The sequence below is a fragment of the Pinus tabuliformis genome, chromosome 6 (assembly GCF_031772625.1).
Source record: "Pinus tabuliformis cultivar Carrire ecotype Pingquan chromosome 6, CPIR1, whole genome shotgun sequence".
Taxonomy (NCBI): Eukaryota; Viridiplantae; Streptophyta; class Pinopsida; order Pinales; family Pinaceae; genus Pinus; species Pinus tabuliformis.
In genome coordinates this window covers 1617254367-1617326455 of record NC_142292.1, presented here as the reverse complement: position 1 = coordinate 1617326455, position 72089 = coordinate 1617254367, and the positions used below count along the sequence as shown (strand labels likewise).

The following is a 72089-nucleotide window of genomic DNA, read 5'->3' as shown; positions in this document are numbered from 1 at the left end:
CCCCTTGATTTTCACCAGTTGATTCCGGGAGATTCTGCAGACGATTTTTAGTGCCGTCTCGACCAAGTAGGAGCTAAACTCTAGCTCTTTCTTTTCATAGTTTCTTTTTCCCATTTTGTGCCTGTTTTCCTACCCCCATGAGCCCCTGGGGTTTCACTAGGGCGCTCTGGCATCAGCGCAGGCAGTCCATTCGAAACCTGCACTGAATGTTAAGCTGCCTTAAGGCAGTTTGACCTTCAACACAGGTAGGACACTTGCCAACTGCGCTGATCTCAGAAAAAAACTCTATGCACATTTTTTGATGAAATTTTTCCAGTTTCTCATCAAACTCGGGAACTTACTCCTTCTCTTATTTGTTTTGCAGGGATCTTTGAGCAAAATGTCCCTTACATGGCGAGAACGAGAACATGAAGAGGAGGACATGATTTCCCTCCATGACCCTGTCACGGTGAACGCGCTGCCGAACTGTGGCCTGCTGAAGTTTTTCCGTATCTCTAGCATGAGAGCACAGATCTCTCTACTGCAGTATATGCGTGATGCTTGGGATCCCATTAACCAAGTATTCCAGATTAGGGGAAAATCCATCCCCTTGACCATAGAAGACATTTACTTCTTGACTGGATTTTCAAGGCGGGGTGCCCCCATTTCTTTGTCAGGTTCGGCCCGGGGGAATGACTCCGTGAGAGATTATGTCCGCCAGTATTGCAGGGAAGGTTCCCAGCCGAGCCGAGACGGCAAGGTTGTTATCCATGAGATCATTGATAGGTCTCTCAGGTCCATTCTATATACCATTGGTAGGATGGCCGGTAGCGCATCTCTACATGTTGCCAACAGTTCTTATGTGCAGCTCGCCTTGGAGTGTCTCCAACCGAAAGTATTCAACTGGTGTGATGCAGTACTTGCTTAGATGAAAAGTCAATTGACCAAGGTAAAGGACGGGAAGCTGAAGAACTTTGGGTATGGTTCTATTCTGACTGCCTTTGCCTTGGAGAAAATACCACTGATGCAGCCTCAGTATATCGCACTCGACTTGCCTTCCCCTACCGAGCCATGCATGCAGAGATGGGTTGACCACATGTCTAGGCATGCCAGTCAATCTCAGGTTACTTTCACTGATACCTTTTTCAGGTGGTTCGAGCACCAGGAGATGGTCTATTCTGAGTAACCATAAGTTGGCATGGATTTCTGAGGTGATCCGGATTTGGTGCTACCGGATGGCGAATAGTGGGGCGCTATTGGTAAAACTTTTGACCATATCATTGTTTATTGTTCTTACTTATAATGTCCTTGTGCTTTATTCTATCAAGACTTTAATCAAACTCATGTGTGCGTGCAGATGTTGGTCCTGTTCGTCCAGCAGCTCGCCTGAAAGCGCCAGTTGCTGCCCCAGCAAGGGAGACTGCTGGGAGGGTTATTCTCTGCGACCTTGATGTGGCAGAGACTCTTCCAGCTGTGCAGGAGCAGGTTGAGAGCCTTACACTCGGCATTCCCGATGTGAGGATTGACGAGTTACCTTTATAGTTGTAGCGACATACTACTGGTGTGCCTAGACGATGGACTCGTCTCTTGCGCATGAATGCACAGGCCGTGACGTGCTATCATGAGCATCACTAGACTAGGGTGCCCCCTAGCATTTTGAGTTTTTGGGTCATATGACCGATTTTGTCTTGGTTACAGAACATTATGTATGAACTATGAACAACTTATATATATTTTGATTTTCGAGTTTTATTCTGGTTGAGTTATATGATCCATATGTACAATCATTGATGATGTGTCTCTTTTATAAATGTTGCAAATGTCTATCTAACACATAATCTTCTAATGAGTCGGTTAATGTGTTTAAGTTTCTGGGAATATGTTGGTATTGAATTGAATCAAATTGTCTTTCCAGAAACTTAACCCTTAGGAACATGCGATAAATAGCTGGGTTGCGAACGGAATATATACCATTGAGTTGTAGTATTACGAGCTGTGAGTCTAGCCTGACAATTAGTCGGCGTATGCCACGTGTGATGCCATCAGAGAGTAGTTCTATCAACGCGCTATACTCAGCGATGTTATTCGTTGATTGCCCAATACACACACCTCTGAAACTTACTAACTCACCGCTTGGATCAAAAATGGCTCAGGCTGCGGAGGATAGGTTCCGCGTACTACGACATGCTCCGTCGGCATATCCAACACATGTCTCCAGAAGGTTTGACATCTGCAACAAATGAAAAAGGTGGATCACTTGACCAGACCAAATACTTTTAGCGAAAACAAAGTACAACAAAAGCATACAGGTTACTATTAAGCATAGTAACGCTTGAGGTACAACCCGTTGCGGGGTTGCGCCAATGGAATTCCATCATAATCCATCAACTCGTAGGCTCCTTTTGTTAACACCCTTTTAACAATATAGGGGCCCATCCATAAGGAATTAAATTTATCTGCTCCCAATTTATCAGATTCTTGGTCATAAAGCAAGACCAAGTCACCTTCTGAGAAGACACGGGGTTTGACATTTTTGTCGAACTGCGCCTTGACTTGTTTCTTATGGGCTTCGTTAGCCAGAGTGGCATCACAACGGGTTTCATCCAATTGGATTAATTCCAAGAAACTAGCCTCTTCTTCCGAAGTTCCGGGGAGGAGATCAATTGCGAGTTTAAGCGACGAAATTTCGCACTGGATTGGTAAAACTGTTTCCAGGCCATACACCAGTTGAAAAGGTGTGAACCCGGTCGCATTCTTTACCAACGTTTGGTAAGCCCACAAGGCTGAGTACAGGATTAGGTGCCACCTTCTTTTATGAACCCCGATCATCCTTTGCAACATACGCTTCAGGACCTTGTTGATTGCTTCAACTTGTCCGTTGGCTTGCGGATAATACGGGGTAGAGCTGTCGTGAGATAGCCCTAGCTTGGCAGCTAATTCGACCATCATGTGATTGCAAAAATGCGATCCATGATCTGTAACTATAGCCTGTGGTACGCTGAACCTAGTGACTACATGATTGAAAAAGAAAAGGGCAGTTGTTTCACCAGTGTTATCCAATGTAGGCATCGCCTCGGCCCATTTGGTAAAATAGTCAACAGCGACTATAATATACCCATGCCCCCCGGTCGAGGTGGGGTTACATTGCATGAAATCGATGCCCCATTTGGCGAAAGGCCCAACAGCAACTATTGGTTGTAAAGGTGCGGTGGGTCTTCTCGTTTTGCTATCAAAAATTTGACAAGCATGGCAACTTCTGACTGCGATTATGCAATCTTTGAACATAGTTGGCCAGAAGTAACCTGCTCATAAGATTTTTTGTCTTGTTGCATATCCAGATTGATGCCCCCCACACGCGCCTGAATGACACTCATTCAGGGCTTTTTCGGCCTCCTCATGGGTCAGGCACCTCCTTAGAACTGTATCGATACCACGACGGTAAAGTGTATCACCGACGATCATGTAGTCTTTTGCTTGGTATCGTATACGCTTCTGTTCAGAGTGAGAGGTGTTAGGCCTGAATTTTTGGGTTTGGAGATAAACTATGATATCTCCACACCACTCATTGCTTGTAGATATCAGAAACAAACTTTCGTCCACGATTGACTCTTCTGATGTTTCATCGTTGGATGACGATGGGAGATCGCACAATAATTCTGCGAAAACTAGAGCTTTCTTTGATTTGGATTTTACAAATTCCAGATCAAACTCTTGAAGGATCGCTATCCATTTTGAATATTTTCCCCCCAGTAACTGTCGCGACAGCATATAAGTCATGGGGTTGCAATCTGACAATATGGTAGTTTTCCGAAAGAGGACATAATGTTGAAATCTTTGAATTGCTTGAACAGCTGCAAGCGCTAGTTTTTCAACATAATAATATTTACTTTCTGTATCATTTAAGTTTTTACTTAAATAATATATAGGATTTTCAATTCCATCGACTTCTTGAACTAAAACCATTGCAATGGTCATATCCGCTGCAGCCAGATACAGGTTAAAATCTCTTTGATAGTCTGGGGCGTACATTAATGATGCTTTTACTAGACAATCTTTCAGAGCATCAAAGGAAGCTTGCGCCACCTGGTCCTAGACAAAAGGTACATCCCTTTTCAAAAGACGAGTATAACCTTTAGCAAGTTCTGCGTAATTTGGAATGAACCTCCTTAGAAAGTTTGCTTTCCCTTGGAGTTTCTGAATCTGAAGCAAATTTGAAGGTGGAGGCAAATTAATGATTGCCTGAACCTTGCAAGGGTCGAGACGAATCCCATCCTTAGAGACTACAAAGCCAAGTAAACGAACAAAACCGACGCAAAACACACATTTGTGCGGATTGAGTCTTATCTTGTAGTGTCGGCAACGTAGAAATATCGCTCTTAAATGCTGCGGATGATCAGTCCGCTTTCGCGAATGAGCCGGAAGGTCATCGAGATAAGGTTGAAAGATGTTCTTGATGTCATGGAAGGCATAATTCATTGCCCTCTGAAACGTCGCCCCTGCGTTCTTCAAACCAAAGGGTAATTTTCGATAAGCGAATGTGCCCCACGGACAAATAAATGCAGCCTTTGACTGGTCCTGTGGGCGGATATTTATTTGATTATACCCGGAAAATCCATCCATAAATGAAAAGATTTCGCATCTGGCGCATTCATCAATTATCTGGTCAATGAAGGGTGTAGGGTAGTTGTCCTTTGGACAAGCTTGGTTTACATCCCTATAATCGACACACACTCTAATCGTCCCTTGTTTTTTCATAGCAGGGACAATATTCAATACCCAATCAGTTAGAGGAACCGGGTAGATGAATCCAGCATGGAGAAGTTTTTCAACTTCCGCTTTAATGGCAGCGGCTTTCTTGGGGTGCACCTGTCGAAGCCATTGTCTAACTGGTTTGACATCAGGATACATTTTAATTTCATGTTCAACGATACTCGAGTCAATGCCTGGCATTTCATCATATGACCAAGCAAAGACATCTCTGAATTCGCGAAAAAGAGCGTTATATATTTCCAGTTCTGAAGGGGAACAACCTTTGCCGACATAAATATTCTCTACAACATTTGTTTTAGTCGAGATATTTATGGCTATAGTCTCTTCAATATTGGATAAGTTTCGCTCGGAATCCACCGTATTTACAGTATTTGTTAGGAATTCAAAAACTGAAGGGTGATAAAGGTCACGTTGAGTATCTTCTTCATATTCCAGAAGAAGGGAACGATGGTGGTGATCATTCCATGGTGCCCCCTCAATCAACATTGATTGTAAGATTCCTTCGTCAGTCCCATGTACTTTCGACCAAGGATCTAATGAGGTACCATATTCTCTAGACCTATCTACCCAAACGCTTGACGAGCGTTGATTTGGGTTCGCCTCCCATGCTTGAAACATTGATTGCTACAATATTTCTAAAGGGCTTGGGGGCAAAACAATTGCATGATCCATGTCGACACTGTCTTTTGCGACCTTCGTGGAAGATATCATGTTGCAGGTTGCTACAAACGGTATATTTCCTATGTAAATAGGAGGTGGTAGCGCGAAAGTTCCCATCATTGTGGGGTCTTTCAATAATCCTACTCCAATATCTTGAAGCGAATGGTTGCTCTCATGGATCATGGGAATGCTTCCTGTAACTTGTGAACCATTAGGGAAGAAGTTTTGTTGGTCGACGACCGTAATCCCTCCTTCAAACGGGAATGCGATCTTCCTAAAATAAGTCGACACAACAGCTGCCATGGCATAGATCCATGGTCTACCCAGTAGGATGTTGTATTCAAGATTTCCATCGATGACCTCAACATCAATTTCTACTATTTTTCCTCCTAGTTCAACCTTCAAGTTGTTAAGGATACCGTATGGGGTACAAGTCCTTCCGTCGAAAGCTTTTAATGTCGTCGAAGATCACGACAAGGTTGGAGATCCTAAAGTTTTCTAGCAACTCATCGACATAATACATGTATATGCTACCTCATCAATAATTGTTCTGTGAACAGTTTTGTTGAGGGCTTTCACTTGAATAAGGAAAGCTAGTTGAGCTGGTAACTGAGGATCGTATCCTTTTTGATCAAAGGATACAAGATTGGAATCCTTAAGATCAACCCCACCAATAGCCGATAACAAAGCCTGCCTTTGGGATGGGCAATTCTATAACACTTCAAGAGTCGACATAGCGGATGGCGATTGGGCCAAATCTTCCACTATGTTATAATGCTGCGTCGCCTTGGCGCGAGGATTAAATGTCGACTTGTGTACTACTCCTTTTGTCGGTTTTATTGTTAATTCAGGAATGATGGGTAGTACAACTTCTGTCGAAGTTGTTGTCGAACTACTTGGTTGATCTTTACCTTTGTCGTTCGACAGCTAAGGATTCCCGTAATCTTTGTTCCTTGTCGAAATCAAAGCATCATTCTGCTGTTTTGAAACCGACAACATAAGCACTTGTGACGGGGAAGCATTTCCACTATCAACCAGATTTTGACCTGGGTTGGGAAATGGATCAGTTAACACAGCTGAGGTTTGGGAACTTTTAAAGAACCTCTTTAATTCAGCTTTGAATGGACAATTCTTTGTGTAATGATCCTCTTCATCACATATTTGACATGGATAATTTGGTTTCCCTTTCCCAGGAGGGTTTGAAGAATTTTTTCCAGGGGATGACTCACCCTGTTTCTTCTTCTTCCCTTTGTTTTGCTTCTTCTTGCTTCCTGGTTGATTGGTTTCTTTGCCTTTATCTGCTGATACGGCATTTACTTCCGAAGCAAGAATTTCTTCTTTTGCATTTTGATCTGAATTCTTATGGGCTTTCATAGACGAAGCCTTTATCGATTTCGCGTTTGCCGTGCCAATCACGCCATCACCGGCATGAGAGTCACTATTGGATTTTGGAGGAGGAGGAAATGAAAATTCTGGTCTAGGGGCGTCAGGTATTTTGTCGTAGAGCATGCCAGACTGAGTATAAACTAAGTCTAGATATTGTGCACGAGCAATAACTTGCTCCTTTGTTACAACTCCCCCTTTCGCCACATATTCCGTTATTGCAGGAAGTAACGACTTTATAAACCATTCAGCTAACAGCTGATCGGGAACGTATGTTTTCACCATCCTACGACGACGACACCACTCATGTATATGATCAGATATATGAGTGGCAGTTGTCTGCTTGAAGTTGGTTAATATTTTTGTTCCCGTTTCATACCTTATCGGCAACTGAAAATGGGTTAAGAAAGTTGTGGCTAGGGAACTAAAATTGTCGAACGAGGCTCTAAGTAATTCAATATACCATTTTGCCGCTGGACCTGTCAATGTCCTCTGAAAAAGGCGAAGCCTTATCGAATCGTCGTTCAGGGTGTTCGACGAACACCACAGATGAAAAGTCATCACGTGATTCGATGGGTCTTCACCTGGATTTCCATTGAATTTAGTAATGTTAGATGGAAGTTTGTGAGGAATCGCTGGCCACCAAGGGGCATAAGCAATCGGATCGTTGGTTAACCGGTGTAAATCGGGTAACTCTAAAGTTGCCACGAATGGTAACTGTTGATTCAGGTTAGGTGAATCATATCCAGGGTATGATGGAATCGCTTGAGCAGTGGGCCTTTGCATACCAGCATAATGTAATTGATGTTGGTATGACTGATACGGTTGGTGGACTTGACCACTGTACAGTGGTTGGTTTTGACCGTTTTGGATAGACGGTTGTCCACTGTTCACAAAGATCTGCTGTTCGGAACCTTGGTACACTTGCTGGAATTGTGGTTGTTGGTATTGCACTAGCCACGGTTGTGAAGCCATGTTCTGTTGTGCCATGCTAACCATTGGACCAAGGTGTGCGGTAATTGTACCCGTTTGGACCTGTGTCGCCCCGCCAGTTGGTGATTGTGGTTGTGACCCATGGTCAAGGGGCTGTTGCATTACAACCTGAGAAATCTGAGGTTGACATGCAATAGGCATCGCTTGAACTTGTGACACTGTTACAATAGCCGGTGTGGTTGGGATGTCCGTCATAGGTACACACTGTTGCATAGAATATACAACCCTTGGTTGTTGAGGTAGCATAGGTACCCAACCGCTTGATGTAATTCCAGTATAACCTGAATATTGTTGTGAACTCCCGTATGGGTACCCTCCCGGAGGGGGTAATGAAAGGGCATACTGCCCCCCATACGGTAGCAATCCGAAACTCAAGGGGATTGATTGTCCTTGGGGACTGGATTGCCCAAATTGACCTCCAAATGGATCAATTTGGCGAGTCTAAACATAAGAGTTTCCGGATATTACTCTGGATGAACAAACTGGAACAGACCACACTGTCGAAATAGTCCCTTGGTGGACTCCTTCTAGCGGTTGTGAGCTAGTTGGGACAGATGGTATGCCGGCAAACATTGTTGGAGTGACGGCAGGGGCTTCTGCTGTCACTGTGTCGTTTGACACAGTCCTAGATGATGACGGTTGTTCAGACATTTTAAGTCTATCCAATAGATTGCCTAGCGATTCTACAGGAACCTCCACTTGTGGTGGATTAACTTCTGATGAAGGAAATAGAGTGACCCCGACTCCAAAATGGGTTGGAGTACTTGCTTGCGGATCCTCTACAATTTCCTCTATCGCAATCAAACCAGGTGGAAGAGGAAGACCGTCAGGTCCGTAAAATATTTCTGGTGCTGAAGAAGGCATTGTTTCGACAGCGACAGTTGTTTGAGGAACAAAACTCTCTGGACCGGTTACAGATGGAACTGGTTCAGTTACACAAGTACTTGCCCCCAGACTAGGATCAGTATTACTGTCCCTCTGTGGCTGTTGAACTTCTTCTATAGAGGCAGGGTTTCCAGAAATGTTTGGAGTAACCGGTATCTCAGATGTAGTTGGAACACTTGTTCTAACTTTGATAGGAGATTTTGAACCGGTTATACGAGTTCGCTTTGTCCGTACTGTTTTCGATTCCGGAGACAAAGACGGTTGACTCGTAAGCCTCCGCGAACGACGGGGTTTCAATTGACTTTCTTCCACGATTGCGGATTACTCGATCAACCAAAATATTAAAAGGGGAAATTTGTGTTTCCGAACTGAATGAATTTTATTAGACGCTTTAGACACAACCTGCTTTTTCACTTTTAAAGAGTCGAGAAAAAGCTAAAGATGACTCTAGTCTCCTTCGATGTTTTAACGAGCCCGAAGTGACAAATGCTCGGATGGACTTTTTCTGTTATAGAGTCTGAAAAAGGCCAAAAGAAACTGCTCTGGAGATCTAGGCAGAGGGTGTGCCAAACCTTTCGCAAAACCACAGAATACTTTTTACGGTACGGGTGGTCGATCTTCGTGAATGCTGTGTTCACTGCATTGCGATCAGTAGGGCGGACAACATGGCTTCCTAAGTATAAAAGATATATGCCTATAGGGGTCTCCCAATATATACGCGACGGTACGTGGGAGCACAAATCCATACTAGCGCTACCGTCTCTCAGGAGGAATCACCCACCTTCTTAGAGATCGACAGTCACTAGGCTTAACGACGCCGGAACACGTCTCTAGCCTAGACCTCTATGTTGTGCGTTATGTTACAAAGCGTTGTTAGGTTCATTCAGTTTATTTTAGGTTGATCTTTTTAAAGTTTGCCTTTCAAGGTTCACGACGAGATGTATGATACAACTTCCTAAATGCAGTCTAAGATGATAAGCAAGCTTTACAATCTTTCAACTTTGAAAATCCTAGCTACTAAGGGAAAAGAGAGCGACTATCTTTTCTCAAAGAGCAATCAGCACACTCTAATGCACTTTCCCTAAATCCAACATGCAAACTATCAAATGCAAAATGCACAATGCAGGTGTTTGTTTTCCACTTTCTTAGTATAAATGCCTACAAAGAAAGCTTTTTGCACAACTTTGAATTTGCTTTTACAATAATCAAAATAAACAAGTTCACTTTCTTCGAAATCAACAAGGGTAGAAGAGATTACAATCACTTTGCGATTTTCGAAATAAAGACTCGTTTTAACACTTTGAAAAGAACAAATTCAAACCAATAAGCAAAAGTAAAACTATAATCAATCTGAACAAACAGCCAATGAACTCTCTTCTAAGATCACTATCAATCAGATCTGAATCAAAGGCTACAGAAAGACTACTTTACTCATGCAAAGGAAGACTGTAAATGATGCCACAAACACATAAAAACATTCACAATCTTTTTGTACAAAAATGGGGCGGAATTCAAGCAAAGAAAAGGGTTATCAGACTGACACCTATGCTTGGTTAAAGGCTGCAAAAATAGAGATCAAAACAGGGCAAAAAGGACAAAGAACCCCAGCTGCACAAGGCCACACTGGTTCACCGTTCAGCGCAGGTCTAACACTGTCAGTTTTACATTCAGCGCAGGTGCTCAGTGGAGCAGTTGACATGATCCAGAATTGCCTTGTTTTTGAGGGTTTTCAGGTGGAGAACTTCTGTGAATTGCTGTGGTTTGCTGGCCTTGTTCCTCTAGGGGTAGGAACAACATGTTTAGGGACTTTGGATCCCTTGATTATTGACATTTCATGCTCAGTGATGCGAGGCACAAAAATGTCTATAACAAAAACGTTGGCGCAACTTTTCAGTGAGCAACATATTATGCTTTCCACGATATCAAGCATATTGTTCAACCTTATTTAGATGACCTATCAGATCATTCTATGAAATGGCAGGATCACCCATTGCACTTAAAAGCAATTTTAATTAGGTGCAGGCATTACAATATTCGCTTGAATATGCACAAATTTGTTTTTTGTATACAATCAGGGCGGCTTCTAGGTTTCATCATTTCAAAGGAAGGAATTCATGTTGATCCCCTCAAGGTGGAGGCAATTTTGAATTTTCCTGCTCCTTCTTGCCTTACTCAACTCCAAAGTTTGCAATGGAAGGAAAACATTTTGCATAGATTCATCCACAATTATGCTGAACTAACCCAGGGTTTTTGAAAAAGGGTATTCCATTTTTCTGAGACGAGCTTACTGATAAAGCTTTTTATGAATTAAAACCTGCACTAACCAATGCGTCATTATTGCATCCACCCGATTATCATTGAGACTACTTTCTGTACTTAGTTGCATCTGATGCCACTATTACCATGGTGTTAGTCCAAGAGGATGATTTTAGTAGTGAACATGTGATTTACTATTTGAGTAGGAGTCTCACTAAAAATGAGATTAAATACACACATGTGGAGGAGCTAGCCTTGGCAGTTGTGCAAGATGTTCAATGATTTCGTCACTATATACTTCTTAGGAAAACAATTGTCATTTTGGATTATAACCCTATGGTGTACATTCTCATGAAACAATTTCTAGGGGCAAATACTAAAAGTGGATAATTATTTTGCAAGAGTTTGATTTGGAAGTTGAAAAATTCAAATCAAAGAAATCCTTGATTTTCGCTGAACTATTGTGTGACTTTCCCGATAATGATATAGGAACTGTAGCAGAAGATTCTTTTGTTGACAAATCTCTCTTTCTAATTAGTACGTTAGATCCGTGGTATGGAGACATCATTGTATATATCCAAACAAAAAAATTTAGTTCTGAGTTATACAAAACTGATCATCAGCGGATTCGATACCAATCCCAACAATACAATATTGTTGGCGACACTCTTTACCATCATGGTTCTGATTCTGTATTCCGACATTGTTTAACTTTTCAAGAAGCCGAAAAACTTTAAATGATTGCCACTCTGGAGCATGTGGTGGTCACATGTCTGGGTATGCTACTACCCAAAAGATATTACATGTTGGTTATTTTTGGTCATCAATGTTTAAAGACTGCATTACTACAGTCCACAAATTCCATTTTACAAATATATGATCACAAAATGCGAGCACCTCCAACTCCTCTTCACCCTATCATTCTTGTTTGTCCTTTTGCCAAATGGGGCATTGATTTCATCATGTGTAACCCTCACTCAGTCAAGGGGCATGGATACATTATTCTTGCAGTTCATTACTTTACTTGACGATGACAAAACTGCAGCCATTTTCATTTTCAATCATGTAATTGCTCGGTTCGGTGTCCCACAAGCTATTGTTACGAAGAATGGTAGTCATTTTCATAACTTTATTATGGTCGAACTATCCACATAACTTGGCCTTTGCCATGATAGTTGTACTCCATATTATCCACAAGCTAATGATCATGTCAAAGCTGTCAATAAAGTTTTAACCAATATGATTAAATGGATAGTTGGTACGCATAAAGGAAACTGGCATTCTATGCTCTTTTCACCACTGTGGGCTTACCATACTACTATAAAAACATCGACCAGTTTTACTCCTTTCCAACTTGTTTATGGTTTGGAAGTCGTATTACCTATTGAATGTGAAATTCCATCCTCAAGCTAGATATCGAATTATTAACTTCTACCTCTGTAGACGGAGAACGCTTTGCACATTTAGCTCATTTAGATGAAAATCGTCGTAATGTCGTATTGGCTAGCGAAGCTCGCCAGAAACGTGTCAAAGCCCAATATGATCAAAAAGTTAATCCTCGTATATATTCATAAGGTGACCTAGTCTTGGTTTATGATCAAGCTCATGACAAGTGAAGTGCATGGAAATTTGAGCCCATGTGGCATGGGTCTTACATCATAAAATGTGTATTAACTAAAGGTGCCTATGAGCTAGTTGATTACGATGGTTTTCCTTTGGGAAAGCCTAGAAATGGTCTTTACCTAAAGAAATATTTTTCATAAAATTTTGGTGAAGGTTTGTACATTATTTACCATTTTTTGAGTTATGTGTGATAGTTAATGTTTTCACATTTTCTACTACTTCTCATGCTTATCTCGTTTTTACACTTGATTTGCAGTTTCGATGTCCTCTCATACTTACATTGGCTTTGCTGATGGCGCTAGTCGTAGTACTCAAAATTTATCTTCCGCAACGTGGGTTATCTATTCACCCAATGATGAGCTAGTCTTTATTCATGGAATATGTCTCGGTCAAACATCGAACAACATAGCGAAATATAGTGCAATCATTGAGCTATTAGCTGATGCCATCACATTTGGTATCCGAAATTTGATCGTTAGGTTATATCCACAGCTCGTTGTATTACATTTAAATAGTATCTCTACAGTAAGGAGTCCAGCTATGTTAAGAGTATTTTTACGAGTCCGTCTCTTGGAAACGAAATTTGATTACATTGAATATCAACACATTCCGATATATTTAAACACATTAATAGATGCATTGGTGAATCATGTGTTAAATAGACATTTGCTACATATGTAAGTTAAAAACAATATTCATTCATACATTGATTGAAATAGACATAGGTAAAAAGTAGTAGGCTTTTCACTAAAATAGAGTTTGGGTGTGTCTACAATGTTGGGTGTGGACCCTTATTATCTTCTTTATTCATAGGTATTGCCACATTGGACCCAAGTTCGTAATGTGATAGCAACGACACCCGTAAATGTGTGCCACCAGGGTGGTCCAGGGGGGCAATAACGATTATTTGGAGCCCCCCGCTAGCAGGGGATCGGGGGCAGCGCCCCCAAAGCTAAAAATATATGTAAAATTGCCTTGTAAAATGTTGTAATTTCATAGTCAATCTAGGCCATTCATTAGGCGGAGATATGATGGTAGAAGTTATGTTTAATTTAGGGTGTTTTCCCTAGAAGGCAACCCCTCGCTATATATGAGGGAATTGTATTGCGTCTATTTAGATCTACATTCTTAGTGAGAAAGAGAGAGGAGATTGTGTGAGAGGGAAGATGGAATTACAACGGATCTGTTGTAGGTTGTATCTCTTCAGTTTGCTGGATAATATAAAAGGTAGGACTGGTTGTTTCTCCATGGATGTAGCCCAAATTGGGTGAACCACGTATATATGTGTCTCTCTTGTTTTATTTGTTTAGATTTCTGCAATATATTTTATGTTTTCCATTTCTCTATAATATATAATTCTATAAGATAAAAAATATTTCATCAGAGGACACAAGGCCTCATGGCCTTTTATTTTCAGAATATGCTGACACCAAAAAGTCAAAAAGGGTCCTAGAAACTAGAACAGCTAGGCATGATGATGCTCATGATAAGACAAGATAGCACGAGAAACTCGACACAACAAACATCTGAGAGGCCTTGGAATCCCAACTACATGCCTTTGATAGGCACATGGAATGTCATTAGTCCCAGTCTCTGGGATGTTGGAAGTCAACCTCTCAAGGTTATGCTCCAACTCTATTAGGATGTCCTTTTCCACTTGAGTTCGCTATCATAGCTACTATAGGCTTCTCAAATCGTCTATCGTATCGTCTCAGCCCAGTTGTTTGGGTTGGACCCACATCTGCACAAGCATTTCAAATAATTAATCTATGAAGGCAAAAAACACATAAAATTTTAAAAATATGTCAAAATGAGAAATTCTTACCTAGATCACCCCACTGAGTTCCAACTGGAAGTGGGATATCAGGATCACCTCTGTAATCCATCTCGGCATATGGAAAGTCCTTATCAGAACAATCTATTGGTCCAACCATTAAAAAAACTCTGTCATATACCTCAATATGGGCCCATCAACTCAATGGTGTGCCATTAATGCAACCCACCTCATCATGCGTGGATCCCTCAAACCCCTCTCGTCTACCAGAATCTATTGTGGCTGAAGAATAGGAAACCTCTGTAGGGAAAAAGAAACAAGAATGGCACAATAACCAAAATTATTTAGTTTTCCATTCTTGCACCTAGTCAATTAACTCTTCATATTCACCACCACCACCTCGCACTAGTTTTATACTATGGATTCCCAGCATTCCACGGTTGTCTGCATCTATGCCCATGTGGCTAGATGAAGGGTAGTAGTTCCACACAGTTTCCAAACAGTAAAAGAAATGGTCCTCAAGTGTAAATTTTCAATGGAATGAATGTCAATTTGTCCATCCTTGGGTGGTGTACCCCTGCAAAAGAACCATAGGTATCCATCAGTAGTGTCTCCCCCTGCTCTCGATCCAAATAGTGAAAGATCAACTCCCCGATGAGACAACCCAGTTAGGAAATAGATATCATCAACGTCAATGGTAAGGTGATAATCAGTGATCACAAAACGTTGTTCCTAAACATTCCAGGTCCTTACCAACCATGTCATTAGATCTACCTGAGCTCTCATCCCAGGGATAAGCTAGTATTTCAGGAGGCTGCAAGTCTTGAGAGCTTGCAAGGTGGCCAGATCCACCAAAGCTTCCAAACCATTGGTTTCATGCCATATTTCACTCCACTCCATTTTTGAGAAATCCGATGACCCGAAATGAACATTTTAAAGCAGTTAGAAACATTTTTAAAACTCATTTCCCATTTTTTATGGCTAAAAACTTGTGTAAAAATAGCCCCTGGCGCCTGCGCGCCCGCCCTTTTATGGACAAGGCACAACTGCACAGATTTTTCCCACAAAATTCCATGCAGGCCATGATCTTCCATATGGAAAATTTTATCAGCATGAGTGGGCCCAATTGAAAAAAAAAACTGCGCAGGGCTAAGGGCGCATTTTTGAACAAGATTTTTTGCCAAAAAATAAAACGAAAGCTTCAAGTGAAAAACTAAATAGATAAGAAAAACTAAGTTATCAAGAGATCTTCTACCTGGAAGAAACGGTGCGCGATTTCTTACACCGGCTGGCTTGAAATCAATCCTAGAAGTTTGATGGTAAAAACTCCTCTCTTTGCTCTAAACTAGTGAAAGTACAAATGGTAAAAATAAATTACATTTTCCCACTATTATAAGTTTTTGAAGCTTAAAAAATATTATTTTTATGTTTTGAACCTTTTAGGGAGGGAAAGTGTCCCTTTTGAGCAATTATGACAAGTTATTGATTTTAAATGTGCAAGATCATTTGCGGAGTCAAGATGAATCATTGTTGACATTTTAGTAGACTTTTATCACTTTTCATGCTCTTAAAAAATTACGAAAAGTGAAAATCATGGAGTCCTCTTTTTAAACCCTTTTCATACTCTTTCAAAACAAAAAAATTTCTGAGTACTTGCTTTTTCAAACTCATAAAGGTAAATGAACAACCATCCACTCTGTATAAGTTTACACCTTTTGACGGACTGAGCCACGATTGGTTACAAAAAAGGTATATGTTGACCAGATATGGTCAATAGAGTTCTCTCTTGTATTATTTTATCCTTTTTCAGGACTGAGAGACTAAACTCACGAAAAAGGCTCTCTAAAAATGAAAAACATCGAGCTTTATTTTCCCCAGGCTCATTAAAATTTTATGGTAAAAGAACTAAATAAGTTTCCTTTTTGTGTCTTTTTCAAAACTCTTAAAATAAAACGACGTTGAGTTACCCCTTTACTGGACTCGTAAAAATTAAACAGTATAGGACTCATTAAACATGACGAGACCAAACCAATCCTTCTTAGGGTTCGTTAAGAATACTTTGATGGACTCATCCAAAGGATGCGCTTACAATCCAAGCATATGTTATCCTCCTCAAGCTTGTAAAAACTGAAGAGGTACTTGCCAATAATGGTGGGGAAAATTTGGGGAAGATTTCCATTTTACATTTTCAGTTTTAAAAGGTGGCATGTCACTCTTGAACATGGCACTTCGTATTCATGATTTTGGGTATTATCATTAAGTAAAATGTTGCCAAGTGATTGTCGTGTCGTTATGTGTTCAAGAGAAGTTCAACCTCAGTTCAAAACCCTTTGCAAATTATATGCATTCATTTGCGTCAGCCATCCTTGAGTTAGTCCTTGCAAACTATTCTCAAAAACGTGATATCATGTTTTGTGTCGTAATATTTCTTACAACGGATTGCTTCTTATCGACCTCAACTCAATATCTAGGAAGTTGATTTAGAAACCTTCAATTCCTTGAGGTTTGCATGCCTTAATGACATGTTTCTTGCTTTCGACGAAACGTTCTCATCGTTGGCCTTCGATCGAATGATTGTAAGAATGTTCAACTTTAGATCACTTATTCACACTTCATAGATTGTATTGGGAGTACCTTGAGAGCCATTGTTATTATTGGTGGTTTCTCTCGCGCTTGTTAACGGTTCACATTATTGACTGGTAATCAAGTGGTTTCTACCATGTTCAACTTCGAGACGTTCAATCATATGGTTTAATCATACTGTCGATCAAGAGATGGAGATGAAGACCCTAGATCTAGTTTCATCAACCTAGGTTGAGAGGAATTTTATATTTGTGATTATGTAGACAAGTGGCTATGTCCATGATGTGTCTATTATCTATATGATCTTACTTTTTCCATGCTTTTTCATTGAGTTCTCTTTAATCTGGGTATGGGAATGCCTACCTCAAAGATGATTTTTTGATATATATTTGTATTATGTTCCTTGAATGTTCCTTCCAGGTTTCCCACCATTGTCTCTGATCCCATCCTTGGAATGATAAAGCGCTTCAATCTTTAAACATGTTTTTAAAAACTTTGCACTTTAGGGGGGAAATTTGTTACATGTCAATTTTTTGCCATGACACTTGATCATTTTATGGATATTTTTACCATCCATGAACATGTTTGAACCAACTCCCTCATATGTCAAAAAACCCAAAATATGTTGAAGTACATGAGAAGTTTGAGTCAAAAAAGCTATCACACCTTGTTAAGTTCCACTTGCACCATTTTCTCTAGAGTTCCCTGTGCATGCAATGAAATTGAATCTGAGAGCAACGTAGAGTTGCACTCTGTCTGCCATTATAAGCTTGCACAGGTGAATTATAGAAAGTAAAAATAAAAATGACATTCAAGAAACATAGTTGGCTAAATATTTACCAACTGAAATTTTCCAGGTGATGACTATTTGAACTATAACCCTCAGAAGATGCATCTCCATCCCTTTTCTCATGGTAACCTAATCCCTCAATAAAGGAGTCTCATCCTCCTCTCATGGATCTGAAACTTCCTTGTGTTAGCCTGTAAAATGACTAGAGGGTAGAGGGATTGAGGAGGTCAGAATTGAGAGAAGACAAACTTATGTTATTGGCTTGAGATTAGAAATATTGTCATCTAAGGAGGAGATTGAAGGAATTTGGGAGGGACCTCATGGCATCAAGGAGAAGGTTGTAAGGCTCATGTTATTTTCTGATTAATACAAATGAACATTTTCTCCCATTGATTTTGTCTTATGTGAATGATGAATGGTTTACAAGTGTTTATAATATTTATTAAGGAAAATTCAATCCCTAATTTCATTGATCATTAGGCTAAGTTGTTTGGATGATTATATCATGAGTGCTTTTGATCCTTTTATGGTCTATGTTTGTAGGTCTTATCAAGCATTGAAGAACTACACCATGTCACAACAAGGGATATTCATCAGGCATTTTTTGAAATAGGTAAGAGGCTCAGCCATTAGATATACTACTTATAATTCAAACAAGTTCAACTTAGGGAAAGAGTCAGTTAAATTGGCATGATTGTTTCTATTTTCCATTTAGGATCTAGGGAGATCACTCTTATCCATAAGAGGGATTTTCTGGTGTAACAACTTGAAGATATGCAACCCTCAATGGAATCATCTTGTCCTACTCATGTGTCATTATCATGAATGAACCAAGAAGGGGAAGATGGATTAAAAAATTCTATATAAATAAGCCACGAGAGAGACAAAATATGAGACATTGTTCTGCTGGCCAAATTGCTATCAGAGAAAACCACCATTCCATTGTTGAAGCCAAAGAAGGGAAGATCACTAGCATGTTGGCCATATTTCTTCTAATCAATCCATCATCCTAGTGTGAAAAGAGGAATCCACGTTTGGAGATTCTTCATACTTCTTTGAGAGAGAGGAGAAACTTGCAAAGTGATTGAGGAAAAGAAACCCCCTTGTTGAGGACTTTTGAGCACCACATCTCAAAGAATTATCTTCAAGTGTTTAAGATTCATCTATTTTATTCAAACTCTACTACCAGTAGTCAATAAAGGGAGCTTTTCCCATTATTTTATTAACTTGTTTTTTCCATTGAGCATTGTTTGTGTATTTACCTATTTGTTTAGTTGATGTTTATGTATGCATTGTTTCCACTATTTACAATGTTGTGTTTATTTAAATATGTCCACTAACAACACCAATTCTTCCTGTGATCCATTACAAGGAACAATCAACTGCTAAGGATGTTTCTTTTGGTACACCATAGCCACAAAAACACTTCCACACTCACCACTCCCTTTTATACCATATCATGAATGTAGTGGTACTTGATCTCAAAATGCTTTGTCTTGTCATGAAACAGTAGATTGTCTGTCATATTCATACAACTTTTATTATCATAGAACAACACAGTCAGTTCCAACATGTGGCAGAAAAATTTAGAGAGTATCTTCATAATCTATACTCTCTCACAACATGCCAAACAAGTTGCAATATAATTTTCTTCTACAATACTAAGTGTGATAGAGGTCTTCTTCCTTCTCATCTAGGATATCATATCTGAACCCAAACTGAAACATACATGAGATGTACTCTTATTGTCATATGCACTCCCTTCATAGTTATATTCCATATATCCATGTAGTTGTATATCACCATTCAAAACAATAGTCAAAAATACCACAAAAATATCTCAATATATGTTTTGTTGCAATCCAATGTTCATGTCCCAGTTCCATCTGGAACTGGATCAAGTTGTTTACAACAAATCAAATATATAGCCTAGTATTTATCAAATACATCATTGATCTAATCAATTTTTTATATATTTATGGATCCACCAGGCTAGACTCAAAATATGTCATCTTTCTCAAGTTCATCACCATAGGAGTTTCCATAGAATTGCACTCCATCATGTCAAACTTCTAAAGGATATTGATGACATATGATCCTTGTCCAAGAAGGATTTCACCAAGATTCTACCATACTTCTAGCTCCAAATCATAATGCATCAAGAAAATATCCTTCATGTCAAATTTAGAGGCCAAGTCCCTTTTACACTGATGAATAAGATGCTTTACACCGATCAAGAACAAATCATCAGCATATAGTAGAACTATCACCGACTCAACTTTTACAACCTTGATATAAATATTGGGATCAATGATACTATCAGAGAAACAAAGTCTCATCAGATATCCATCAATTCTATAATACAAAGTTCTCAAAGCTTGTTTGAGTCCATACAATGCCTTCTTTGTATTTTCGGGAACAAACACGGGATCCAACGCTTCACATGGTCATTCTAGCATATCTTCACGTTATTTAGGATGAAATAAGGATTAGGGAGGATGTTTAACCTCTTCTTTAGGAGCCACATGCTTCTTCTCTTCATCTTTAGTGTCCAAGTGTTCTTATCTAGTTTTCCAATAATTTGCATCTTCATCAAAATTCATGTCTCTACATACTTCCACCTGTTGTTTCCCTTGACCATGAACCCTATAGGATTTTAATGATTAAATGTACCCAACAAATATTCCCTTCTTATCAGAAGGCTCTAAGTTATTTCTCTTATATTTGGGTACATGTATGAAAAGTGGACAACTAAAGATTCTCATATGTATGAACACTGGAAAACCAAAGGTTCTCATATGATCAACCTGCGATTTCTAACCTATGAATGCTTCTTAGAGGTTATTATCTTCCAGAAGCCTATGGGGACTTATATTTAGGATGTAGACGATTATCTTGGCAACTACTCCCCATAAGAACATTGGTACATCTCGATCATGTATCATTTCCTTCATGGACTTTTCAATAGATTTTTTATTCTTTTAACTACTCCATTTTGTTGAACGTTATAGGGAAATATCAACTCCCTCTTAATTCCAACTTCTTTACATAAGGAAATTAGTTCCTTGTAGGTGTATTCTCCTCGATTGTATGATCTTGGGATCTTGATTATCTTCCTTGCCTATTTCTCCACTTCATCTTTGAATTCTTAGAACATTATGAAAACTTCCTCTTTTGACTTCATCAGATAGATCCATGTATTTCAGGAGAAGTCATCATAAAGGATATATAGTAAAACTGCCTCGTAGAGATCTCATCTGCATGGGACCACACACATTAGAGTGGACTAGATCCAAAATTTCTTTGGACCTATTTTCACTACTTGGAAAGGGTTTCTTAAATTTCTTTCTAAGTGAACATCCCTTACACACACCTTTATGATCTATCTACAAACTCAATGCACTTGAAATAATCTGCTTCAAAGATGGCAAGACTCTATAATGAAGATATGTGTATCTCCTATGTTATTTCTCACTATGGTTAATATCATTACGTATTAAAGATTTGGAAGATTTCCCCAAGAGTCTATACAACCTTCCTTCACAAACCCCAACAACCCTAGCAGAGCTTATGCTAGAGCCATTGTCCCTATTCTAAACATGAAATTGGAACCAAATTATTTTCAAACTTAGAACATAGAGTATGTTTCTCAAGTGATCATTTTCACCTATTTCTAGCCCAACGGATGTTGTACCAATTCCTTTGACTACATAGTTGTTGTTGTCTCCACGTTCTACCTTTTGTGCTAATATTCTTTCCATCAAACTTGTAAGATGATCAGGCTCCCCTGTCATATGTCTTAAAGCTCCACTAAAAATTTGCCATGGTAGCATGTTGATTTCCTCTCTTATTCCTATCAATGAAACTTTGATGACATTGGGCTTTGAAGTGACCAAATTTGTTGCAACGAAAGCACTAAATTTGAGATATATATTTCTTCCTTTAAGGATCGGGTCTGCCATTACGACCCTTTTTCTTCTTCTAACAAATAGACTTCTTTCTTCCTCCAACTTTCCTGGAACGAGTTGCATAGGCTTGAGAATATTATTCTTCTTTTGGCTTTCTTTCTCTACATAAAAGTCTTAATTCTTCTTAAACACAAGCTGCCAATAATTCTTCCAATCTTGGAGCTTCCTTTCGGCTACTTATACCTGCTACAAATGAATCCAATGAATGTGGTAGTCCATCAAGTGCTGAAGTCACAAGCTCTTTATTAGAGACAATTTCACCAATAGCTTGCAATTGATCTCTTAGTTGAAAAACCCTCACAAAGTATGAAGTGAATGTATCGTTCTTTGTCATTCTTATATCATGAAGCTCATTTCTCAAGCTCGTGACTTGGCTAGTAATTTTGACAATATATAACTTATTTAGGGCATCATTCATCTTCTTGTAAGTGTCAAGCTTTTAGATCTATGGAATAAGATGATCCTTGATGGAGTCCATAGTAATCCTCATGGTGTTGATGTCATCTTTATTGTACTTCTGCTTCCCAAATTCATCTATAGGTTCAGTCACTCTGCCTTGCATAATTTCTAAAATATCTTCTTTTGTGAGAATTAATTCAATTCATGTCTTCCAAACCTTAAAGTTAGTTCCCCCCTTTAACTTGTTCTTTGATTTCATAGTAGAGGCCAAGGATGCAACTTGAATATAGATCTAGGTTTTCTTCAAAGTGATCGCAATGTTTTTTCAAGGAGTGATCTATGTGCTCTTTCTTTTACCAAAGCTCTGATACCATGTTGATTTTTCAATAGAATTAATTTAGTTATGAACTATGTGTTATCAGGAAATTTAGTGTCTATTTAGAGCTGCTAGTCCCACTTAGATGGGTAGCTATCTTAGAAACAAATAGATTAAAGTCACTTCTTTTTCCTTTACGAGAGATAGATGAGAAATAAGTAGAGAGTAACAACCTTAGTCTTCCGCTTGGCTCCTTGCTTGTTTCCTTTCTCCTTTGACAGAATCTCGCCACTGCTTCCTTACTTATCCCGCTTCAAAGAGCACCTGTAGATTCACAACAGAATAATACCATCAAAGCATAGAGATCTATCACTGTAAATAATATAGGATCAGATATATATTGACCATAAAAATGCATATATCAACACAATATTCAAATATACACAAGAATATGGAGGACAACTCAAATAGCTTTATTAGTAAAAGTAGTAGAACAGAGGATTACAACCACTTGGTCTGACCCAGTGCCATCCTCCCAGCTTGAAAGCCCTCTTCACCTCATACAAAGCAAGATCACCCAACAATGTCTTCAAAGAGAAACCAACAACACTTCTTTTCAAATTACCCTATTCCAACCTCTGGATCTCTGGGATGAGGGATCCATTTATAGATATTTGTAGCGGGGTGAGTCAACTTCTGGGATTTTGATTAGTGTCATCTCTCTGATAGTTATTGGTTCCACTTGGAGATTTCATGATCTCTTACTCATCCTTGGACGAATTCAGGGAGGCAAGATTCAAATGAGTAGATTCTAGAAGATTCTTTGGGTCTCCACCTAGCAAACTTCTTGTGCCATTTGTCTGCTCTCACTCATCGCACCCTACAGAAGGGCTTTCTAGTATGCATCACACATTTTGCATGTGGCAGGTGAGATGCATCACACCCTTTGCACTAGGCAGACTGTATGGTCTTGTTTTGACCAGTTCTGAGTGGTTTTTCATGGAAAACTTCTGGGAGATGATGTAATGAGTTGACCTTGCTCCTTTATGGTATGAAACAACTCTTTTAGGGACTTAGAAGCCCTTGGTTTATGGACATATTTGATTAGGGTTGCAGTGCCCAAATATGTCTATAACAGTTGCCCCCTAAAGCATGAGGTCATAAATCTTTTGATGTCGGGTGAAATGCTTTATAATGAGGATCCAAGGTTTTTAGCACTAGAAGGTGACCTGTAATAAGATACAATACAATACATTATATTCATAATATTTTCATGATCTAGCTGAGGCGGGAATTCCCATGCTCAGCTTGATAAATTCATTTTCATGTACATAGGACAGACAACTGTCTGTGTGCAGACTGATGATTCTGGTAGAGCCATCATCCCTTAGTTTGGATGATTATCTGTGTAGCAATGATGTACATTTGATGTCTTTATTTTCCTGAATATATCGCAGCCCGGATGGATGAAACTAGATCCGGGGTCTTCAAAACTTGTTCAATCTTCGCCCAAAAGAACAAGTCGATCCATGTGAAAAAGATATTCTGATGTCGAACATGGAATGACATCCCCTGATTACCAACCAATGATGTAGGATATTAACAGGTGCAAGAGTAATCACCGATGATGATGATGACCCTCAAGGTACTGCAGTACAATTCGCGTGGTGTGAATACATGAGTCAATGTTGAACACCATGTAAAATCTTTCGGTCGAAGGCCATTAATGTAGACCTATCACCGGAAGTGAGAAACTTGCCATTGAGGCATGCAAGCTTCAAAGTACTGGAAGGGTTGTCCCTTGGTCAACTTCTTGGATAATGAGCTGATGTCGACAAGAAGTGACCCGTCGTAGGAGGGCATTAATGGATCCCACATCTACGACACGGAACGGAGCAAATGAATTTGTAGAGGTGAAAACGATATGATGATACAAGGTTTAGGGTGGCGGTCATGAAAGAATGAAGCGTGAAGGTATTGTAGTGGATGAGACACAAGATGGGTAGGTGAATTCTCTGAGTGACTTCTCTTGAACATATCGGCGATACTGAAATGGATTGGTAGCATTAACCCCAAAAGTGGATGGTACGGTGGACCAATGGTGATATGACTGGTGAACGGAATAACCCAACCCGACTCAATCATGGTGATGGAGTGAAAGTGTCATGTTCAAGAGCGACCTACTACCAATAAAGTTTCTTCAAGTTTTCTTCCCAATTTTCCCCAGTCATTTCTAACTAGTACCTCTTTATTTTTGTCAAGCTTGAGGAGGATAACTTATGCTTGTTCTATACTTTGCCCTTCGGGCAAACCCGTCGCTATGTTTTAATGAGCCTAGCGACAGTGAAACTCGCTCTTGTCTGAATGGACAAGTTTGTCGCTATTGTTTTAACGAGTTTAACGACAAGGATAACTCGGTCCTTTTCAATTTTAGAGAGTCTGAAAAGAGACGGAAAGGAAACTCCAATATTCATTTTTCATAATATAATCCCTTAAGTCCAAAAAATTATAAAACAATGCGAAAGGGATGACTTTTCGATAGTTTTAACGAGCCGAACAAGAGAAACGCTCGACCTTTTTGTGTAAGAATCCCTCAGGTCCAAAAAGATTAAAATCTGGAGGAGGGATAACACTTCCAATCACTTTAACGAGCTGGAGAGGCCAATTTCTCGGCAATATTTCCATATTTTACGAGTCAGATGAAAAGAGCTTAAAGGAGACTTGTTTTTGAGGAACGAGTGATGTTTAGGTAGCAGCTGGTTCTAAGTAAGGTTTGGAACTTTCCAATCATGGCAATGTTAAGAGGATGGCTAACAGAATCACTCGTCGTAGTTATTCCTCAAAAGAGTAAACAATCAAATGGAGGCGTATGATCGGCTAAAACAAAGTGGAGGTGATGGTAAGAACATGACCAAGGCTCCAAAGCTGATGATAATGCATTCACAATGGTTATTTATGAGAGGTTGGTTCATTTTTCAATGAGCTTAAACTCTAGGGGAACATTTGCTCATTTCTTAGGTTTAATTTTTAATGAGCTTGAACTTTGCCTAAAACTGCTCGTGCCAGTCATATAATAAGGATGTCTCATCGATAGGTTCAATTTTTAAGGAGCTTGCACCATTCGAAACGTTTCTCCGCTACCCCTCGCATGCAAGCTAGGAGTGACCAACTACTGTCCTAGGGGTTAGTTAACTACTATGGTCAGGCAGGAAAATTTTTCCTTTACTTTGTCGACACCATTTGGCCCCTGCAAAGGTGAACGGTCGATTCGACCACTCACCTAACTTAAGCAGTTGAAGTCAGCGAAACTATGGAGTTAGCGTTACACTTGTCGCTTTTCACTTGTGCACAAAAGGTTTGCATGCCCCCAGGTATAGCGAAGTAGAGTTTCCAGGTTACCATATGAAAGTTCTCACATTTGCAAGATTGCTCCATCCGCATTTGTAGACAAAACACTTCCTTGGCGATGTCTACTAAAATAGACAAAGGTGAATGGCACAGTCGCCTCCACTCACATAACTTTGACGAGGGAATCTTATTCCGGTCTAATCCAATTTTCCTATATGGATGGGTGTGTCAGACTAGTCATATATCCTTCACAGAAACTTTACCCTATACCCAAGGTTTTCCTGCCGAGGCAGACCAGGGTGCATGCCCCCTGGGTTTCAGTCATGGCCACCGAATTACTCGTGCTCTTCAGTTGGACGGACTGGAGATTGATGAGACATTCCTTGCATGAAAAGACTAGCTAGGGAAGGAATTTGACTATTAGCTATGTGTGAGCTAGGAAATGAAAGCTGGTCTACGAGCTGGACCACTCTGACTTCATGCGGAAAACACATTACTCGAAAAAGTGAGGAGACAATGGCTCCCATGCTATAAATGTAGTCATGCCCAAGGAGTAGATTATAATCTAAAGTTCCTTGGACTACCATTACATTCAGATAAATGATTTTCCTACTCAAAGTTATAGGCAAATTTGGAAGGATCCCTAACGGTCGACTGGTTCCTTTGTCGAAGCCTGTCAGATTTTGCATCTCAGACATAAGCGATGGCAAACCAAGCACTTTCCAAGCAGTTGAGGAAAGGATACACACAGAAGCCCCTTCATCTATGATGGTACCAACCATGACCATTCTGTAAGCTTGTACAATGATTTAGAATGGTACATTAGATGGTAGACGGGGTCTGCCTAGTAGATTCCAATCAAAGGAAACGACTAGGTTGCTCGGAGGTGGGACTGAATAAACAACCGGATATGACTCTGACGAACTTCCTTCCTATGATAAAGGAATGGGTAGATTGCCCCCATGTTCATCGGAGTCTGTGTTTACGAAAAGAATTTGAATGGTGTCATTCTCATTCTCTTCGGTGATTGTATCATTTGAAGATGGACCCTCTGAAGACAAGACTGGGTCAACTACTGCCTCGACTTGTTGACTTTGGTCCGACGTGGACTCGAAGCGTTTATCTTTAATGATAGATGCTTCGACTAAGCACAAATGTGTGTCAGTCGGATTTTCAACTAGCAATGGACTCGGCAAGAGTTTCTTGTATCCAGGAGGAAGCCATAGCGGTGAAGCGAGACGGTTATCCAAGACTCTTTTAGCTTCGTTTAGGAAGGGACAACGGTGGACGGCATGATTTCCTTCACACAGTTTACAAGGAAATTTATATTTTCCTTTCTGTCAAGAGACTTCGCTTTCACTAGTTGATGGTGTACTCTCAACATGATCGTCAGAGGTTGACGACACCGGATTGTGCAAACGAGGAGACCTGTCCCTTAAGATTTGAGGGATCCAAGGAAAATCTCGATGATAGTGGTCTCCTTTGCAAATGACACATGGAGATCTAGGCTTGGACAGTGCAGTTTGTGGATTTTCCCTAGATGATGCATGGTTGCCCGTTTTTGCCTTTGGCTCCTTCTTCTTCTTCTCCTTCTCCTTCCCTTTCTTCTTCTTCTCAGTTACTTGGTTTTTAGCTTTACCAGCTTCACCAAGCGAAGAGGAAGGAGGGGAGGGAGAAACAAACAAAGCAAAAGGTTAGGGGGTAACTCTAGTATCATCTAGTTGCTGACTTGATTGCCCAGGAATCACGGTGCTTTGAACGAAAGAGGTCGAGAAGAGCCATATTGGCAAGCCGATTGTCAGTCCTAGAAGGGACAATGTAGCCATATGAGGTGCACCAACATCTCCCAAAGAGGAGAAAGGACTAGGATTTCCTCCAAGGGGAAATCCTTGGTTGGTGGACTCCATTTTCTCAACCTAAGACCAACGAGGGAACGGTGACGTTATTCCGATTAAAATAAATTTTATGACACTTTGACACAACTTTCTTTTTCAATTTTAAAGAGTCGAGAAGAAGCTAAAGGTGACTCTAGTCGCCTTCGATTATGGAACTTTTCCTTTAAGGAGTTTGAAAAGGAACGAAAGAGACTACTCTAGAAATCTAGACAGAGGGATTACCAAACCATTCGCAAAACTGCAGAATACTTTTTACGGTACAAAAGTCAATCTTCCTGAATGCTATGTTCAATGCATTGTAATCGATAGGGTGGCAGACATGGCTTCCTAAGGATAAAGGATATAGCTTATTGTGGTCTCCCAATATATACTCGATGGTATGTGGGAGCACAAGTCTTTACTGGCACTTGACATCTCAAAGAGGAGGAAACACCCAACCTATGATGAAAGTGATAGTTACCAAGATTTACGACGTCAGAATACGTCTCTAGCCTAGACTTCTAAATGTTGTGCATTAGGTTCCAAAGCGTTTTTATTTTCATTGAATTTATTTTACAGTTAATCTTTCTTAAGAAGTTTGCCTTTCAGGTTCACCGCGTGATGTAGATATAAAATTCCTAAAATGCAATCTAAGATGATAAGCAATTGTTTAATCTTCTTTTTGCAATGAAAATCATAGCTACTAAGGAAAGAGAAACGAAATCCTTTCAACATAGAGTAGAGAGCACACACTAGATGCACTGTCCTAAATCAAAATCAACAAGTAGTCTAAATGCAAATGGACATGCATGTATTTATTTTTCGCTTTCTTAATGTGTGAATGACAAAAAGAATGCTAAGCACAAATCTAAACTATATCTTCTTTCAAAGCGACAGTACTAACGATTTTCTTTTCAAAAAACAAAATGGAGACAAGATGACTCTTTGTGATTTTGAATTGAAAAATGCTTTTGACACTTGAAGTACTATTAATTCAAATCAAATACAAGAGTAACCGTGTAATTGACTATCAAAAAGAGAAGGATTCTTTTCCTTGACTGAAAACGACACTTGCGACACTTTCAAATCCAAAGACGACAGTTCGATTAAGCTGCTGTTTTGTAAATGAGAACTGTGAATGGCGAAAAATACATAAAAACATTCACAAATATTTGCACAATAGAGGTTGGATGATGCAAAGGAAGGGGGTTTCAACAGTGGTCTACTGATCACAGACAGCAAAACTCCTGAATAAAGCTGAAGAGAGTGAAGAAAAACCAAAATCTGGAGGCAAAATTAGCCTTATCTGATCATCACACCTGTAACACAGGAAAACAGGGATGCATCTCACCTACTGCACACAAGAGGTGCGATGCATCCAGATTTCCTAGAAGAGAGGGTGCGATGGTACAGGCAGAAGACTTTAACTTGGTTTTTGGTCACAGTTTGCAGCTTAGTTCAGGGATTTAGGTCGAGCAAATAATAGTCAGTAACGTTGGGATTCGAAACGTTGGCAGAAAATCGTTCTTACTGTGGATTCTCCGATGAATAATGAAACTACAAAGTACAAGGGCTAATCTAATGAGGTTAATCAAGCTACCTCTAGGGCACTTAGGATGTTTGCAAGTCAATTGTTCAGTTCATAAACAATCCTGGAGATTGACTGAAGCAGCGTTGATCTACTTTGCACTTGCAGAGAAAATGCAGTTCGAAGGCTAGCTGGCTTAACTTCAGGCTCCGTCTGTGGTTTATGAATCAAACAAATAGAGACAAGCAATCAAACTAATCGCTCCCCAGCGGAGTTGCCATTTTGTTATCAGGAAATCTAGTGTCTATTCAGAGCTGCTAGTCCCACTAAGACGGGTAGCTATGTTAGAAACAAACAGATTAAAGTCACTTATTTTTCCTTTACGAGAGAGAGATGAGAAAGAAGCAGAGAGTACCAACCTCAATCTTCCGCTTGGCTCCTTGCTTGTTTCCTTTCTCCTTTGACAGAATCTCACCACTGCTTCCTTACTTATCCCGCTTCAAAGAGCACCTGTAGATTCACAACAGCATAATACAATCAAAGCATATAGATCTATCACTGTAAACAATATAGGATCAGATATATATATTTACCATACAAATGCATATATCAACACAATATTCAGAGATACACAAGAATATGGAGGAAACTCAAATAGCTTTATTAGTAAAAGTAGTAGAAAAGAGGATTACAACCACTTGGTCTGACCCAGTGCCATCCTCCCAGCTTGAAAGCCCTCTTCACCTCATACAAAGCAAGATCACCCAACAATGTCTTCAAAGAGAAACCAACAACACTTCTTTGCAAATTACCCTATTCCAACCTCTGGATCTCTGGGATGAGGGATCCATTTATAGATATTTGCAGGGGGGTGAGTCAGCTTCTAGGATTTTGATTAGTGTCGTCTCTCTGATAGTTCTTAGTTCCACTTGGAGATTTCATGATCTCTTACTCATCCTTGGGTGAATTCAGGGAGGCAAGTGTCAAATGATCAGCTTTTAGAAGATTCTTAGGGTCTCCACCTAGCAAACTGCTTATGCCATTTGTCTGCTCTCGCTCATCGCACCCTACAGAAGGGCTTTCCAGTATGCATTGAACTTTTTGCATGTGGCAGGTGAGATGCATTGCACCCTTTGCACTGGGCATTCTGTATGGTCTTGTTTTGACCAGTTCTGAGTGGTTTTTCATGGAAAACTTCTGGGAGATGATGTAATCAGCTGACCTTGCTCCTTTAGGGTATGAAACAACTCTTTTAGGGACTTAGAAGCCCTATGTTTACGAACATATGTGATTGGGGTTTCAGTGCCCAAATATGTCTATAACACTATGGTAATCACTTCTGAATATATCTTATAGTTCTTTTATCTTCATCCAACAATCACACTTCAAAAACTCAATTAATAACCATGAAAATAAAGTAGATATCATAATTTGTGTGAGAGAGATATATGTGAGTGATACATATGTATATAAAATGAAAAAGTTTAAGTGTATTTTATACCCAAGATACCCAAGAGACATGTCTCTTAAATTAAATCACGTCTCTTTGTAAATTAAATTCTAGTAATTTTACACATTTATATTTTTACTCAGATTTGTTAAAGTGTTGAAGATCGTGTAAATAATGGTGGGAAATAACTCTTGGTAAGTATATTTATTTACATCTTGTTCCTATTCCATACTTTATGCAAACACGTGTTTAAATTATGTTGGGTAGTAAATGGTAAATATGTTATCTACATGAGTATGGACTATTTTCAAGGATCCTAATTTTAGGTAGTTTTGTTGATTTCCTTTCTTTTATTTTTCCTTCTTCTAATTTAAAATTTAATTTTCTTTCGTGTTTTACATAATATTATAAAAACGTCAAGGCTTACGATGATAGACCATAGCTAATGTACACACGATATGCTTGGGTTACATGAACAGTTACAATTACTTCCCATCCTTAGAAGGTGATTTCTTGTATTTCATTTAGGGTCTTCCAGTGATATTTCAAAAACATTAATGTGTTTTTGTAATCATATATTGCTTCTCCAAATTGACATTATTCCTTTGCAACACCAAACATATGAAAATCGAACAAACTACAAAACAATTATTTCGACATGTTTGAATATTTGTTGGATCATCATGTACCATCACATCTAATAGTGATGCATATTTCCTTAGCCAAATTTGGAAAGTTTTGTGGCAACATTTGGAATGCGAACTTTAGTATTCTACTACATTTCATTGCAAACATGGAAAAGTTAATGTAATTAATCATTGATTGGTACCATGGGAGTCACACAACATATACCAAAAACGAGCAAAAGAATAAGGCCATTCACATAATGCAACATTATTACAATAAAGTACTTCACACCATTATATTTCACTCCTCTTTTGATGTTTGTTATAAGTACCAACCAATAGCCCACTTTGAATTTCCACTTTTCTTTTCTTTGCCCACCTCTTAAAGCTAACTCAACACCCAACAATAAACCACTTCTTTTACTCAGCAAGTTACCCAAATCCATTTGCAATTCTAAAAAACACTCTAACAAAATAAAGATCTCAAATATCATCATCATAATACATCTCCATTACAAATTAGTGATCATGTATCATTGTGCCTTCTAAAGTAAATTCACAAACTCCATCCACTCTGTTATAATCCCTACTCAATTTTGCACAACTACATATAAATACTTTCAAACTTAAGTTTCCTTCGACTTAAGTTTACTTCGAAGCTTTACAGAAGCTACACATAAATAATACTTTCAAACTTGAGTTTCCTTCGAAGCTTTGTATTCATCAAAGTAGACCATATATTTTAGCTAAAGCTTTATGAACCCTCCTAATATGAAGAAGCGTTCCCTATCTCCCTCGAGGGCCATTGGGGAGAAGAGTTCCCTATCTCCTATCTCCCATGGAGAGCAAAATGTGTCTTTTCTTTTAGCAGCTCCACATGCCCATGCATGATAACTAATTGACTTCACTTTGGTTTTTACTAAAACCTATAAGGCCATTTAGATGGCCAACATGTGTGAATTAGTGTCATGATGAGATATCATATCAATGTGAAATCGTATCTGGTTAAGATTTCACATCACATGCAATCGCTTTTTGCTAGGTGATTTAGCTTATAAGGAGTAAACATAAATTACTGGTTAAGATTTCACATCACATTCAATAGCTATTTGCTAGGTGAATCACCTTATTAGGAACAAATACAAATTATTTTAAAAGCAACAAAATAGAAATAATGTTTTTATTTTGTATTTTAAAAGCAACAAAATAGAAATAATGTTTTTATGTTATGTGTAGTTGTTATTAGAAGTTACACGGAATTGTTTTATTTTTAATGTATAAATTGTAATGGTGATTTATTTATGTGGAAATCAATAATTTGTATCTGATATATTTGTACAGGTGATAATTGGTATGTAATCCCTCTCTGCTCTCTCTTCTATTTTTTCTCATAGTAAGTGGAGGATAGCAACCTGCACGTTAACCGTTCAAACTAGACTTCCTTAACAATGACCAAGTTTATTTGTCTTCGCTAAAGATTTTGATGCGGTGAGCTCCTCTCACCGAGGAGACGAAGTTTCCAAAGACTGTCAACCATCACGTCTAAATTGTACGGAATCTACGAGTAATGATATTGGCGCGGAGCAGAGCATATTGATTTCTCGAGGCCGGGCAGAAGTTTGACTAACGAAAGTGCTAGGCAAATTCCCAACACAAGTGTCCATCCGATCATCATGTATCCGCCGTTCGGAAATTTCTCAGTTTGCCAAGATGCGTACTCCAAGAAAAGGCAAGCAGGTGATTCGTCCCATCTGCGCATGGCGTCGCTGTCCAATCATAGTACCTATATGAATCATACTTAAACCTACAGTTTCCTACGTTTTATTGCAAATCGGAAAACGCAGCGCATTCTATTTCGATAGCGGGACTCCGAGGCAGGCTCCTCTGCATTGCGCCATCCATCGTGATTCAGTTCAGTTAATGAGAATGGGCTTTCTCTTCAACAAGGTGGACAGAAGCGATCTCAGAGCTGGGGATCATGTTTACTCATGGAGGGCAGGTTACACATATGCTCACCACGGTACATTTCCTCGCCTCAATATAACCTTTACATTCAATATAGTTACTGAGAAGGTATCAGATTCTTCTGCGTTGTAATGCATTTGTTCTGACTTGGTTCCGTGACATTTGTATTGATATGGATGGTCTGATACCCAAATTGTTTTCAGCATTTTCCTAGTTTTAATGGCAATAATGTTTTCTATCCTTTTGTTTAAGTTGGGTATAACTGTGACCCGTTTGGATTTTTGGGTACTGGGAACCTAGGTTTTCGAAGAGGCAAGAAGGTTGCCTCTTCTTTGCTGTTAAGTTCTTTTTTTCCTTGAAATGTTTGGGTTATGGTTTGCTTCCCAGAATGATTCGAATTAGATCCGCACAATATGAAAGAGATCCGCTTGTTGGTGTTAAGGGTTATTATGTGTAGCTTTGTAAATTTCAAGAATAGTTTATCTGGATTGTAAATTTCAAAAATAATTTAGAATAGAATGGGTATGGGTTAATTTGTCATCTTTCCCATCTCTATCTGGATTTAAAATATGTCTGTTGGAGGCTAGTTAGGTTGCTATATGTTATTAATCATTGTATTTTTTTTATGTTTATATAAATATATGGAAGGTTATTGTAGAAAAAATAAAAGTTATTTATTTAAAAAAAAAAAATATCTTTTATTTCTAGAATATAAAGAGAAAAGAAATTATTTTTGTTTGGCTGAGTTTATTTTTCTCACATAAAGAAATAGGTTAATAGCTCAAGATCCAGAAGCAATTAATAGTTTATATCAGGTGTAATATTAGGTACCTTGGTTTTTCTTGAATAAAAGTGATAAATCTATCTGCATTTGCCTATAACAATTAGTAATAGCTATCCTCACTGTGATTTGACAACTAAATTATAATATTTTTTTCTAAATATCAAGAATAAAAATAACTTTGGAGAAATACAAAATTAAAAGGCTTGACATTTCAGCTATCTGTTAATTAAGCCAATCTTCTCTATGTTGTTTTGTTTTTATATATTGTTCCTGTAAGAGGGGAGAGGAATTCTTTGACTGGAAATGAAGAGGAATGCTACATGCTACCGATACTTCGTTGATGAGGTTAGAGATTAATCAGAAAACATATGACCTGTAGATAGACGCATAACAAAATAGCCTGGCTGAATCCAATTCCTTTGGATTTTTAGGATAAATAATGTTTCCATGTACATTGATTTTCCTCTGCATGTTGTGTATTTTGCTGTGAACTTGCGTTTGCGAACTATTAAAATTAACTGTTTGCATTTTGGTGATTGTTCTTAATATTTAATTGCCACTCTGAAGATTTTTATGAGCGCTAGTTATAAAGATAGCTATCCCTATAGTGTGAATTTTTTTTTTCATATTTCAGTGTTTTAATGGTAAATGCACATTGCAACACATTACAATAAGTGTTTTCCTTCATTGTTGGATGATTTGGAAAATGAAAAATCAGTTGCTCCTATTTCAGAGTTATTGTAAATAAATTGGAAATTGTTAAATCAGTTTTCCTAAAACACATGGATATATTTCTATCTCCTGCAGGCTTAAGCTTTAATTGCTTTTGCTGTTTTATGTTTTCCATCCTCTTGGTCGTACTGGTTTGCAAATTTGTCTCTCATTAAGCAAATCGTGCTCCTTATAAGCAGTATGACCTCCTCATGCATTGTACACATGCTCTAGATCAAAATTAGGTCGTTGGCTGGTGTTTATTGCTCCCCCAAAGACCGCACCTCACACTACAACAGGTGTCTTTGGGGCCAATCAAACCTATGAATTTAAGTCCACGTGATCTTTGGTTGCAACAGTCTTTTGTTGCATTTTATGTTTTTTTCAACTATTTTGGTATGTTAATGGAATGTCAGGTGCTTTAACAAAAGTTGTGTATATTAGTTATCTTAATATCTATTAATGTCTCAAAGTGATTAGAAAAGTATGTTAATAGGATTAAAAGATTACATCCAATGTAAGTAAAGAGTGGAAGTATACATTCAATGTAAGTAAAAAGTGGAAGTTGGGCACAATTTTTATGCAATGGTATGTGGTATTTTTATTGATTTATCAATATAATTTAATATAATTATTATAGTTGGGGTAAGTTGATGTATTAATAGTTATTATTCAAATACTAGTTAATGTATAATTATGGATATTGATAGATTACTCAATGTTATAATAGTAAGATTTTTTTTTATAATCTTTGATGGAAGCCACTGGTCGAGTCATGGTGTTTGTTGCTATTTTTTCTTCTTTGAGTGCCTTGTGATTTATTTCCATTTGGTTTGCAGTTTTGTTATGTCTAGTGCATGGCCATGTCACTTTGTTTATGGTGTGGTATTGCTATTTGTTTTTCATGGTTTTCTTGTTGTTTGTTTCTTGTTCTTTTCTTTAATGTTTTTAGGGTATTGGGAATTGATTAGGGGAATAGGAATTTAAGGGAGCTCAAGGAGAGCTTAATGAAACCCAACAAGTAATGTGAGACCTAGATGAAGCAGGTGCATGAGTAAGGGTAGCTAAAGAAAAGAGTATGACAACCAGTTCGATTGGTTGGGTCCATTGGGGTTAATAAACAATGTCGGGACAATCAAGAGAAAGGTAACAGAAAGGTAAAGTAAATGGATTTGAGGTGCCATATGGCTTGGCTATGTTGGGAAATGTAGTTCTCAATGTTGTGCATGGATAATTGGAGTTCTCTTAAACTTGACCTTACGATATATGGTAATTGTGTTGTGATTATGATTATGATGATGTTTATGTATTTTTATATGTATGTGCATATGCCATTGTCTGACAAGGTCGTCACAGATCATGATTTATTTATGCTAACGTTTATATGTATATATGTATGTATATATGTCATTGTCTAATAGGGTCGTCATAAATAGTTCTTGTGGAGGAATGATTTCTTATGCTGGTGAATGTCATGAAGACGTTCATAGTTTTATGAGGAACAAGTGGGAAGAGCAGCTACCATAGTGCATTGTTTAGATGTTTATTGAGGGTTTGAGATTACAAGACCAAGGGTGAGAAAGAAATTGTCTCTCACTTGAAGATATTATGAAAGGGGGTGAGAACGCACAAAGGACAACGCTAGAAGAACTACGTCAAAGGATCCCCAAATGAATAGTGGAGTGGTGAAGTCCTTTGATGGCCACATGACGTCAGATCACGAAGGAAGATGGGGACCGCCAGATTAAAGAGTGGGACCAACATTGAGTTAGACCATTGGGGGGATTTCCTTGAAGTCCTAATGTTGTCCGTAACCCGAGCTCCAACTTTAAGTTGGGACCCATCCTCGACCTTTGATGGGGCCTATGGGTGTTAGCCTTGGAAGAATGAGAGCTTGATTGTGCCTTGCAGTGTTAGCATGTGGTGTAGAAAAAAATCATCCTGACTCCGACCAATCTAGGGTGCGAGACAATGTCAGTGCTGAGAGAGTGATTAAAGCATCAACATGGGAGTTGAGCCAGTTTGGTTCCTGTAGTATTGAGTCTTGCGTGTTGTTTAACCAACATGTGCACAAGCGAAGCATGGGGCATTTGGATTCACAAGTTCATTGCTATAGAGAAAGGTCTTGAAGGAATCATTTTGTGGGCCCTTAACCCACAGGCTTTTGAAATGAAGCTACCGGGGAATTGAAATTGACAGACCATTAGATCAACTTTCATCAAGTGGTATCAAAGCATGACAAATTTCCTGCCAAAAACAACTTCCAGTTAGATTTGGGTAGAAGTTGTGTAACAATTCCACGGCTGCGATTGTGGGTAGAATTGTTGAGAGGAGTGTGCAACAACCACAATCAAGTAGAGGAAGCTTGAGAGCTTGCAAGAGGGGCGAATCGAGATGCCAAAATTCTGAGCCAAAGGAGGAGATCCGGTGAGGTGTTAGTGGAGGCTCAGTTGCGACTCACTGCTAAGTGAGAAGAGGAGTTCAATGATACATGAGGTGAAAGAAGAATAATATGGAGAAGATGAGATGTAGTGATGCAGGCATGTGATCAAGAGACATGAAGATTTTCAAGTGCGGGAGTATGATGCAGGGGCATAGTCTCCACCCAAACCAATTTTTTTCCCGAAAGGCTCCAAATTGAGCAGTGTGGCAAACTTGGAGAGAGGACACCCTTTCCTCCCTTTTTATGTAATATTTTCATTAATTAGAAGCGTCTAGAAGGCATGCACTGGCAGAGGAATACATTCTTCATTCTTTAGGTTTGTTTTGTTTATGTATAAGCCGCCTGTGAAATGTTAGGGGATGACCAATTTCAATGTAGAAATAGGTCATGGAAAGGATTAGGCTGGGAAAGCTCATTGGGTTCTCAGAGGTCGTGCCATTGTAATTGAGTTTATTTTATTTTAATCCAAGTATCACTGTAACCAACACATGTTTGTTTTATGCTTGTAAACATTGTATTGTTTTTGTGCTCATAAGTGTTGGTTGGATTGCAGTGTCAAGAAGTATAAAAGTCAAGATGAAGTGTTACCATAGTGCGTCATTCATAAGTTTAATGAGGGTTATAGGTGACTCACAGGACCAATGGCGATAAAGTACTTGGATCTTGCATGAATCTATTTTGAAAGGGGGTGAGAACGCACAGAGGGCAGCACTGGAAGAACTACGTCAAAGGAACCTTGAATGAAGAATGGAGTGGTGAAGTCCCTAGATGGCTGCAGGCCATGAGATCATGAAGGAATACAGGAAGCATCAGATTAAAGAGCTAAGCCAACGTTGAGTCGAGCCATTGGGCATGATTTTCTTGTAGTCTTTACCTTTGCCATAACCCAACCTCTGACTTCAAGTCCGGGCCCAACCTTGATCTCTAGAGGGGCCTATGGGGTTGGCCTCATAAGAGTTGGAGCTTGATCATGCCTTGAGGAGTTGGCCTGTGGCATAGAAAAAAAGCTTCCAGACTCCAACAAGTCTATGGTGTGACACAGTGTGGGTGCTAAGAGAGTAATCAAAGCAATTAGCATGGGAGTTGAGACAATCAGGTTCCTATAGCATCGAGTCCTACATGGTACTTAAGCAACGTGCACAAGAGAAGTATGGGGCATTTGGATTCACGAGTTTGTTGTTGCGGAGAAAGGTCTTGAAGGAAAATTTTCGTCGATCCACAACTCATAGGCTTCCAGAACGAAGCCACCAGGGAATCGAAATTCATAGACCCTTGGATCGGTTTTCATCACAATAACACCTAATACAGTGTCACCTAGTTTTTTCAATGATGCCTTTGTGTAAGACTTGAAGTTTTCAGCCTAACTCGCAGGCTTCTAGAATGAATCCACCAAGGAATCGAAATTGACAGACCCTTGGATCGGTTTTCATCACAATAACACCGAATACAGTGTCACCTAGTTTTTTCAATGATGCCTTTGTGTAAGACTTGCAGTTTTCAACCTAACTCATAGGATTCGAGAATGAAGCCACCAGGGAATTGAAATTGATAGAACCTTGGATCATTTTTCATCACAATAACACCTAATACAGTGTCACCTAGTTTTTCCAATGATGCCTTTGTGTAAGACTTGAAGTTTTCAGCCTAACTCACAGGCTTCCAGAATGAAGCCACCAAGGAAACAAAATTAACATACCCTTGGATCAATTTTTATCACAATAAGACCTAGTACAATGTCACCTAGTTTTTTCAATGATACCTTTGTGTAAGACTTGTTCTCAGTATGTATAGGCCTAGCTAAAACACTAACAATGAATTAAATTGAAAATTGATGTAAAGAGGTATTAGGATTAGTTACCTATCAATAAGTCACAATGGTGCACATATTTTAAATGCATATTAAACTATACAAAGTGGAAAGTAGTTAATCACAACTTGTGGGAGCTAAAGGAAGATACCAAGCACATCTAAGAAAAGCATTTTCCTTAGCAAGTGAAAAAGAGAGCATGGATATCTACTATAAAATATGCCCTGAAAATTTAGCTGACCTAAGTAAAGGAATTCGTTCTACTATGAAATATGCCTTGAAAATTTGGCTGACCTAAGTAAAGGAATTGAAAAGAAATCTTAGATACCTTCTTATTTGATAGTCACATTAGCACTAGTTTAGTCTTTTTTAAATTATTTTTTTAAATCTTCTTGGAAACAATAACTATGTTGCTTTTAGTTATATTTGAGGTCAAACAATCTTTTTGTGAATTTAATCTCTTTCAATCTTTGGTTGCAACACTCTTGTAGTGCCTTTTGGAAGCTTTTTATGGGTACTAACCATACTCGCCTTTCAGTTTCCAATTCTCTTCCCTTCTCCTAACTCTAAACAGTAGAAAAACACTTGACAATATGTCACTTCCTTTTTCCACCTAATTGCCCAAACTCATTGCAATTTTAAGTAGCACTCTAGCAAAATAAAAAGCATGTGAGGAAACTCAAATATCACCATCACAATGTATCTCCATTCTACATAACTAATAAGTATTGTTGTACCTTCAAAAGTAGCATTTTCAGGGGGCCAATCCTCACAAGCTCCATTCACTTCAGTATAATCCCTACAAGTATTTGTTAAAGTTGTGAAAAAATGGTTTCAAGTTTGAGGTGTCTTCACAACTTTGTATTCATCTAGTAGTTAATTTATCCTAGTAAAATCTTTATGAACCCTCCCAATGTGAAGAAGAGTTCCCTATCCTCTATCTAGTCGACAATGTGCTTAATTTCCAATCATTGCTTCTATATGATATAATGTTGGCCATCTCCAGTATCATGGCATCATTACCACTTACCTGTTTCATGACATCATCGCCACTTACCTAGTTAGCCACATGGATAAGCTTCCCACTTAGGAAAAGTGGTTTTTAAAAGATGAATTCCTTATTTGTGTTTCGTTTAGATTCACAATGATAATAAGCATTGAAATAAAAAATTAAAAATAAAAATTGATAAGGACAATGAACAATTACATAAGGAAATGGTGCAATAATTAAAAAGAATTAATTAATTAGATTTCTATAAATTTATTTATAAAAAGATTAAAAAATAAGAATATCAATTAAATTCTAATAAATAATTTTATATTAATCTATTTATATTAATAATAAAGTTATTACTTTCTCACTAGGGGTAGAATAGATCTTATGGGTTGTATTGTTGACTCACTTTGTGATGTGAAGTTCACGGTTCCAAACTCTGTGGGCAAAAATCTAGACATGTTAAGGCCGATAATTTTGAGGGCTTAAATGCCCCTAAATTGCGGTTTCTCAAGCCACAAGTCAAATTTGATCTAATATTATCAAAATAAATATAAACAATGTCAAACTTCATTCTCTCAATTTTTATTTACATTCCTAAATACAATTTCACATCCTCTCAATTTTGTGTTTACATTTCTAAATACAATTTCTCTTATTCATCCTCTCAAATTTCTATTTACATTCCTAAATACAATTTCTCATCCTCAATTTTGTATTTACATTCCTAAATACAATTTCTCTTATTATTTACCTTGCTTAGTACAATTTCTCAATTTTGTATTTACATTCCTAAATACAATTTCACTTATTCTCATACTAATATTTACATTGCATAGTACAATTTCTCTTATTTGCATTAGGATATTAAGTGAAGAATTTTTACATACTCTCAATTTTGTATTTACATTCCCAAATACAAATTCTCATATTTTTTTTAGTATTTACATTCCTTGATACAATTTCTCTTATTTTCATGCTACTATTCAATGTTTTGCATCAAGGAAATTAAGTGTTTTGAAGAATGTTTACTACTTTTTACACAATATGAGCATTTTTGGGATATGGATCTATGATGCGTAGGAGATTAAGAAATAAGTGATTGGAGATTTTCAGAGTTGATCAATTTTGGGATGTAGATCTATGATATGTAAGAGATTAAAAAATAAATAATGGGAGATTTCCAGAATTATTTATATTGTTATTAAGGATTTCTAAAATAAAACTATATCCAATATTTAGAATAATAACTCTATCCATCATCAAATTCCAAAAAACTCTTCCACATTTTTCCCTTTATTTACTGTCCAAGAAATTACTTTCTTCGATATATGGCCATCCGTTATAACTCACGAAATCACGTTTGAGCAGACCTATTAATGTCTATATCAGATTTCGTATCCACCTCAACCCATTTCTTGTTCAGATTTCATATCCACATGCAATCGTTTCTTGTGAGGAAAATTAGCCTACGAGGAAACTCACGCACTCTACAAACAACAAACATGGTACAAAAATTTAAGCGGGAGTATGACAAACAGCGTCAATTTTTTTAAGGGAAAATTTAAGTGGGAGTATGACATTCACCACATTAATTATTCAAACTAATTAATGAAAATCATCTGTTAAATTGGCTGCATAAACAATTATCGTTGTGGTTTAGATGTGTTGAAGAAGATTTTGATACTCTCATCTGGTTTTCTATTGTTGGGTATTTTTAAATGGAGAAAATACCAAAACCAACAAAATAACCACCACAGAGACGATGCTTTGTTTACTCTGTCCAGGATCTTTTGCAGAGAACCTCTTTTAAAAAAGATTAACTCAGAACACAGTCCATTACACAGTCACAACAAACATTTCCATTGATTTAAAACAAAAAGACTGATACAGATTCTATCCTCTGTGCAGAGAGGAATTTACAAAACAAACTCTGTTGCAGTCACAGATTTTCCACTGCTGTGGATATTACAAAAACAGTTTCATACTATTCCTGTGATTTACAATAACAAAAAAAAAAAAAAAACCATTACATGCCTCCCCTGTTCTATATCTCGCACTGTTGTGCGTTCAATACGTGTTCCAAAAAAAACAGCGCGCAGACACCATACATATATCAAAACTACAACACGTAGACTATATTTATGACAACATATATAAAAACATATAAAAAAATATAAAACGTATGCCCATGACCATATTAAAACCTCCACCTAAATCTACGAAAAGAAAACATTAAATTCCATAAATTCTTCTACGGCGGTCAACGGAAAAAAACTTCCACTCCACTCAAAAATCGATTTGACGCGGGCGGTATGCATCTTCGGGAAATCAACAGCTGAGATCGCGTGCCCAGATCACTTGGCTGATCCAACGAGGTTCGGGAGCCAACTTCGGGCAAACCAAACGGACTTTAACAGGCGGATTTGGTGTTGTACAGGGGACGCGTGGCGTGTCCTGATTGTGTCGGGGCCCCTCTTGCTCGTACAGTCTTTGGAGAATGGCGGTGCGGGGAGACCGGGGTGGTTTTCCAAAACCACCGCGCTGTTGAAATTAATAATTTAACACTCCCCTTTAATTTTAACAGCCGCGCGTTCAGTCATTCCCAAGCATTTTCTCAAAAATTCAAAACTCTTCTGAACCAGTGGCTTTGTCAAGATGTCTGCAACCTGTTCCTGGGTCCTGCAATGTTCTAGGATGATTTCGCCATTGTTCACCAATTCTCTGATGTAGTGAAACCTTGTATCAATGTGTTTCGTTCTCTTATGAAACACTGAATTCTTTGACAAAGCAATAGCTGAGCTATTGTCACAAAATACCACTGTCGCTTTTGCCTGCTCTTGGCCTAAGCTTCTCAACATCCTTCTCATCCAAATTGTCTGACATGCTGCTGCTGTCGCTGCCACATATTCTACCTCTGCTGTAGACAATGCTACTATGGACTACTTCTTAGAAGCCCATGAAATGGCTCCTGAACCCATATTAAAAACATAACCGAAAGTGCTCTTTCGATCATATACACTTCCAGCCCAATCGCTATCTGTGTACCCAACCAAATCTGAATGTTCTGAGGCATGATATAGAATTCCAAACATTTTGGTACCTTTGACATACCTCAAAATTCTCTTTGCTGCCTGCCAATGTGCCTCCTTCGGCCTCTCCATGAACCTGGAAATTAAACTAACAGCATACATTAAATCAGGCCTAGTTGCTGTTAAATACATAAGGCTGCCCACAATGCTTTTGTACAAACTAGGATCAAAATCCTTGCTGCTGTCCTCTTTGCTGAGTTTTAATCCCATTACTGTGGGAGTGATCACTGCCTTGCATTCTTGCATGTTAAATCTGCTCAATACTTGATTTACATATCTAGCTTGTGAGATAAAAATCCCTTTTTCATTTTGATCTACTTCTATGCCTAAGAAGTATCTCAACAAACCCATGTCAGTCATTTCAAATTCATCCTTCATGACTGATTTAAAATTCTCAATAAGATACATATCATTTCCAGTGAAAATAACATCATCTACATACAAGACAACAATTAAAATTTTACCATCCTTTTCCTTGATGTAGACTGTGGGTTCTCCTTCACATTTGTCAAATTCATTATCCAATAGATATGAATCTATCCTGCTGTACCATGCTCTTGGCGCTTGCTTCAGCCCATAAAGATCTTTCTTCAATTTGCACACTTTGTGCTCTTCACCTTTCTTCTCATATCCGAGAGGCTGTTCCACATAGACCTCTTCCATTAACACTCCATTTAGGAACGCTGATTTCACATCCATTTGGTAGACTTTCCATTTGTTTTGAGCTGCTATGGACAACACTGCTCTCACGGTTTCCATTCTTGCAACCGGGGCGAAAGTCTCCTCATAATCTCTCCCATACTGCTGCTTGTAGCCTTTGACAACCAGCCTTGCTTTATGCCTTTCAATCTTGCCTTCAGCATTGCTCTTGGTCTTGTAGACCCATTTCACACCAATGACTTCTTTGCCTTTTGGTAGCTCAACCAAATCCCATGTTTTGTTTCTCTCTATGGCATTCATCTCCTCATCCATAGCTTCTATCCATTTCCTATCTTTAATAGCTTCTTCAAAATGAATAGGATCATCAACATGACAAAACAAGGCAAATAAGGAATTCATTCATTCTTCATAAATTTCACTTAGATTTCTAAATTTCTTACCTCTTTCATTTGGTGTGCAAGTGCTTGAAGATGCACTTGAATTTCCTCCTTGTGGTGTGCTTGGAGAAGCACTCTCATTGATCCTCAATGGTGTTCCTTGCTGTCCTTGTGTTGATGCTGCTGTTTGGGGATTCATTTCAGCCACCTCCTCTTCATCCTCATCATGAGACAAACAGTTTTTAATGTTCACTGTTTTCTCTATGCTTCCATCCCAGCTTCCTCTTCAATGAATTGAACATCCCTGCTTACAAAAAATTTCTTGGTAGATGGGATGTACAGCCTGTAGACTTTGGATTCATCACTGTATCCAACAAGGATACATTTCTCCCCTTTGCTGTCCAACTTCTTCCTTAGCTGATCTGGTATGTGTGCATAGGCCACACACCCAAAAACTCTCATGTGGGTGACTCCTTGCTTTCTCCCACTCCATGCCTCTTCTGGTACTTTGTTCATGACTGCTTTTGTAGGACACCTGTTCAAAATATAAACTGCACAATGTACAGCTTCAGCCCAATACTCATTTGGCAAATGCTTTGCCTTCAGCATGCTCCTCGCCATATCCATGATGGTCCTGTTCTTCCTTTCAGCAACTCCATTTTGTTGTGGGGTGTACCAAGTTGTGAACTATTTATGAATTCCATTTTCTCTACAAAACTTTAGGAATTCATTTGAGATATACTCACCTCCTCTATCAGTTCTCAATACTTTTATGTGCAGCCCGCTTTGGTTCTCCACAAGTGCTTTGAAGTTTTGGAATTTCTCAAAGACTTCACTTTTGTTTTTAAGGAAATATGCCCAAGTTTTTCTTGTAAAGTCATCAATGAATGTTAAGAAATATAGGCTGCCTGCTAATGATGGAGCTTGCATTGGTCCACACAAATCTGAGTGAATGATCTCTAAGGGTGCCTTTTCCCTTATACTTTTCCCTGATGGAAAACTCTCTCTATGTTGTTTGCCCAATATACAACCTTCACAAAGGCTGTCCGGCTTCTCTATCAATGGTAATCCTCTTACCATTCCTTTTCTGCTTAATAGGTTTAGACCTCCAAAATTTAGATGCCCGAATCTCAAGTGCCATAACCAGTTCTCATCCTTTGGCACGCTTTGGAAGGCCTCTTGGGTGACTGCTGCCATTTCCCTTTTGTTCTTCAAGTCTGCCCTGATCCGGAGAGGGAACATCATGTTCCTTGTCATCTTCACTTCAGCAATGCATCTTTTGTTGGGTGGTATATCCATGATGGTGCACACATCATTTACAAAGTAAACATTGTAACCCTTTTGGACAAGCTGTCCAATACTCAATAGGTTACATCTCATTCCGAGGACATAGTAGACATCTGCTATGGTTTTCCTTTCTCCTTGCTTTGTAAATATTTTTACCTCCCCTTTTCCCATAATAGACACTTTACTATCAGTTCCTAGTGTGACCTCTGATTTCAAATTCTGATTTAAGGCTGAAAAGAGGGCTATATTCCCTGTCATATGGTTGCTGCAACCTGAGTCTAAAAACCATATGTCCTCACTATGTGTTTCAGCCATGTTACAAGCTAACAGGACATTTTCTTGACCGTTGTTTTCTCTTGTAACATTTGCATTTTGTCTGCTGTTCATATCATGTTGTTTCTTTCTACAATCACTAACATAATGTCCATACTTTTTGCAATAATAACATTGAACATTAGATTTATCATACCTTTGTCCTTGAGCCTGATACTGATCTCTTTGTTGGCTGCTGCCTTGACCTTGGTTCTGATTTGGATTGCTGCCTCTTCCTTGTGCATTTGATGGGTTGTTCCTTCCACCTGTGTTCTGGCTTCTGCCTCTTCCTCTTCAGTTTCCTCTTCCTTGACCTCTTCCTCTTCCAAAGGACATCTGGGTCTTGAAGGCTTGCTCAAGAGATGAGTTTTCATTCCTACTCAACCTCTGCTCATGTGTTATCAGTGATGCATGTAGCTCATCAACTGAATAGTTTGAGAGATCCTTTGTCTCTTCAATGGTGGTGACTATGGCATCAAACCTTGAGGGTAAGACCCTCAATATTTTCTCCACAATCCTTCTATCTTCAATGGTTTCTCCATGAGTTCTCATTTGTGTGATTACACCAATCACATGAGTGAAGAATGAGTCAATGTTATCTGACTCCTTCATGTTCAAGTTCTCAAAATCCTTTCTCAGCAATTGTAGTTTTGCTGTCTTCACTCTCTCCATGCCTTGATAGGCTGTTTTTAGGGTTTGCCATGCATTGTGTGATGTTGTAGCTGCTGCTATCCTTGGGAATATACTCTGGTCCACTGCTTGATACAACAAGACAATGGCCTTTGCATCCTTCTTCCTATTGAGCTTCAATAGGTCCTTCTCTCCCTGAGTTAGGTTATTAAATGCTGTTTCATCTGCTGGTTCCTCAAACCCATATTCTACTAGTTCCCATATATCTTGAGAGATGAACAAAGCTCTCATGGTTATAAACCAGTAGTCATAATTCTTCCCATTAAAGTGTGGGAGCTGGGTGTTGAACATACCCATGCTTGTGCTTGCCATTCCTTGCATCTTGAACTATGGTTTTAAATCCTTGACTCTGATTTTTTTTAAAAAACAACTGACTGTCTTCAGCAATAACAAGAGAAATGCTTTTGGGGAATACCTGAATCCTTCGCTGTCTGAGTCTTCTGTCTGCCTGAGAAGTTTTGCTGCAGCAACAACCTTCTCCCTTCAGCTTCTTTAACTTCTTTAAAGAGCCTAAGCCTTGCTCTGATACCACTGTTGGGTATTTTTAAATGGAGAAAATACCAAAACCAACAAAATAACCACCACAGAGACGATGCTCTGTTTACTCTGTCCAGGATCTTTTGCAGAGAACCTCTTTTAAAAAAGATTAACTCAGAACACAGTCCATTACACAGTCACAACAAACATTTCCATTGATTTAAAACAAAAAGACTGATACAGATTTCATCCTCTGTGCAGAGAGGAATTTACAAAACAAACTCTGTTGCAGTCACAGATTTTCCACTGCTGTGGATATTACAAAAACAGTTTCATACTATTCCTGTGTTTTACAATAACCAAAAAAAAAAAAAAAAACATTACATGCCTCCCCTGTTCTATATCTCGCACTGCTGTGCGTTCAATACGTGTTCCAAAAAAAACAGCGCGCAGACACCATACATATATCAAAACTACAGCATGTAGACTATATTTATGACAACGTATATAAAAACATATAAAAAAATATAAAACGTATGCCCATGACCATATTAAAACCTCCACCTAATATCTACGAAGAAAACATTAAATTCCATAAATTCTTCTACGGCGGTCAACGGAAAAAACTTCCACTCCACTCAAAAATCGATTTGACGCAGGCAGTATGCATCTTCGGGAAATCAACGGCTGAGATCGCGTGCCCAGATCACTTGGCTGATCCAACGAGGTTCGGGAGCCAACTTCGGGCAAACCAAACGGACTTTAACGTCCGGGGAGCAGGCGGATTTGGTGTTGTACAGGGGACGCGTGGCGCGTCCTGATTGTGTCGGGGCCCCTCCTGCTCGTACAGTCTTTGGAGAATGGCGGTGCGGGGAGACCGGGGTGGTTTTCCAAAACCACCGCGCTGTTGAAATTAATAATTTAACATCTATTCATATACGATGCACTTCGATTTTGCTTACCAATTTTGCGTACAGGGAGTTGAGTTTGGAAGCGACAACAAGGTTGCATTTCCTTTGATATTAGGTTTTTCTCTTTAAAATGTCTGAGTTATGGTTTTCTTATCGTAATCTATATGTTTGTTATTTACTTTGAAACTTATTTCTTCTGGAAATATGCAACATTTTTTTTAATATTATTAAGTTTATTTTCTTATAATTTTTTTTTGATAAAATAATAAAATAAAGAATTCCAGAAAGTCTATTAAGCCTATAGAAGGGGAGAGGAGCAAGGATTTTGGTTATTTAGGAGCTTGTCTATCTTATTGTGTTTTTCGAGAACTTGCCCTGGTGAGTTCCAGTTTGATTCGATGAAAACCCCAAGATAATCTTTGTTGGGTGAATTCATTCCGGATTCACAAGAGCAGTTCAATATTTTAGCTTAGTCATTTGATGGGCAATCATTGCATGTCATTAGTAGGGGCTTGAATGTTACTTTTATGAACATGTATCATCTTTACATTATTACAAGTTTCAGAACCAAAGGATTTGTAATATTCTTTTTTCCCTGATATGGTTAAGATGGACGATATTTAACCATGATATTTTCTGTGGTCTTTTCCATGGTATTTGCCTTCGCTTTTTGAGAAAATAATAAAATAAAGGCTTATAGAAAGTCCATCAAACCTATAAAAAGGGAGAGGAGCAAAGCATTTAGACACTAAGAGTTTGTTTATTTTATTGTGTTTTTTTAAAACTTGACATAGCGAGTTCCAATTTGATCCCTAGACGAAACCCACGGTAGTCGGTAATCTTTGTTGAGTAGATCCATCCAAAATTCACAACATGCCATTTTCAGTGTTACTTGTATAAGCATGTATCATTTTTACATTAATATAAATAAATGACTACATTTTTTTTCTCAAATCCTTTTGTGTTTGGTGTTTTGGGTCCCGAACATTTTAGGACACAATAATGTGTCAGATCAAGTGACAATTTTACAGTTTGGGATCTTCCAGTGGTAGCAGAACCGTGCATTTTACCGGCCTAAGGATTCTTGTCAGTGAATCAGATCTTTGTTCGCAGGATTGAAATTTTTTTGTCGTAACTTCAGTGAGATTTCTTTTCGCCTAAACTGACATTTTCCCATTTTCTCATCTTCAGCGATACCAAGTGTCACCCTAGACTGTTCCATTATTAATTTTATTATTTTTAAATGATTCGTACGGATCAGATCTAAGACTATCATACGGGATCTGTAGTCCAATGTCGAGATTGAGCCCATCACAGATCTGGGGGATCACATCAATTACGAAGAGGAGGTCAAATCGACTGTAAATTTGAGGCAGAGTTTGGTCAGTTGGGATGTCGATTTCTAGTTGTGAAATTATCATTTTCTGGCAATAGTTTTGATCATTGTGGTCGATTGCCACCATAAGGCTAAGCTGCTCATGCAACTTAATTTAGGGATCCATTGCCACGATTAAGTAGAAGCCAGATTATGGTGTGCATGCGTTTGAACAACACTGAGAATGGCCAAAATCATTGAAGCGACCATGAAATGTTGATCTGCGGGTGCGAGTACCACGAAGGTTAGCGTGATCACCAGAGAAAGACGAAGTCTAATAGCATGTGGATTTTGTGCGAGGTACGCTGAGTAATTTATATTGTTGGAGCAATCTGGCCAGTGGGTGTCGGTTTGAGACAAAACATGTGCATGGGATTGTTATCGTGGCAGTCGATTGGAGCTTGTGCGAGCTAGATCGGTTACAGGATAGAAAACAAGAAGTTGGACCAAGCAAGTGCGTGCATCAGCCTATGCATCGCAAAAACCGATTGCAGATACTTGTGTAGAGAACCCGAGTACAACTCCTGTAACATGGATACGTTGTGCGGACCTGCTCATTGAACAGGTGTACCCTAGAAAAGAACCAGTTACTTGGTGTTGAAGGGAAAACCCATCCAAAACATCTGGCTGTGTAACCTATGTATTCACGGACATATCAATCAGGTGTCCGGCAGAGATCCACGGACACTGCTGGAGTTAGTAGTTCCAGGGAGGGTCGATCAGCCAAATCACTGTAGAACCCAGGATTTTCCATACCACAGGAGAATGGGTCAATTGTGGCAGAGTTAGCTGATATATTTTGCAATTTGTCGAAATGAAATTAAAGCACAGGGTCGAGGGTCATTCATACATTAGCTTTCCAAGGCTGAAGGGCCATACACTGATTGTGTAGGAATTTACAGGGTAAGTTCCACAGAAGAATACCAAAAGGACACCGCTCACAACCAGATCTCAAATCAATACACCAGTATTTTGACGTGGTTAAAACCCTCAGAGTGCAAGGAGGGAAACAGTCCACGGCCTGTCCCAACGTGGGTACAGACAATTTATTAATCAAAGAATGAAAATTTACATAAGCTTCTCTCATGCACGGATTACCCGAACAATGACCCTCCATGCGCTTTAAATAGAACTCATGGACCAATCGGGTGTCAAGCCACGGATCAAGTGTCGGTAATACCGAGGTGAGAGTGAACCGTCGGATCACTACATATCGTGACCGTCGGATTGTAAGTTACAAAATGTACAACGGTAAAGAAACACACTTTACCTAACTCTAACCTAACTCTATACTAGACCAAGTTGAACTTAACTATATCCTATGTGTCGGAATATCCTAACATCCCCCCTTAAGAACAACTTGGGATAGGATTGAAGGATTTACAAATATGACACAATAGGAGAAGGAAGGAGGCACTAGAGCCTATCCCCCCTTAGTGACAACTTCCTGAACTCCAAGCATATATCGAAGTTTAGTGAACTTCGCCTCTGTGAGAGCCTTTGTGAAGATGTCTGCAACCTGATCATCCGTTGGACAATATTGCACTTCAAGAACATGGTCAAGAATGAGCTTTCTGATGAAGTGCATGTGTAGTTCAATGTGTTTGCTGCGCTGATGCTGGACTGGATCTTTGCATAGCTGAATGGCACTTTGATTATCACACCAAAGTGTGGTTGGATGCTGCTGCTCAAAGCCAAACTCTGATAGGATCTGACGAAGCCACAAGGCTTCCTTACTAGCTTCCACGGCACCACGATACTCTGCTTCTGCTGACGAAAGAGAAATGGCAGCCTGTTTCTTACAAGCCCATGTAATAGGTCCTGAACCAAGAGTGAAGACATAACCGGCAGTAGACTTCCGATCATCAAGGTCACCAGCCCAATCAGAATCAGTGAAACCAACTAACAGAGGAGCTGCTTTGGCACTGTAATGAATCCCAAACTGTATTGTACCTCGAACATAACGAAGTATTCTTTTAGCTGCTTTCCAATGACTTTCACGGGGGTTTTGCATAAAACGAGCAACAAGGCCAACAACAAAGGAAAGATCAGGACGAGTATGGGTTAAATACAAGAGTTTTCCGACAAGTTGACGGTATAAGGTAGCATCAACTTCAGGAGAAGTACAAGAGACTGAAAGTTTGACTCCAGACTGAAAGGGAGAAGGGGCTGGCTTACAGTCTTCCATGTGAAAATGACGAAGAATATCACAAGCATACTTGGACTGGGAAAGGAAAATACCCTCTTGGGATTGCAAGACTTGAAGACCGAGAAAATAGTGTAAGTGTCCTAAGTCTGTCATTTCAAATTTCTTTTTAAGGCTGGACTTCACATGGTTTATAAGGTTGGGATCACTACCAGTAAGAATAAGATCATCAACATAAAGAACAAGGATGATGAGAGAGTTGCCCACTTTCTTGGTGTAGACAGTATTGTCAGAATGACACCTAGAAAAGCCAGATTCTAAAAGAAAGCTATCCATTTTGGCATACCAAGCTCGAGGAGCTTGCTTGAGGCCATAAAGGGATTTCTTAAGTCGACAAACGAGGCTGGAGTCTGTTTGTATGAAGCCAATGGGTTGTTCCATATAGATTTCTTCCTGCAAGTCCCCATGCAAGAAGGCAGATTTAACATCCATTTGATGTACTTCCCATTTTAAAGAGGCAGCAAGGGAAAGAACAAGGCGGATAGAGTTCATTTTGGCAACTGGAGAGAAGGTTTCAGTGTAGTCAATGCCTTCAACCTGTGAAAAGCCCTTAGCAACTAGACGAGCTTTATGTTTATTAACTTTCCCATCTGGTCCATACTTGGTTCTGTAAACCCATTTGCATCTAACAAGTTTGCGTCCCTTTGGTAGAGGAACAAGATCCCATGTATCATTTGTCATCAATGAATGATATTCTTCATTCATAGCTGTTTCCCAATGTGGATGGCCTGAAGCTTCTGCAAAAGTGTCAGGATCATGATTCACTGGAGCTTGAGCCAGTAAAGAAGAGGCTCTTTCAAACTGAGAACGTGTACGTCGCTGATCTGTAGGATCACCGGCAAGATCACCTGCTGCATCCCGAGTAGCACGGACCCATCTTGGAAGTTGAGGATCCTGAGAAGGTGGGGAAGGATTATCATCCTCGCTTTCATCATCAGAAGAAGAAATGTTCTCAAAGATAGAAGAGATGGGAAGAGGTGGCACATCCGCCGGACTAGGCTCGCAGGCCGATTTATTTTCATCAAATTTTACATCTCTTCTAATGATAACATTTTTGGACTTAAATGGAATAAGTCTATAGCCTTTTACATCTTCAGAATATCCAACAAAAGTACATTTCTCACTCTTAGGTTCTAAGGCTTTATGCTTTTCATCTGGAATATGGGCCCATGCTTCACTTCCAAACACACGAAAGTGACTTACATCTGGTTTAATGGAACTCCAAGCTTCTTCTGGAGTGATATTCTCTAGAACCTTAGTAGGAGTGCGATTGATTATATAATTTGCACAATTAATTGCTTCGGCCCAAAAACTAAGACTGAGTCCTTTAGATTGCAGCATACAATTAGCCATTTCCTTTAAAGTGCGATTTTTCCTTTCAGCTACACCATTTTGTTGTGGAGTGTATGGAACAGTATGTTGCATTTGAATTCCATTTTCGGTGCAAAAGGTGATGAATGCATTTTTAACATATTCTCCACCATTATCAGTTCTTAGCTTAAGAATTTGATGTCCAGATTGTTTTTCAACGAATGCTTTGAAGGCCAAAAAGGTGGTAAATACTTCGCTCTTGAGTTTTAAGAAGTATACCCAAGTGCGTCTAGAGAAATCATCAATGAAAGTTAAGAAGTACTTGCAGCCAGAGAATGAAGCAACAGGAAGAGGACCACATAAATCACTGTGCACAAGCTGTAAAGGGGCTGAGGCGTGCCAAGAGGCACGTTTGTCAAAACTGTCCCGATGATGTTTTCCGAGTACACATCCGGAACAAACACCATCTTTGCAAGATACCATAGGAAGACCTGTCACCATGTTTTCTTTACATAGATGCTGAAGGGAGCGATAGTTTAAGTGACCATACCGCTCATGCCAAAGTTTGCTCACTTCATCATTATGAGCAACAAATACTGAGGGAAGATGGGATGACCCAAAGTTGTGAAACTTATACAACCTTTTGGAATCATCAGCAAGACCAGTAGCTAGAATCTGTTTAGGATCTTTTAGATCCTTGATTACAACATCATGAGGTGAAAATTCAACGATTTTACCTTCACCTGAATGAGTTATCTGATAGACAGATAGAAGGTTGCAGGATAAGTTTGGAACACATAATACATCATTGAACTGACCATTGTCTAGATGAACAGTTCCAGTCCCTACAACATTAAGAGATCTATCATCACCAACATATATATTTTTGGTGTTACAATCATTTAAAGAAGAAAACATGGCTTGGTTTTTGGCCATGTGACAAGAGGCTCCAGAATCAATGAGCCACTCATGAGAATGAGAAGAAGAAGAAGATACATTTAATGCATAACCAGACTGAGATGATTGACGATGACATGCAGAAAATGCCGTTCCGGAAGTTGAAGTTGAAGTAGGCTCCAGATGGATGTTATGTTTCTTCATTGCGGCTTCCAAGGCTTCCATCTTCTTAAAGCATTTAGATTCTAAGTGGCCATCTCGATTACAAAAGTTACAATGTCTTTCAGTCTTCTTCCATTTGTTTTTATTGGGCTTATCATATTGCTGAAATGATCTTTCATCTTGAGGCTGAGTTGGTTTAGGACCATTCCTTTGAGGATAAGACTTCTTAGGATTCTTTGAATTTGGATACTGCTGGGCGGCTAACGCTTTTGTGGAAGAGTTTCCAAGATTAAGAAGACCAAGGTGTAAGAGTTTTTCTTGTTCTCTTATTAAGGAATCACAAAAGGAGTCAAAGGAAGGGGGCTTGTAGTCTTTGCCTTGACAAATGAAAGCTTCCCTGGTAGAATGGAAAGTGGAAACAAATACAGAGTAGGCTGGCCCTAACTTAGTGAGGATGGAATAAATAAGGTTACCATCATCTTTCTTAACTTTAACACCTTCCAAGAGATATCTAAGGTTCTTGAATTTTGACAAGAAATCTTCAATGCAAGAAAAATTATTAGGATCCAAAGTAAGCAGCTCATTTTCAAGTTGATGGGCTCTAATTTCATTTTTAATCCCAAAAACTTTAGCAAGTTTTTCTAATGCTTCATGAGGAGTTTCAATTTCTGCAATGTGGAATCTAAGATCAGGAGAAACAGACATTCCTATCAAGCCACGTGCTTGATCTTGTCGATTTTCCCATTTTTCGGCCTTGTCTTCATCTTTGGGTTTCTTCTCTTGGTCTGTGGCTATTCTGAAGAGACCTTTACTTCTAAGTAAATCTCCCATGTAGGCGACCCATTGGAAGTAGTTAGTGCTGTCAAGAATGACTTGGCATGGACTTTCCATTTTTGAAAAACAACTGAAGCTGAAGATGCTGAAAGTGAGTGGTCCAATGGATAGATCTCGAAAAAATAGGCGGTTTTAAAAAAAACGGCTCTGAAAAAGGCTTCCGGATGAAGAAGTTATGGCTTTTTGAAAAAAAAATTGTTGACGTTGCCGGCAAAGTGCGCGAATGTGCGGGAATGAAAAAATCCGCCCCCACAAAATGGAGACTTGAACCCAAGACCTCTACTCTCTTAAAAGGTCTTTGAACCAATTGATCTATACAAAAGATTTGAGAGAGAGAGAGAGAGAGAGAGAGAGAGAGAGAGAGAGAGGGGGGGGGGGGGGGGGGGCCTCGATTTGCGTGCTTGCCTTGGGAAGACTCTTTTCCCCTACAAAACACAAAACACAAAACCCAACACGAATATCCAAAGAAAAACGAACCTTACGGCTCGAAGTTAGCTTTAGCCAAAAAACTAGAAATTTAAAAAAAATCTCAAAGTTAGCTTTTAGCCGAAAAACTAAATATTTTCCTCAATGTTTCTGATTTTCCGAGATCACACTAAGGTGCAGGGAAAAGAGCATACGCATGAGAAAAATCCTTTCTTTCTGTTTCTGATTTGCCCAGATCGCACAGAGTCGCAGGGCAAAGAGCATACGCAGAAATGAAAGGTATAGATCCGGGAAAAAAAACGGCTAAATAAACCGAAACCGAAATAAGCAGAGAGAAAATGACAGTAAACTGCAAAAAAAAAACACTGTATACCTCCCGATCTGAAAAATGACGCAGCTAGGGCTACCGGAAACCTTTTCGCGTGAAACGAAAGGGGTTCCTCACTGAAACAGATGCTCCGAATGCAACAGAGCAGTCCTCTCGGCCCGAAAGCAGTCAGAAACAGCAGATCTAGGAAACGACAGCCGCATGCAGTTCTACCGGCTTCAGATTTGGATCACCAACGGACGCGGCCCTCAAATAGCTCTGATACCATGTAGGAATTTACAGGGTAAGTTCCACAGAAGAATACCAAAAGGACACCGCTCACAACCAGATCTCAAATCAATACACCAGTATTTTGACGTGGTTAAAACCCTCAGAGTGCAAGGAGGGAAACAGTCCACGGCCTGTCCCAACGTGGGTACAGACAATTTATTAATCAAAGAATGAAAATTTACATAAGCTTCTCTCATGCACGGATTACCCGAACAATGACCCTCCATGCGCTTTAAATAGAACTCATGGACCAATCGGGTGTCAAGCCACGGATCAAGTGTCGGTAATACCGAGGTGAGAGTGAACCGTCGGATCACTACATATCGTGACCGTCGGATTGTAAGTTACAAAATGTACAACGGTAAAGAAACACACTTTACCTAACTCTAACCTAACTCTATACTAGACCAAGTTGAACTTAACTATATCCTATGTGTCGGAATATCCTAACAGATTGCACTGTCGTGAAGCACTATACATTCATAGCACATGGGCTCGAGGAAGGGACGCATGAGAATCACAACGGCCAAGCCATCCGTTGTTTAGTAACAGAGGTCATGGGCTGTATGCTGAGCCTTGAGGTCGCATCCGTCGAACAAAGTCAACCAACTATTGGCAGGTCGTGGGTAGTGGATGTATCGACAGGGGAAAGTGCGGACCAAAAGGATCGGGCCACCAATTGTTGTAATTTCCCTCCATGAAAATAAAATTAAAGTTGCCCTATTCATATGCAAGGCCTAGCTGCCCGAATGCCAAAGACCTGATGTGATTAGCAAAGAATGGGCCAAATTTCTCAATCTGTGCATTGTGCAGAATAAAATCGATGCAGCAAGAGGTGGATATGAAGTGAAAATTGCACGTGGCCAATCTACCAAGTTGGGGCTGAATTAAAGAACTATAATTTTCTCATTAAAATTTCAGAAAAGTTGAGCCATTATTGGTGGCCGAATCTCCTGGATTCGTGGTTGAGTTATTGCCAGATCAACTTGTTGTTGGGTTCAGAAATTTATTAAAATCAACTTTGTCATATACAGTAAAAGAGTTCATATGATCTGGAGGTGGATCATGAGCGAAATTCTGGAAGAGGCCAACTCATCTACATAAAAGTAGGCCAAAATTTGTAACGTCCAGCACTGTATTTTTCTAAGCGGCTGAGAAGTTGCCATAATCAAGGGCCGAGGGTGTGTGGATTGAAGGCTAAGTTATTTAGCCTAAACCAAGTTCCATCTTGTTGTCATGGTGTAATGCTCTGCTTCCTTCAATTCAAATGAGGTTAAGCGTCAGTTAAGATTTGAAATTTTTTCTCTGTCAGATATAACAAGGTATTTAAATTGTGATCACATACAAAACGAAGATTCGAAGCCTCCCTCATCAAAGACATTATTATTTTTGCAAGATAAACGATTTATTTCTGCAAAATATTCCACCTCCACCTATTGCAGGAATTGATTTTGCAGAAAGTGTCTTCCATTGGGTTATTATTTTTATTGCAATAAATTGTTTCTCCACTCAATTTCTCAAAAGGTGTGAATTGATTTTATTGAAGAAATTTGGGGAGAGTAGCAAGGAAATCCATTGATACCAAGCCATAATGTCATCACTTTACTTTTGGAAACACCTCAAGAATTGACATAGTAATACACTGCAAAACTTTTGTGGATGAAAAATGGCAACACCTTACGAATCAAAAGCAAGAGCTAAACAGCAAGCATTTCTCTTGGAAGGTCCATGCTATCCATTAGCATTCAAAGGATATCTAGAAGGAAGATGTAAGAAGCAAGCGTCTCTTTGAACTTGGATCCAAATTGCAAAGTACAAAGTTAGTAGGTGTCTTCCTATTGTTGGATGCCTTATACATGGCTTTGTGACTGACAGAGAAATCAGATTGAAAAGGTTATACTCATGGTTGCCTCTTGTCTCAGTAAAGTCCTAGTCTTAACAACATTGCTACTGCCTACAATGATGACATCATGAGAAGGATTTTTTAACTGATGGTAGAAGCCTTCCAAGGGTTGGACAGTATCACGCTTATTACATTCTTTTGAAGGTGCAAAATTTTAGAACACATGGTGAAATTCAAATTTGGTATATGTATGTTGGATATAGAGTGTGATGACTTAATCCTTCAAATGCTCCAATACTTTTGCACCAACATTACAACATCTCATCCAAACTTTGTCAAAACAGACATGCAAGAGTTCATGTCCCTGATCTTGGGAGAAGATAAGGTCATCTGCAAACAACTGAGATCCAAATTGTTGGCCATTTGAAGGAAGGAGCTAATTGTATCACCTATTTCCTATGAACTAGTTGAGGGATTGGTGAAACAAAATATCAAACTACTTAGGAAGAAGTTGACAAAAGAGGAATTAACAAGGATTTATGTTGACAACAAGAATGAACTAAGAAGGAAAGTTCTATGCTTTGTATGCAAGTGACCTTGGTCATTTTAGCACTCATGCTCAAATGTCATGAAGGGGATAATAGGAATAGAACAAGATTCCTCTACTATAGTTGATTCATTGATTTGCAAGAGAACATCCATGGAGGATACGAGTAGTTAAGTAAAAGTTCATCTCAACAATAAAATGTTTCTATGAGCACAAAAGACCAAGGAAACGACATTCAAGGAGACTTGCAGGGTGAATCAGTAATGATGGACCAACATGATGAACACTTAGAGGTGCATGGGTACAACATACATGATGAGCACTTAGGATAACATAAAGATGAACTGCAGATTGTTTCCACAAGTGGAGAAGTCCATGGAGAATACATTCAAGGAGACTTGAATGGAGAACCAGTAGTAGTGAACTGGCATGATGGGCATAAAAATGAAGGGCGGCATAACACATAGTATGCAGGATGAGCCACTTCCAGAGATATTGTCAAAAGCTCAAGTTCTAGGTGTGGCAATTGAGCATCAAGTGTAGACGGATACGAAGGCATATAATAAGACACTAGAATTTCCAAGAGAATACTTCGAGGGAAAGATTGAGCATTTTAAGATAGATCTTATGGCATTGAAGCAGAAAATCGAGTCAGTCTAAGGTGTCGTCTTACAGTAGAATAAGGAAACTGAAGAACTCATAGGAGTATGTGCCAAATCAACGACCATGTTGTACAGTGTTGAGGAACAACTCAAGTCCATCTCAAGGAAACCAAAAGAATATACTTGGGACTTGCAGAGCAACCATATTTAGGGATACATCGATATGGCTTGCAACTCTATCAGCCTACCTTTGTCAATTGGAGAAAGGAGGGAATCTTTTTCCAAATGGATCTTATGGGAGCCCTCCATATGGTTTTTACTGGTGGACCAAGGCCAAGCAATGATTTTCCAAATTAGGAGCATGCCAATTAGAATCAGACTAGTGCAACATCAACATGGTGGGAGTCTTCCTCGCATATGTACTCAAAAGGATTTATGAGCTGGAACCTGATGAATCTTCAGAAGACATTCATAGCCAAGGACAAACGGCACTTCGAACCATGCCTCATGAGCTATGAAGTTGGGTTATGGTGGCATTGGGATCCAAGAGGTTCTGTTAATAGCAAGTGGAGTCAAGAATTAGATTGGGATCCAGGGGAGAGTACACACACCACTCATGGACAGTGGTCTCAAAGGTTGTTCTAGGATTTAGGCATTGAAAGATCTATCCTTGATTGGATGATACACTGGCATATTGTGATGATTCAGTGGTTCATATGAGACCCTAATATTGTTATGTGTATGCTTCATACAACCTTACTGATAGATAGGTGTGAATTGCTTGAGGTAAAGCAATATCGAGGCAACAGGGTTTGTAATATTATTTTTTCCTGATATGGTCAAGATGGACGATATTTAACCATGGCATTTGTTGTGGTATTTTCTCATGGTATTTTCCTTTGTTTTTTGAGAAAATAAAAAATAAATTGTTCTAGAGAGTCCGTCAAGCCCATAAAAGGGGAGAAGAGCAAGGCATTTGCACATCAGGGAGTTTGTCTATCTTGTTGTGTTTGTTGAGAGCTTAGCGTGGTTAGTTCCAGTTTGATCACGGGACGAAAACCTCACAGTGATCATTGTTAGGTGGATCTATCTAGGATTCACAAGAGTGCTTCAATTTTTAGCTTAGTCATTTGATTAGCGGTCATTGCATGCCATTGGTAGGGGCTTCAATGTTACTTGTAAGAGCATGTATCATTTCTACATTATTAATATAAATAAGTGGCTTATTTTTTCTTTCTTAGATCCCTTTATGTTCCGTGTTCTGGGTTGAAGCAATTTTAGACACAATAATGTGCCAGATCTATTGAAAATTTTACCATTTGGGATCTCACAAAATATGTTTGCCATTTCTGTTTAGGTATCCCACTGATCTTATCATCTTGTGAGCTTTCAGCTTTGATGCAGATTCGCTATATTAAAAAAAGTTATAGATAACGATAAGTTGCATAATAAAATATTTGTAGTTGCTAAAAATAATAAAAATGGTAAATTTGTAGTTGAAAAAATGGTAAATCCCATATTAAAGTACCTGAGAAAGTATTAAATTTTAGTTTTAAAAAATTGCAACAAAGCTAGTTGACCAATTAATTTTAACCTTTTTCTTTTTTACGTTTTCCAATTGTATGTTTATAGGGGTGGAAAATTTATTCTATTGAACAAAGAATTTTGAGTCAATGTAGTGGAAAAACAAAGTTAAAACTTGGATGAAATTATTAAAAGTTTTGAATATAATGGTGGTTCATTTAAATATTTCAAAATTTTGAAAAATTAATATGATTAAATTTATAGATATATATCCAATCATGAAACAATTATTTTGGAATGACAGGATGGTTTGGAGGGCTATATCTAAAATGAGACAAATTAACTCCATATGGGATATTGAAGTTGAAACATGGCACATTATTTCATCCCCCAAGGAGATCAAAGAGGAGGCATTTACTTTTTTCCAAAAATCATTTCCAAGATAGGTAGGAGGGTCACATGGTAGAAAAGATCAAATTCATCAACAAATCTCCTAACTGGTTCAATGAGGAGGATTCAACTATAATGGATAAGCAGATCTATGATGAGGAGCTACCTCAATCTCTCAAGGAGATGACCAAGGATAATATCCGGGGGCCTAATGGTTGGCCATGTGATTTCTTCCTCCACTTCTTTGAACTGATGGGGCCGGATTTTGTGTGGATGGAGGAAGCAGTGCAAAAATCTTGGCGTATTTCAGGTGCTATCAACTCGACCTTCCATACTCTCATCCCTAAGAAATCTAGCTATAATTCATTTTCAGATTATAGGCATATCTATTTATGCAATTCCACCTTACAAAATGATGTCTAAGCTCATTGCTAACCGAGTGATCTAGGTGGCCCCAGAAATAGAATAAGCCTTGAAAATGCTCAAAAACCAAAGTTATTAGATTGAAATGAAACTAGGACCAAATGGTAGTGCTTGTCGTTCCGATTCCAACGATGTGAACAAAACTCAAATATGAGTTCGTATGCTCAAGATATGGCCGATCAAAGTTCTAGTCAAACTAGGCCAAGTGGCAGTCACTAACGAGGCAACAATTTGGCAAAGGGACAGTGGATTGAAAATGACAGTTAGAAAGGGCTAATTTGTTGCCTCCTTAATTCATCCACTAACCCTTTAAATCCAGCGGAAAATGTTTAATTGTATTGTTATTAAAAATTAAAAAAAAATGTATATATTTGGGGTGGCGGCCTGCCACCACCCAACGGTCCAACGACAATGTTGTATTGTCTATAAAACAAAATGTATATAATAAATGGTTCGAGGCCACAGGTACCGTGGACCCCACGCAGTCGTGTATTTGCTACTCAATAGGGAGCCGACGAGGGTCAAACCTCTTCGACCTATGTGAGCCACCCTCTAATGAGCGATTTCAAATAATAAACTACCAACCAAGCTGCGTAACCGTTAGGGTAATTGCCAACAATGTCGACTATTTAATAAAATAACAAACTATATATGGTTGTAGCAAGTTTTGAACCTAGCTCGTCCCCACAATAATCACCACCACTTGCTAGCGAGCCAACAACTTGTTTGTTGGAAGGTTCGCCCATGTTTTGTATATAAACCTCATTCATTTTCCAATGGAGCAGGGGAGGTGACGTAACTGGGACAAAGTGGAAAGTTGTGCAAATAGAACCGGGATGAAGGCATATAATAAGACATTAGAATTTCCAAGAGAAGACTTCCAGGGAAAGATTGAGCATTTTAAGATAGATCTTATGGCATTGAAGAAGAAAATCGAGTCAGTCTGAGTTGTTGTCTTATAGTAGAACAGGGAAATTGAGGAACTCATAGGAGTATGTGCCAAATCAATGGCCATGTTGTATAGTGTTGACGAACAACTCAAGTCCATTTCAAGGAAACCAAAAGAATATACTTGGGATTTGCAGAGCAACCCTTTTTAGGGATGCATCGATACGGCTTGCAACTCTATCAACCTACCTTTGTGAATTGGTAGGGATTTTTTTCCAGATGGATCTTATGGGAGCCCTCCATATGGTTTTTACTGGTGGACCAAGGCCAAGCAATGATTCGCCAACTTAGGAGCATCCCAATTAGAATCAAACTAGCGCAACATGAACATGGTCGGAGTGTTCCTCGCATATCTACTCAAAAGGATTTGTGAGCTAGCACCTGAAGAATCTTGAGAAGACATTCATAGCCAGGGACATAATGCACTTCGAGCCATGGCTCATGAGCTATGAAGTTGGGTTATGGTGGCATTGGGATCCAAGAGGTTCTGTTAATAGTAAGTGGAGTCAACAATTAGATTGGGGTCCAGGGGAGAGTACACACACCACTCATGGGCAGTGGTCTCAAAGGTTGATCTGGGATTCAGGCATCGAAAGATCTATCCTTGATTGGATGATACACTAGCATATTGTGATGATTCAGTGGTTCATATGAGACCCTGATATTGGTATGTGTATGCTTTAGACAACCTTACTGATAGATATGTGTGAATTGCTTGAGGGAAAGCAATATCAAGGAGGGAGGGTTTGTAATATTATTTTTTCCTGATATGGTCAAGATGGACGATATTTAACCATGGTATTTGTTGTGGTATTTTCCCATGGTATTTGCCTTCATTTTTTGAGAAAATAACAAAATAAAGGCTTCTAGAGAGTCCATCAAGCCTATAAAAGGGGAGAAGAGCAAGGCATTTGGACATTAGGGAATTTTTCTATCTTGTTGTGTTTCTTGAGAGCTTAGCATGGTTAGTTCCAGTTTGATCTCGAGACGAAAACCTCGCAGTGATCTTTGTTGGGTGGATCCATCTAGGATTCACAAGAGTGCTTCAATATTTTAGCTTAGTCATTTGATGAGCAGTCATTGCATGTCATTGGTAGGGGCTTCAATGTTACTTGTAAGAGCATGTATCATTTCTACATTATTAATATAAATAAGTGGTTTAATTTTTCTTTCTCAGATCCCTTTATGTTCCGTGTTCTGGGTTGAAGCAATTTTAGGACACAATAATGTGCCAGATCTATTGAAAATTTTACCGTTTGGGATCTTACAAAATATGTTTGCCATTTTTGTTTAGGTATCCCACTGATCTTATCATCTTGTGAGCTTTAAACTTTGACATAGATTCACTATATTAAAAAAAGTTATAGATAACAGTAAATTGCATATTAAAATATTTGTAGTTGCTAAAAATAATAAAAATGGTAAATCCCATATTAAAGTACCTTAGAAAGTATTAAGTTTTAGTTTTAAAAAATTGCAGCAAAGCTAGTTTACCAATTAATTTTAACTTTTTTCTTTTTTACGTTACCAATTGTATGTTTATAGGGTGGAAAATATATTCTATTGAACAAAGAATTTTGAGTCAATGTAGTGGCAAAACAAAGTTAAAACTTGGATGAACTTTTTAAAAGTTTTGAATATAATGGTGGTTTTTTTAAATATTTCAAAATTTTGAAAGATTAATATGATTAAATTTATTGATATATATCTGATCATGAAACAATTATTTTGGAATGATAGGATGGTTTGGAGGGCTATATCCACAAGGAGACAAATTAACTCCATATGGGATATTGAAGTTGAATAGGGCACATTATTTCATCCCCCAAGGAGATCAAAGAGGAGGCATTATTTTTTTTCAAAAATCATTTCCAAGATAGGGAGAGGATCACATGGTAGAAAAGATTGAATTCATCAATAAATGTCCTAACTGGCTCAATGAGGAGGATTGAAATATAATGGATAAGCAAATCTCTAATGAGGAGCTACATCAATCTCTCAAGGAGATGACCAAGAATAATAAACATTGGCTTGATGGTTGGCCAAACGATTTCTTCCTCCACTTCTTTGATTTGATGGGGTCAGATTTGTTGTGGATGGAGGAAGCAGTCCAAAAATCTTGGCGCATTTGAAGTGCTATCAACTCGACCTTCCTTACTCTCATCCCTAAGAAATATAACTCTAATTCATTTTTAGATTATATGCCTATCTATTTATGCAATTCCATCTTACAAAATGATGTCTAACCTCATTTCTAACCGGGTGATCCAAGTGCCTCCAGAAATAGAATTAGCCTTGAAAAAGCTCAAAAATCAAAGTTATTAGATTGAAATGAAACTAGGACCAAATGGTAGTGCTCGTCATTTGATTCCTATGGTGTGAACGAAACTCAAATATGAGTTCGTATGCTCAAGATATGGCCGATCAAAGTTCTAGTCAAACTAGGCCAAGTGGTAGTCACTAATGAGGAAACAATTTGGCAAAGGGATGACGCATGGAAAATGGTGGTCAAAAAGGGCTAATTTGTCGCTTCCTTAATTCATCCAGTAACCCTTAAAGTCTGGTGGAAAATGTTTAACCATATTGTTATTAAAAATAAAATATATATATATATATATATATATATATATATATATATATATATATATATATATATATTTGGGGTGGTGGCCTGCCACCCCCAAATGGTCCAATGACAATGTTGTATTATCTATAAAACAAAATGCATTTAGTAAAATAGTCAAGGGCACAAGTATTGAGGACCCCAACCAACATTGTATTGGCTACCCAATAGGGAGTTGGCGACGGTCGAACCTGTTCGACCTATGTGGGCCGCCCTCCAACAGGCGACTTCAAATAATAAACTACCAACCAAGCAGTGTAACTATCAAGGTAATCACCAACAATGTCGACTATTTAATAAAATAACAAACTATATATGGTTGCAACAGGTTTTGAACTTGGATCGTCCCCACGATAATCACCACCAATTGCTAACGAGCCAACAACTCGTTTGTTGGAAGGTTCGCCCACGTTTTGTATATAAACCTCATTCATTTTCCAATGGAGTGGGGGAGGTGACGTAATCGGGACAAAGAAGAAAGTTGTGCAGGCATAACTAAGAGTTCCCAAGCTAGAATTGTGCCCAGGCGGACATGGAAACCGAGAAAGATTTTGAAGGAATATTGGGAGAATATTCTTGCAAGGAATCTTGAGGAAATCTAAAGGTTCCTTGGAGCTCCAGAGGTCACTTGCTCAGAATATGGTCAAGCTTATAGTCATTTGACATGATTTCGCACCACGAATCTAATCGTTTCTACATCTGAGCTTTGTATTTTATATCCATGAAAAAAATTGGAGGTATAAGGGTCATTTATGTAAATTTGATTGTAATTCATTTCTTTGCTCCCATTTAGTGAAAGAAGGCCTCCCCACTTTGAGCAGGGCCCGAAGACGTAGCCCACCTTGGGTGAACTCCATAGTCAAATCGTTTGTGTGCCTTTGATCTTATGGTTGATTTATGATTTACAGTTCTTTTCATGTGTTTAAATTACTTGGTTACATGCTCTTTTATAAGAAATTCTGTATGCATCCTTCAAGTTAAAAAGATCTAGATCATCGAGTTAAAAATATTATTTCCCCACACATCATGGTTGAGCAGTTCAATTTTTTGTCCAATGGGAGAATTTAGGACGTTGTAGCAATTACACAAGTGAGCATTCACTCGATTAAATCCAGGAAACATAAATCATGTCCTATGAAAATTGACCTAATCCGGGCATATGACAATGTTGATTGAGAATTCATGTCTATGATTCTATACAAATTTGCTTTTAAGCATAGGCATGTTTCTTGGATAATGGTATCCATTACCACAACTTCTATGGTGATCCTGGTCAATGGGGAGCCCACAAATTTCTTCAAAATGAGCAGAGGGTTGAGACAAGGTTGTGCTTTGTCTCCACTGTTATTTATTTTAATTATGGATTCTCTCAATAAAAGTGTTCATGCCATGAAGGAAGCATGCACAATCAAGGGATGTGGGATTACTAGAAACAACCAATTATCACACCTCCTATTCATTGATGACATACTTTGTGGAGGGGAGGAAAAATTATCTTAATGGGAAGCCTTTCATAATATATTTCAGGATTTATACAAAGCCTCTAGTCTCCACATAAACATAGAAAAATTCGAGCTCATCTTTGATGGGGGAGATACATCTGAAATAAATGGCATTGCATATTTGTTTGGGGTGAAGTTTCGTCCACTATCATCGTGACTCAAATACCTGGGTTGTTTCTAGAAGCCTAACCAATACAAGATTGCTGATGGGGACTGACTAGTTGCAAAATTTGAGAATTCATTGCTCAGATGGGACCATAAATGGATTTTTATGGGGGCAAGTTAATTATGGTCAGAGAAGTTTTTCAAAGGATTTCAATGCTCTAGATGCATATATTCCAAATTCCCCAAGCCATAATAAAAAAGATTGATTCTACTGTGGAAAACTTTATGTGGTCTAGATTCAGTTCCAAGCAAAAGATCCCACTAGTTGGACTTAATCTCATTTCTAGACCGGTTAAAAAAGGTGGCTCAGGCATCCTGAGCATAAAAAGTTTTAATCAGGCTCTCCTGATGACCAGCCTATGGTGCATATTTAGGGAGCATGGCCTCTGACAATCTATTATGATGGCTAAATACATTCCTCAAGGAGATTTGGAGGAGTGGACCCAAGTAGGATCTCCATCGAGGTCTTGCATTTCAGTCAAATGGTGGAGCTTAAGGTCAGTGATCCCTTGGTTATGTAGCAACCTTCTCTAGGTTGTCGGGGATGGGCAGAGAATACAAGTGGGGTTGGATGCAATTAAAGGCATGCATGGATGTCATCTCCTATCGGTTCCTTTAGTCAAATTTCTCAATAAGGAGAGATTCAACAATTTGGCGAGCATTGGGAGGGGACATCAATTGCCTCTATCTATTGTTTCTTGGCCTCATGCTCGAGACATTGGCATCCATGCATTCCTATAGGCAGAATGGGAATCATATTGAGGTAATCTCTGCTAGGCTGGTATTCTTTGGACTCCATGTCTGTATAGATTTGTGTGGGGTGGACATTTGTTCGATGGCAAAATTGTTGTTTCAGAATCATATGAGCTTATCGTTTCTTGCTCTCAACCCCTCCCTTTTGCTGAGTTGATTGATACGCTATGGGGTTGGGAGGTGCCTCTTAATATTTTATGCTTTACATGGTTAATTCTCCACAACCACATTCTCACACGGGACACCCTTCTAAAGAAGGGATTTATTGGGCCTGGTAGATGTTCCCTCTGTATGGCAGCGGTGAAGGATTGCCTCCATCTTTTTATTCTCTGCCCTTTCGCCAGGGACATTTGGAAGCAGGTGATTTCTCCTATGGGCTTACAATTATTGTAGCTGATATGTCCTCGGTGGTTGATTGGATATGCTCTTGGGAACGCCAAAATCAGGCTTATAGATTTGTTCCTCTCTATATTTTATAGGGTATTTGGCGTGCACGTAATCAATATATATTTGAACGTTCATCCCCCAATGCACTGCTGAATTCCCTCCACGTCATAACACTTTTTATGGAGATTGGACCATGGGTCGCCAAGGGTTCCCCTCAGACTGTAATTTATTTTTATCTGGATAATATTCAAGCTATTTGTTATTTTGATGGGACTTCTACCGGAGGGCGATATGGGTGTGGTGTCACACATCATAGAGACCATGCTATGTCTTTTTGCTTCCAATGGTTTGGCAGCCTAGGTGACAATTGTCGAGCCGAGATGCTGGCGTTACGGGGTGCTTTACAGGTGGCTCAGTGGCTTTGTTTTGATAGCATTCGGGTGGTCGGGGACTCCCTTTCCACTATCCGATGGATCTTAGGTAGTTTCGTTGTTCAGGTTCCAAATTTCTTTGGATGTAGTGCATTTTTGTCTTTAAGGCTCTTTTCTCGGAGGTCACCTTTCAACACATTTACAGAGAACATAACGTTGAATCTGATTCCCTCTCAAAGCATAATCCGTCTCTTCAGCCCGACTATATGCACTTTGAACAAGTTGGGGAAGGTTCTATACAAAGCCAAGGTTCTTCTGTAATATTATGAAGTTCTCGGTCTCTACTGGGGATTCGGGCCCTCCGGAGGTTTACTTAGTGGATTCCATTGGCTCCTTGTTGTCCTTCTCTTTTTTTCTTTATTTTCCACGATTGGCAGCATGTGCATCTGGTACGTTTTCCTTTATGATGCGATTGGAGTCTTAATTGTGTTTTGGCTAGCCGAGAGTATAATAGGATCAATCGATGATCTATCTGGAGAGATTTCTCTCTTTGAGCAATCAGAGATCATCATCCGCCTTGTTTTTGTTGTTATTTCTCTGGGTAAGTCTTTGGTCATGTCTATATTCTCTCTTGACCAGTCATATTTTTTTTTGCTGTGTTTTTGTCATTAATATGCAGAGTAAGTTGTTGGTTAGTCTGAAGATATTGATATGAACTATTGTCTTCATTAGAAAGTGAACAAGATGTAAGCAGATATAAAACATTTTATTAATGAAAATGTTCTGTTTTTTTTTCTTGGAAAAATATATTCTCAATTTTCCCTTAAAAATAATAAGTTGAAGTATATATATTCTAGAATGATCTTTTGTTTTTTTAGTATTGGATTTTTTGCCATTGAATTTTAATTGGTAATTATGATTTGCTTATCTGTTTTGCAATCAATGTACATGGATTTTGTATGATTTCTCCGATTTAACTTATGTCACATTTTATGCTTGCTGGTTCCTCCACAGGGATTTACGTTGGGGATAATCACGTGGTCCATTTTACAAGAGGATCAGACCAAGAACCGGGAGTCGGGGCCAGTTCAATTAATTCATTCGTCTCTAGTTCAATACCAAAACAACATCTGAGCTGTACGAATCCAACTGGCAACTGCGGCTTCCAAAATGGAAATAATGGAGTAATCCGTTCTTGTTTGGATTGCTTTCTCGAGGGAGGAGCTGTGCATCGATTTGAGTATGGTGTTAGTGTAGCTGTATTTTTCGCACAAGTCCGCGGAGGAACGTGCACATTTGCACAATCGGATCCCCCAGAAACAGTGATTCACCGTGCAGAGTACCTGCTTCAAAATGGGTTTGCAAACTACGATGTAATATCGATGAATTGTGAGGACTTCGCAATATACTGCAAGACAGAATTCATTGTTGAAAGTCATCACTCGGGAAGTGGGCAAGTAGCAGTACTCCGCGCTTTAATGTATGCTGGTAATTATTGTTTAACTTCAAAGTACGTGTATAGAGTTATATTTGCTGCTGATCCAGTAGTTGTGGCCATCGGGACGGTTGTAAGTTTTGCTACAGGGAGATATAAAGGAGATATTGGTGTTCGCGATGATAAAATTAAGGTACCAGTGGAGCTTTTGGCTGTCTATTTTGATTCTTCAATTGGTAGTAAGCCTCCAGTGGCTGGTAGTTCCACATCTCAAGCAATAAGCAGGGACAGGAGCTCCATTAACGGCACAAAGTCTCTCAATAGTGCAACGCCCAATTCGTAAGTAACATGATGGTTTATAGTTGACCCGTCTTCCATGAAAGTAAAATTTTCGAGTGGTAACAGTCTTCAAATATAAGGATAAATTGAAGGTTTTATTTGGTCATGTAGCAGGTTCTGGATTGGTTTGTGTCTGAGAAGTTTCAGGTCATAAATGGTCATATTAGATCGTCTGTGACCTAATTGTGTTTAATGAGTTGAAACTTAGTTGTATATGCTAGATGGGTTTGTGTCATAATAAGATCAAAATGTGTGCAATTGATTTCAGAGGACTAGATTGTTAATAGATCAGTGGAATGTGTTATAAGTTGCGGAAGTAATATGTCCAAAGTCATTGAGGGCGATCTAAATATCTGCACTTGTTTGCCCTTTGATGTGTTGATAAATTCATATATAAGGTTTCAAATATATTTGTTTGTTTCTATTGTGTTGGATTAATTGATGTATATATCATATGTGATTTAATATATGTATTTGGTTGTTTTTAATGTGTTGGATTAATTAGTGCATGTGCTTTAATGATATTTTTCATATTAATGTATAATTGACATATGGATTTGGTTGTTTTAATGGGTTGGTTTAATTAATGCATATGGTTTAAGGATATCTCTTTGATATTAAATATATAATTGATATGGCTATTCAAAAATTAAGGTCATATTTATATTTATTTATTTTTGTCAAGGTTATATTAATGTTTGTTTTTAACCATATGTTTAGTTTAATTTTCGTGTTGGCTCAAACTTTGCAGTTTAATTTTGTTATTTCTTTACTCTTTTTGTCTCTTTCTATTCACTTCCACCCCCTTACTTGGGGCACCAACTATTTCGGGGCTTTGTTAATCATATACACTCAATTATTTTGCTAGTACTTGACTATTTTATTTATTTTCTTTGGTGTGGTTTCCAAGGTGGGAGCCCAAAGACACTAATTTTACATTATCTAAATTAACACTTAGTTAATTTTCTTAGTTCTCGACTCTTTGCTTTTATGTCTTTGGTGTGGTTTCCAAAGTACCAGGTCAAAGTAATATTGTATTATTTGCTTTAAATATTAGGTATTTGCAATGCAAAGATAACATACTAAAAAATAGTAAATAATTAGTTATATTTTAAAGATTAAAATATTAATCTCAAATATCAATTTTGTTTCTAAAACTTTAATAATAATAAAACAAATTTAAATATTTAATATATTAATTAGATGGATATGTTTATTTATTTTGAAATAGGGTTTAATATATTAATTATATGGATAGGTTTGTTTATTTTGGAATAGGGTTTTATATATTAATTATATGGATAGTTTATTTATTTTGGAATAGGGTTTACGAAATAATAATTTAATTAGCAATAATTATTAGGTGGATGGTAGGGATGTAACCTCCATGAAATATTTCATAATATTCTCAATAGTAATACACAATGAAAGGTTGAGATTTATCTTAAAAATAGTAATTCTCTTTCTATATTTTTGTTAGGATATTCTAACACATAGGAAATAGTTAAGTATAACTTGGTCTAGTGTAGAGTTAGGTTAAGTGTGTTTCTTTACTATGTACTTTTGTAACTTACAATCCGACGGTCACGATATGTAGTGATCCGACGGTTCATTCTCTCTTCGGTATTACCAACACTTGATCCATGGCTTAACACCTGATTGGTCCATGATCTCTATTTAAAGAGCATGGAGGGTCATTTGTAGGGTAACCGTTCATGAGAAAAGATTATGTAAATTTTCATTCTTTTATTAATAAATTGCCTAGAGTGGTTGTGTCGGATGAGGTTGTGGATTTTTTTCCCTCTTTGAGGGTTTTAACCACGTCAACAATACTGGTGTATTGATCTATGATCTGTTTGTGAGCGGTGTCCTTTGGTGTTCTATCTGAGGAACTTACCCTGTAAACCCCTACATGGTATCAGAGCTATTTGAGGGTTGCATTCATTGGTGATCCAAATCCGAAGCCTTTAGAATTGCATCCAACTGTCATTTCCTAGATCTACTGTTACTGATTGCTTTCAGGCCAAGAGGACTTCTCTATTGTGTTAGGAGAATCTTTTCCAGTGAGGAACCACTTTTGTTTGATGCAAAAAGGTTTCTGGTAGCCCTAGCTACGTTATTTTTAAGATCTGGTGGTATACAATGTTTATTTGAATTTTTTTTTACTTTCTCTCTGTTTATTTCAGTTTATATGGCTCTTTGTTTTTTTTATCATTGGATCTAAACCTTTCATTTTTGTGTATGCCCTTTGCCCCACGACTTTGTGCGATTTGGGCAAATTAGAAATAGAAAGGAAGGATTTCTCTCATGTGTATGCTCTTTTTCGCTGCGCCTTAGTGTGATCTCGGAAAATTAGAAACATTAAGGAAAATATTTAGTTTCCGGCTAAAGCCAACTTCAAGCCGTAAGATTTGTTTTTTTTGTATGTCCGTGTTAGGTTTTGTGTTTTTTGTTTTGTAGGCAAAAAAGAGCTTTCTCAAGCAAGCACGCACCTCAAAGCTTCAGTGACTAAAAAAACCCCTTCCTCTCTTCTAAAAATCACTAACCTTTTAATCTAGCTCACTTGGTCCAAAGCTACTTTATGAGAATAGAGGTCTTGAGTTCAAGCCTTTCTTTTTGTTGAGCTAATTAGATTAAGTTTGGAAAGGGGGCATATTTTTTTTAAATATAACATTATCATTCATTTCTGTACATTCCTGCACTTCGTTGACGT

The 72089-nt window shown here is 38.6% G+C and overlaps 1 protein-coding gene across 1 annotated transcript; it reads left to right on the top strand.

Annotated features, from left to right (window-relative positions):
- The first annotated feature begins 32912 nt into the window (after positions 1-32912).
- On the top strand, positions 32913-69648 carry LOC149265093 (protein LEAD-SENSITIVE 1-like). Its single transcript, XM_089391495.1, has 2 exons — positions 32913-33225; positions 68617-69648. Exons 1-2 carry the CDS (start codon positions 33126-33128, stop codon positions 69378-69380), a joined length of 864 nt encoding a protein of 287 aa, XP_089247621.1. The 5' UTR covers positions 32913-33125; the 3' UTR covers positions 69381-69648.
- The last annotated feature ends 2441 nt before the right edge of the window (positions 69649-72089 follow it).

Bases quoted from the DNA above. Each gene is read 5' to 3' on its own strand.
- LOC149265093 (XM_089391495.1), top strand. From the start codon at position 33,126: ATGAGAATGGGCTTTCTCTTCAACAAGGTGGACAGAAGCGATCTCAGA. The intron at 33,226-68,616 runs GTACATTTCCTC...GTTCCTCCACAG, and splicing joins TTACACATATGCTCACCACG to GGATTTACGTTGGGGATAAT.